Consider the following 72,089-nt stretch of genomic DNA (forward strand, 5'->3'; position numbering starts at 1 on the left):
GGTTGTCACACTTGCTAGATTAAACTCGACGAGGAGTTTTGTGGCCGAAATGATGCTTCCGGTGAGCTTCGGTTGCTCCAACACTCTCCATTGGATGATGTTTGTCGAACTCCTGTGTCTACCAAAACATGTTTAATTTTCAAATCTAAGACATTTAAAGAGATTACCAATGCATCATTGTGCGGCAGCAGCAGTCCATCTGTGTCTTCCTCCGTGAAAGTAATGTCGTCCTCAGCGACTTCTCGGAATCTCTTGCTGTGGGTCACTGAGACCTTTGTATTTTTTGCCGTCGAGAATGTCACCCCATTAATCTTGTTTCCCCCGAAAATCATGTTGATCGTTAAGCCCGGGGGATCTTCTCTTGCTTTTGAAGGTTCTGCATTATCACGATTGCGGTTGTAGTTGTTTTTAGCCTGGCTGCTTAAAAACTCTCTGAGATGACCGTTTTTCAGCGATGTCGCCACCTCATCGCGCAGATGTCGACAATCCCATGTCCGGTGACCGTTGGTCCCATGATATTTGCACCATAAATTAGGATCCCTTTGGCTGGGACTGGATATTCGGGAACCGTGCCTCTTTGATATTTCTCAGAGCTGACACCAGCTCCACCACAGACGTTAAAGTTGTACTCGAAAAGCCTGGGATAGGAGGAATCTCGAGAACCTGATATATCTTTATCCTACAATGACCTATTATTTCGGTCGCGATCGGTTATCCTATCGGTAGCGAATCTATCCACCAATTGAAAAGCTCTGTCGCGTCCGTCGGCCCGTTCATAGGGCAGAAACCGACCCCTTGAAGACCGTCGATCTGAGTCGAAATCATCTCTTGACTACTCTTTATTTTTCTCCCGGTCCTGACCCTTGGTTGATGTCGAGAAACCGAGTTGATCATCCTCAATTCTTATCTTTGATTTGTACCAATTGTAAACATATGCCCATGTTGTTGCCTGGAACTCGAGCAAACTTTCCTTCAATTTTCGGGAAGCATCGGAACTCCTCAGATTCAGACCTTTAGTGAATGCTTCTACTGCCCATTTGTCTAGTATGACCGGTAGCAGCATCCTTTCCTTCTGGAATCTGGTCATCAACTCATGTAGCAATTCAGACTCTCCTTGTGCAATCCTAAATATGTCGGCCATTCGGACATGTACCTTAATGAAAGAATCCACGAGCATCTCGAAGGAGTCTACGGAATGCTCGAGCAAGAGTGAGTACCACGTCAGGGCCCCCTTCGTGAGGGTCTCCCCGAATTTCTTCAATAAAACTAACTCAATCCCGTGCGGAGCTAAATCATTGCCCTTCACTGTCGTTGTATAGGTGGTGATATGCTCTTGGGGATCTTAAGTCCCATTATACGTCGGCACATCTGACATTTTGAACCGCTTTGGGATCAACTCTGGTGTCACACTTGGTTTGAACGACAGCTGGGTGTACTTCTTTGAATCTGGTCCTTTCAGTATGGGTGGTGCGCCCGAAATGTGATACATTCGGCCATTTATTTCCCTCATAAACTGCATGAGTTTAGTTTTAAAGGGATCGTTCTCATTGTTGTTATCGGAACCACTACCGCCCCCCCCTCCCCCCCGGGCCCTATCAAAGCCGACTTTGCCCCACGGGGTGTTGTTATCGACCCTTTACGTTGTTTGATTTGCGGGAACACCGGGAGGAACTGGACCTCGTCCATTTGCGTTGTTGGAAGCACCCGACAATACCTGCCTTAATTCCGTCATGACCTGATCCTGCCGCGAGAGATGGCCCATAATAGCCTTTTGTTGCTCCCTAAGGATCCTTACTGTTTTGACGACGTGCACGTCTTCCGCATCTTTTGGAATTATCTCTCGAACATGTTATAGATATTGCCCATCGTGAACCGGCGTGGCCTCATCCCCCTCGTTATGGGTATCACTGATGGAATCTTCGTATTGAGGCTAATATCCTTGGGCCTTAACGTTGTGTGTGATGTTGACATCGTTATCTGCTATTTTTAATGATTTTAACCAAGAACAAAAATCAAACAAGTTAGTAATAGATGTAGGGATCAATTCAATTACACAACTGTCTACGTCCCACGATGGGCGCCAAACTCTTTACCCGTAAAATGGTACAATTTAATTTATATGTGGTTTATAGACAAGTGAATCGATTTGTTCCTAAAATATTAAATGAATTAGACAAAAATGCAAGAATTAGCATTAAAATCGAGATAAGACGATAGAGATCTTGAGCTCGGGAACAGAGCTTTCGGAGGCAGTATAAATAAGCAAGAAAGTAAAATGTTATTGAGCTTTGAACAAAATGTAGTATATGCTTGTTGGAAAATTCATGTCCCTTACAATGATTGTAGAGCTCACTATTTATAATTGTACCTAGGGAACAAGGTCCTAGGATCAAGCCCCTCTTAAATGACAACTATGAGGGCCATTGAAGAATGTGTAACGGTAGGCATTAAATGCCTTATTCTCTGTAACGGACCGTGCACTTAATGCTATATAATATTCTTCATTAAATTCTACTAGGTGGTTGGTATTTACTTCGCCTTTATGAATATCTTTATCTCTGATAACAAGCGATATCATTGCCCTCGGGCCCGACTGTCTTCTATCTTCGGATCCACGTGGCACTTTCTCATGCGAACATTAAATATAAATATATTTTACCCAATATAATACTGACAAGGAGATTAAATATAAATTGAAGAGGATTTGATGATTCAATATGAGAAGCAATACCCACTCAAGCAAGCAAATGAATCACAAGTCTTCTTGTACTTAAAAAGACTCTGAGAAATGTTTTGCCCAAATAGAGACGGACTCATGATTTAAATTTACTTATACTGTTAAAGCTATGAATTCAAATTTAATATTTATTATAATTTTTGGGGGTATACATACACACACACGCACCCCACTACAAAACATGGCCGCACGTGCGAGTTCCACCGCACATGGTTCAAGTGGTGAAGGCCTGCTCTTTCACGCTTAGCAAGTGCTTCATGTAGCCAATACTGCTAGCGTATTGGCTAAAGCCAAGCTTCAACTGCTCTTTTGACTGCCTTAATCCGTCACCCAAGATCCAAGTTATCACCAACAAAGATCTCTTGATTCCTTGCAGCAGGACCAGTTTGGAAGCAAGCTACCTCTTGCCTATCTCACTTTCTTCCTTCAGCTAGTGAGCCTTCGTTATTTGGACCGTCTTCTGTCTAATGTGGTAACCCTATATTTTGGTGTGTGTATATATATATATATATATATATATATATATATATAGACGCGCACACACAAACGCACGCACACACATACAGACAAGGGAGTACCGAGTAGGATTCATAATATATAAGAACAATCTCAAAATTACTGAGAATTTATGCCCATCAATATCTCTGGCTATAACATAGAATATTTACTCGAAGCTTGAGCGTAAATCTAGAATAATTTATATTAAATAAAGACATGAAATTCTACGCTATAATAGACCTACCAATTTATTTAATTACCTAGAACAAAATAGAAGAAATATTTTAATTTACATGTAAATTAGTTATATTTAGTAGGAAGGTTATTATCATATATGCTAAGTAGAATATAATTTTAGTATTAAAATTAAAATTGGACTGATAATGAAAATTAGACTCCTTATATTAAGATAAACTCATAACCAACGGCTAATTACATCCGCCTCTGAGTTTGTATATCCATCAGTAAGAGAGACAACTTTGTATTGAATTGAAACGGAAATATGAACTATAAAGAATCAACCCTATATATACTCATTTGAAAGAAAAAGCCCAAACGTTTTAGTGTGAGAAAGGTTAGGCAATTGTTGATTGTAGTGAGCAACTTAAAAATATAGTATGTGTTATTTTTGTCGACTTAAGATCAAAGTCAAATGTTCGCGGTGCCCGTGTAAAACTACTCGTTACTTGTTCTCGAGGATAAGATTCTATTGAGATTATTGACAATACATAACATTGTATTAGCATTGTATTAATTAATTCTTTTGTTGATTCTTTGTAGAGTTGTTAGTGAGATATTAGCGGTTAAATGACAGATGTCAGTTGGTTAGATTAGTTAGTGAGTTAGTCAGCATTCAATTATATAAATAGTGACAAATATGATTTTCCTAATAGAGTTGATTTCATTTCCTCTCAGCTCCCCTTCGGGAAGTGTAACGACCCGACCGGTCATTTTGAGTATTACAACCTTGTTTCCTCATTTACTGTTCAAATTGGGTTTTACAGTTATTGTGTCACTTGCCGGGGCAATTGGTTCGGGTCCGGTGAGATTTTGGAATGAATTGGAACACTAAGTTCCAAGGTTTAAAGTTTAAGTTAAAATAGTGACCGAATGTCGACTTATGTGTAAACAACCTCGAAATTTAATTCTGATGATTCCAATAGCTCCGTATGGTGATTTTGGACTTAAGAGCGTGTCCGAAAAATTATTTGGAGGGCCGTAATGGAATTAGGCTTGAAATGCCGAAAGTTAAATTTTTGGAAAGTATGAACGGGGGGTTGACTTTTTGATATCGAGGTCGGAATCCGATTCTGAAAATTGGAATAGCTTTGTTATATCATTTATGACTTATGTGCAAAATTTGAAGTCATTCCAGATTGATTTGATGTATTTCGGCACAAGATATAGAATTTTAAAGTTCAAAATTTATTAGGCTTGAATTGGGGAATGATTCGTGGTTTTAGCATTGTTTGATGTGATTCGAGGCTTCGACTAAGTTCGTATGATATTTTAGGATTTATTGGTATATTTGGTTGAGGTCCTGAGGGGCTCGGGTGAGTTTCAGGGTGGTTTCGTACCATTTCTAGGCCATTCTTAGTTGCTGATTTTTGGCTACAGAGGTATGCATCGCGATCGCGGACAAGAAGTCGCGATCGCGAAGAGCAATTTTGTTGTTTGGGCACTGTGAATCGCGATCGCGGAAGCCTTTTTGCGATCGCATAGAGGAAAATCTTGCTGCACTGACCCGACTTTGGAAGCTTATATCTCGCAATCTATAAGGACTTTGGAGATGATCCAAAAATGAAAGTTGTAGCCCTTGATTTCTATTTTCAGAAATGTAAACCAAATATCATTTGCATTTGTGTACAAAACGTTATGGTGGATATACTATATGCTGTCTGGGAAGAGTTTGGAAATTCTCTGTTGCATAGGGATGCATTTAGAAGCTTATATCTCGAAATGTATAAGGAATTAGGAGATAAGAAACAAATGCAAGTTATAGCCCTTAGTGTCTAGTATTCAGAAAGCTAAACCAATTGCAATTTGGAGTTTTGTACAAAAGGTTATGACCATTATACTAGAGGCTGTCTGAAAGAGTTAGGCATTTGTTCTTCGCGATCGCAGAAGGCAAATTTTGGGCTGCAAATTTTTGTTCTTTATCGATCATGAAGAGTAAATGACTGGGCAGAGTAAATGACTGGGCAGAAGATAAAATCGTGGGTTTTGGTTTCTTTCTTCATTTTCAGATTTTGGAGCTCGGATTGGGCGACTTTGGAGAAGAAATTTTTCACAAAACATGAGGTTAGTGTTCTTGACTCCCTTGTGATTATATTCCATGAATTAATATTCGTTTTCGGTGTTACATTATTGATTTTTTCAAAAGAAATCAGAGGAATTTCTACAATTTTATAAAAATAAATTTTCGAGATTTGAACACCGATTCGGAGTTGGATTTGAGTGAATTTAGTATGGTTGAACTTGTAATTGGATGGGTTGTCGGGTTTTGTGAGTTTCGTCGGATTTTGAGACGTGGGCCCCACGGACGATTTTTTGACTTAAATTTTGGATTTTGACGGAAAATTAGCATTTTCTTATGGAATTAATTCCAATAGATTTTATTGACTGAATCAAATTAATTTTGACTAGATTCGAGCCGTTTGGAAGTTGATACGCGCATAATAAAATTTCTAGAGCATTGCTTAGCTTGCTCGACATTGGATTTGGCTTGTTCCAGGTAAGTAACTCTTCTAATCTTGGAGTTGAGGGTATGAACCCTGAATATATATATTTTGAGAATTGTTGAGAGGTGACGCACATACTAGGTGACGGGCGTGTAGGCGTGCACTATAGAAATTGTGACATAATTATTTCTGTGAAATTTTGTAGTTAAATAATTTTGGCATTTTCCATGCAGTTTTATGTGTTAAAAAAATTGAACTGAAAAATATATTAAAAATTATATTGAGGTTATGTGCCAATATTATTGGGACCCACAAAGGTCATATTGATGTGAAATATTTATTTTTAATTGAAAATTCATAATCAGTCATATCCATTTCTTTGCATATCATATCTCAGTCTCTGTTGTTATTTATTGATATATCATATCATGATTTTTGGGCTATTCTCATTACATTATGAGCTCATGAGAGAGAGACTGGAGAGATTGATGACTGAGGGAGGCCGAGGGCCTGATTGTGAGGATATTTTTGGGATCAGGCTGCACGCCGCAGCATGCCATGTTGGCTTTATATATATATATTATATTATTGCACGTAAGTTAGCCGTGCGGATCTATATATTATATTATTGCACGTGAGTTGGTCGTGCAGATCTATATATTATACTATTGCATGTGAGTTGGCCGTGCGGATCCAGATATTGTTATAGCACGTGAGTTGGCCGTGCGGATCCAGATATTATTATTGTACGTGAGTTGGTCGTGCAGCACGTGAGTTGGACATGCGGATCCTTATATTATTATTGCACGTGAGTTAGCCGTGCAGCACGTGAGTTGGCCGTGCGGATCCAGATATTTATATTATGGCACGTGAGTTGTCCGTGCAGTACATGAGTTGTCCGTGCTTATAGCGCTTGTGCTGTAGGAGCCCTCATGAGTCTGTACACCCCCAGTGAGCGCAGTCGACTATAAACAGGGATCGGACTGCACGCTGCAGGAGGTGTTGTATAGCGCTGAGTGATTGAGTGTGCTGAGCACAGTGAGAGAGAATGCGAGATAATGAGATTGAGTACTCTGAGAGTGTGAGTACATGAGTGCAATCTTGGAGATACATTGCATTGACATGCACACATGACATATATGCATAGAGATGTATTTTTCTCATGTTGTACGGTATCACATTATTCATGATTTCTCTCACATGTTGACAGATGGGCATAGTGATGCATTTGTTTTACACTGGTTATCTGGGAAAGAAAATAAGACATATTGTTTATTATTGAAAAGATTGTTTTTGAGAAATTTATTATTTTCAAACTTATTCATATTTTTGGTAATCTTCGGTATATGATTCGGGTTTTCATTGATGTACTTGAAAGGCAGAACTATTTTCAGAAGTCATGATTTAGCTGAGCCTTTATTCTTGAGTTACTTCTGGTATTACTTGTTTAATATTGTTATGAACTATTATTGGTTATGGAAGTTGGACTCTGATCTTGGTAGAAGCTCGTTACTACTTTCAACCTACGGCTAGGTTTGTTACTTACTCAGTGCATGGGGTCGGTTGCACTGATACTACACTTCTGCACATTACGTGCAGATATTGGTTGTCGTTATTGCCGTGCTCGATGGTTGCGGGATTTAAAGATATACCTGCATTCCTGTTGTAGCTGCCTCTTGTTCACGGTAGCCTTAGATTTATAGAAGCTTTGTTTATGTATTATTCAAACAGACTATGTATTTATTTCATTTCCGCTTTGTATACTCTATTCTTAGAAACTCATGATTTGTATTACCAGTTCTTGGAAATTGTGTAAGATCAGGATCTTTATTCACTTAAAATGCTTTAATAATTATTAGTGAAATTGATTAGTTGGAAATTGGCTTACCTAACGGGATGGATTAGGTGCCATTACGACTAGTTGCATTTTGGGTCATGACAAGGTGGTATCAGAGCTCTAGGTTCATAGGTTCTACAAGTCATGAGCAAGTGTCTAGTAGAGTCTTGCGGATCAGTATGATGACGTCCATACTTATCTTCGAGAGGCTACAGGGCTTTTAGGATATATACTTCCCATCTTTCTTTTCTTATCATGCGGGATTGATTCAGCTTGGGACATAACTCTTTGAATTCCTTCCACGTATTCGTATCCGCACATGAGCGCTCGGTATCAGTTGTGTATCGTCGGCTTGTGGTTTCAGGGATGATGTGCGAGGTGAGAATTCTATGTTTTGGTGATGGGCTAGTCTGGAGGACTTGAGGCCATGGTTAGACCGCAGTTTAAGCTCGGTAGCTTCAGTTATAACTTGTACAATTGGACTCATATGTCCGGTAATGACCCTACAGTGGAATTTATGGCTCGATGAGCGGTGGAATGGCGGTATGATGGATATGATATGACTGCGGGATGTGTTAAGACGATTTGAATGTGACGAGAAGTGTTTAATTGAAATGTAAAGAAATGGCCATTGGGTGCTTGATTTTCGTTTTAATGTGACGTACAGTCTCGAGTATGAATGTTTTGAAGGATCTTTCATATTGTTAAATTTTGGGGTAAATTAAATTCTTATGTCTGGGTAATGAGTTTGGACTCAGATTGACTAAGTGATTGCATAGTAATTGTGACTGCGAAAAGATATAACAAGATGCCAATTTAAGGCTAGGGATGTGGGTTATATCTGGAGAGTAATGTACGTAGGTGTGTTCCTCATATATGAGCGGAGAGTCATTGTTCCGTCAGCGGGGCATATGTGTGGAGATTTGAATTTGAATCTGGCTGAGAAAGTTGACTTGACTGTCAAGAGAATGATTGCGAGCTTAGCAGATGATTTGGGGTATTTTTATGGTTGGCGTTGTATGAGCTTGAGAAAATTTTTTGTTGAACTGACGGAAGTATTAGGGCAGTAGTAGAGTATGGATATTGTGAGTTATGGAGTGTTTAAATTTATGGCTTGGAGCCAAGTGGGGGAGCCTGATGTAGACGGCTTAATTTCATGATTATATATTAAATTTTAGTTTTGGTCTGAGGCATACTTGTGGATTAGTTATGACTTGTAGAGATGAAGTTCGAGAATGACTTGAGTAAACGAATTCTTGGTTACGGGTCATATTGTACTTTATGAGTATGTGAAAAATCATGGGATGAGTGAGTTGTTATTTTCAAAATATGTAGTACGCACGGAGTATGAATTTGATTGGGGGTATTAAAGTAGAGTTACTTCTTTGAGTGTTGTTGTGCTAATGGGGCAGGTGTCTTTTGACCCATTTGGGCGGTGCAATAAATTTGAGCAAAATGGGTGACTCCAGAGAAAATTCTAGTGGGTTTGAGAATTTTATATAGCAATTGAGAATTTTTCCGGACTTGTGTATGGATAAAACCTGAGATTTACACGGGATGGTGCCTGGACTTGCGACAATTCTGTATGACTATGGATTCTATGTTTTAGTATAAGGAGGGTGAGGAGAACAATTTCAAATTCACATAAGGTATTTTCAGAGCGGGTGTTACCATTGTGGTATTTTTGAAGGTGCTTAAGAAGAATACAGTTGCTTATGGGCCGTTGGGCATTGTGGTTCTATGCTAAGGTTTGTGGGGTGAGTTATGGTTAAAGATTGTGGTGTTTTAGCAAGGAGAAGTATCAATTTCAAGACAAATTCGGAAGGGACTTGGAGAAATAGGACAGCTTGGTAGTAGGTTAGATCAGTATGGTAATGGATATAATCAGTTCTTTAAGTGCTTATGATGTGGGGGTTTTCTACAGGTACTTTGTGGAAATACTCTTGGGTTTGGCAACCTGCATGGCTTGGTTGAGTTAGAGAAATTTAAATTTGATGGAATCAGAAATAGCGATTTGTGTGTTCTATGGATTTGGAGACTAGGAGTTCTCAGGAGTAGATAGTTTTGTGATTGTGGACTATGAAGTCGTGACCGAAGCGAGTCAGATGATATGATGTATTATGAATCAGTCGTGGTGAATTTTCGGAGGGTTATTTATCTATTGTGGTGACGAGAGTTGATTTGGGGTCCATAGGTAGTAACAATTAAGATGTGTATTCTACACCGAACCGAAATGGTTGGCTCCATACTGCTATTGTTGAGGGATGCGTCATTGGTTGATGTTGAACTTATTCGTGTTCTCAAATGATCTGTGAGTTACTCCTTTATGCTACGAGGAGTTGTGATTCATTGGTTATGTGCACAGATGGTGCGGTTCTATTTAAGCTTTATAGCGGAATTTGAGAATATTTGGGTATTGCATGAGCGATTGCGTAATGGTTATGTTCTTTCTGGTTTTGTGTGGCATTTTTGTCCTTTGCCTCTATGTGGTTATTGATTTTGAGCGGGGTGGCTCGAGGTATATATTATGGACCAGCGTTTGGATGGGGTCACGCATTGCAACAGAGTTATGTTTAGGTATGAACCTTGTGTTAGAATCAGGTGATGGTTCTACGGTATATGATGAATTTTCAATGTTTCATTGTGGCGGTACTTGTTAATCTAGCGGGGAAATTCTCTCATTTGAGTCATTTTCCATGACTGGGTATATTTGAATTGTTGCTTATTGGTGCACGGAGTGCACGGGTTATGGCTCTGAGTTATATTGGTACGGTATGTCTATGGAATAGTTGTGTTTAGAAATATAAGGTCATTGGACCTAGAATGGGTAGTATCAGGTTTGATTTTGGTATATTCGGAAGTATAATATTGAGAGTCGGCTCAGTTGTAGTGATTATGGTTCTGGTTGGGACGAGAGAGCTCTGTGACTTGTTGATCTGGTAAGTGGTCATGAAATTTCGCATGTTTCTTTTATTATCAACAGTATACGAAGGTTTTGGGATGAGGTTTGGTTTGATATGGGTTTAATACTAGTATTTGGTTGGTTTTGGAGTAGTCACTGTGGTCAGGAATGGTACTATGAGCATGCGAGTTATGTAATATGCTGGGTGATTATATTTGTGGTTATAGTTATGGCTCGATGCATCTTGTTCGGACTTATACAGAGTGTAGATGTGAGATTTAGGTCTTGAAAAGAATTTTGGATGTTAGAAATTTTGCTCTATGGGTTTTGGGCTAAGGTTAAATTAACGATTTTCGGTTATATTGTGTGGTCAGGCCTATATAGAATAGGGTGACGTGAGATCACCCCGAGAATGTGTGTGGTAAGATGAAACAGTAATTTGATGGCTTGGAAACAACTCTTGGCACGTTTGAGGACGAACGTATGTTTAAGTGGGGGAGAATGTAACGACCCGACCGGTCGTTTTGAGTATTACAACCCCATTTCCCCATTTACTGCTCAAATTGGGCTTTACAATTGTTGTGTGACTTACCGTGGCAATTGGTTCGGATCCAGTGAGGTTTTGAAATGAATTGGAACACTTAGTTCCAAGGTTTAAAGCTTATGTTAAAATAGTGACCGAACGTCGACTTATGTGTAAACGACCTCGAAATTTAATTCTGATGATTCAAATAGCTCCGTATGGTGATTTTGGACTTAGGAGCATGTCCAGAAAATTATTAGGAGATCCATAGTGGAATTAGGCTTAAAATGCCGAAAGTTGAATTTTTGGGAAGTTTGACCGGGGGTTTGACTTTTTGATATCGAGTTCGGAATCCGATTTTGGAAATTGGAATAGTTTCGTTATGTCATTTATGACTTGTGTGCAAAATTTGAAGTCATTCTGGATTGATTTGATGTATTTCGGCACAAGATATAGAATTTAAAAGTTCAAAGTTCATTAGGCTTGAATTGGGGCATGATTCGTGGTTTTAGCGTTGTTTGATGTGATTCAAGGCTTCGACTAAGTTCGTATGATGTTTTAGGACTTGTTGGTATATTTGGTTGAGGTCCCGAGGGGCTCGGGTGAGTTTCGGGGTAGTTTTGGACCATTTCTAGGCCATTCTTAGTTGCTAGTTTTTGGCCACAGAGGTATGCATCGCGATCGCGGACAAATGGTCGCGATCACAAAGAGTAATTTTGTTGTTTGGGCACTGTGAATCGTGATCGCAGAAGCCTTTTTGCGATCGCGTAGAGGAAAATTCTATTGTACTGGCCCGACTTTGGAAGCTTGTATCTTGCAATCTATAAGGACTTTGGAGATAATCCAAAAATAAAAGTTATAGTCCTTGATGTCTAGTTTTTAGAAATGTAAACCAAATATCATTTGGATTTGTGTACAAAAAGTTATGGTAGATATACTCTAGGGTGTCTGGGAAGAGTTTGGAAATTCTCTGTTGCACAGGGCTGTCTTTAGAAGTTATATCTAGAAATGTATAAGGAATTGGGAAATGACAACAAATGAAAGTTATAGCCCTTGGTGTCTAGTGTTCAGAAAGCTAAACCAATTGCAATTTGAAGTTTTGTACAAAAGGTTATGACCATTATATTAGAGGATGTCTGGAAGAGTTGGGCATTTGTTCTTTGCGATCGCGGAAGGCAAATTTTGGGCAGGAAAGTTTTGTTCTTCGCGATCGCGAAGAGTAAATGACTGGTCAGAAGATAAAATCGTGGGTTTTAGTTTCTCTCTTCATTTTCGTATTTTGGAGCTCGGATTGGGCGACTTTGGAGAGGAAATTTTTCGCTAAACTTGGGATAAGTGTTCTTGACTCTCTTGTAATTATATTCCATGAATTAATATTCGTTTTCGGCGTTAGATTATTGATTTTTTCAAAAGAAATCAGAGGAATTTCTACAATTTCATAAAAATAATTTTTCAAGATTTGAACACCGATTCGGAGTCGGATTTGAGTGAAATTAGTATGGTTGAACTTGTAATTAGATAGGTTGTCGGATTTTGTGAGTTTCGTCGGATTCCGAGATGTGGGCCCCACGGGCGATATTTTGAGCTAAATTTCGGATTTTGACGAAAAATTAGCATTTTCTTATGGAATTAATTTCAATAAATTTTATTGACTGAATCAAATTAATTGTGACTAGATTCGAGCCGTTTGGAAGTTGATACGCGCAGAATGAAATTTCTGGAGCATTGCTTAGCTTGCTCGACATTGGATTTGGCTTGTTCGATGTAAATAACTCTTGTAATCTTGAAGTTGAGGGTATGAACCGTGAATATATGTATTTTGTGAATTGTTGGGAGGTGACGCACATGCTAGGTGACGGGCGTGTGGGCGTGTACTATAGAAATTATGACAAAAAATTTTCTGTGAAATTTTGTAGTTAAATAATCTTGGCATTTTCCATGCAGTTTTATGTGTTAAAGAAATTGAACTGAAAAACATATTAAAAATTATATTGAGGCTATGTGCCAGTATTATTGGGACCCACAGAGGTCATATTGATGTGAAATATTTATTTTTAATTAAAAATTCATGCTCAGTCATATTCATTTCTTTGCATATCATATCTCAGTGTCTGTTGTTATTTATTGATACATCATATCATTATTTTTGGGCTATTCTCATTACATTGTGTGCCCATGAGAGAGAGACTGGAGAGATTGATGACTGAGGGAGGCCGAGGGCCTGATTGTAAGGATATTTTTGGAATCGGGCTGCACGCCGCAGCAGGCCATGTTGGCTTTATATATATATTATATTATTGCATGTGAGTTGGCCATGCGGATCTATATATTATATTATTGCATGTGAGTTGTCCGTGCGGATCTATATATTATACTATTGCATGTGAGTTGGTCGTGTGGATCTAGATATTATTATTGCATGTGAATTGGTCGTGCAGTACGTGAGTTGGACGTGTAGATCCTTATATTATTAAGTGAGTTGGCCATGCAGCACGTGAGTTGGCCGTGCGGATCCAGATATTTATATTATGGCACGTGAGTTATCCGTGCAGTAAATGAGTTATCCGTGCTTATAGCGCTTGTGCTGTAGGAGCCCTCATGAGTCTGTACACCCCCAGTGAGCGCAGTCGACTATAAACAAGGATCGGGCTGCACGCTGCAGTAGGTATTGTATAGCGCTGAGTGATTGAGTGTGCTGAGCACAGTGAGAGAGAATGCGAGATAATGAGATTGAGTACTCTTAGAGTGTGAGTACATGAGTGCAATCTCTGAGATACATTGCATTGAGATGCACACATGACATATATGCATAGAGATGTGTTTTTCTCAAGTTGTACGGTATCACATTATTCATGATTTCTCTCACATGTTGACAGATGGGCATAGTGATGCATTTGTTTTACACTGGTTATCTGAGAAAGAAAATGAGACATATTGTTTATTATTGAAAAGATTTTTTTTGAGAAATTTATTGTTCAAACTTATTCATATTTTTGGTAATCTTCGGTATATGATTCAGGTTTTTATTGATGTACTTGAAAGGCAGAACTATTTTCAGAAGTCATGATTTAGCTGAGCCTTTATTCTTGAGTTACTTCGGGTATTATTTGTTTAATATTGTTATGAACTATTGTTGGTTATGGAAGTTGGACTCTGATCTTGGTAGAAGCTCATCACTACTTTTAACCTATGGCTAGGTTTGTTACTTATTCAGTATATGGGGTCGGTTGTACTGATACTACACTTTTGCACATTGCGTGCAGATATTGGTTGTCGTTGTTGCCGTGCTCGATGGTTGCGGGATTTGAAGATGTACCTGCGTTCCTGTTGTAGCTGCCTCTTGTTCAGGGTAGCCTTAGATTTATAAAAGCTCTGTTTATGTATTATTCATACAGACTATATATTTATTTTATTTTTGCTTTTATACTCTATTCTTAGAACCTCATGATTTGTACTATTAGTTCTTGGGGATTGTGTAAGATTAGGATCTTTATTCACTTAAATTACTTTAATAATTATTAGTGAAATTGATTAGTTAAAAATTGGCTTACCTAACGGGATGGGTTAGGTGTCATCACGACTAGTTGGATTTTGGGTCGTGACAGGAAGCTTCAGTACATTCTCTTCTCTGTATCCCCCGACTCCTATATTAGAGCTCGTATCGAGCTCATGTCCTCCATTAATTCTTTAACATTTATCTTGGTATCAGAGCTCAGGCATCAATCCTGTAGCCTTCTCCTTCTGATCATTTTTCCAAATAGACCTTGCTTGTTCTGTGAATACTGCAAAGGCCAAGGCACGTTAAGGATAAATGTTACAAGCTTTATGGATTTCGCAGAATTTTAAATTCAACAAGGGAAAAAGAGTGGCAGAAAATGTGTTTGGGTCATCAAGTGAGGGAGCTGCAGTTAGAGAAGATGGAAACAACCTTCAGAATCAGGAGCAAGGTCGGACTATGCACAATCTGACCAAAGAGCAATATGGATAACTGCTTAGCATCTTGGAGAGTTTTCAAGGTGGAGGAGACAAATCTGGAAGTACCAACATAAATTGGAGAGTTGTAAACTTTACAGGTATTTCAGCATGCTCTATTTATTTTGATTCTAGTGATCAATTATGTAAAAGTTCAAAATCATGTGTTGATTCTTGGATACTCGATTATGGAGCCACAAACCATATTACCTATAATAAGTCACTACTAACCAACATCAGGACTCTAGTTCACCCATAACTAGTTAACTTGCCTAATGGATACATAGTAAAGGTGACACTAATTAGTGATGTGATCCTGAGTCCTAAGTTTAGCCTTAGAAAAGTCCTCTTTGTGCCTAGCTTCAAATTCAATTTAATATTAGTCCATTCCTTAACTGTGCAACTTGATTGTATTGAGGTATTTACTAAGTTTATGTGCATACTTCTACAGGGCCCTTCACTGAAAAGGCCACTAGAAATTGGTCTATACTTCCACTGCTCAAACACCTACAATTCTGGTTTAGCTCTTCCTGACACATCTAGTTCACTTTTTTCTTCTCATGTTACAGATAAAAATAAGTTACATTCTGCTATTCATGTTGCATATACTTTTACTGTTCCATCTCATACTAGTAATGAGAATAATTCACTTCCACATTCATACCACTCTGTAATAACACATCCAGCAATAAAAGTGATTCATGTATCTCTGATATTTCTTTGGTTTCTAAGAACACGGTTGATCTCTTGTGGCATAATGATTAGGATATGTACCTTTTGTCAAAATAAAAGAAATTTCCTTTATATCAGTTACATTTGCATCCAAACAATCTTTCCTTTGGCATATATGACCAATGGCAAGATAAACTAGACTACCCTTCCAAGAAAGAACAACATTTATCACTAAGATTTTTGAACTATTACACATTGACCTATGGGGACTTACCATGTTACAACACATGATTGATATAAATACTCCATCACTCTTGTGGATGATTATAGCAGGTCCACATGGAGTCACCTGCTAAGCTGCAAAAGCAATGCCCTTCACACATTTAAGGCTTTTTCAGCCATGATAGAGAACCAATTCAACACTACTATTAAGTCTATAAGAACTAATAATGGCCTTGAGTTCACCAATTCTGAAGCCACTTTATTCATTCAATCAGAGGGTATTGTACATCATAAAATATGTTCATATACACCACAACAAAATGGTGCAGTGAAAAGAAAATATAAATATTTGTTGGAAACATCTAGGGCACTCATATATCAATCTATATTTACCCTGCAATACTGGGGAGAATGCATATTGACCTCCACCTATCTGATTAACAGACTACCTTCATCCTTACTCAAAAACAAATGCACATTTGAGTTATTGTATCAAAATAAACCAAATTACTCCTATCTTAGAAGCTTTGGGTGTCACTATTTTCCTACCACTCTCAAAACCCATAAATATAAGTTTGAACCAAGGTCTATCCCTCATGTTTTTGTAGGGTATCATTTTGGGACAAAAGGATACACGATCCTAGATCTAGCCACGAAGAAAATACATATTTCAAGAGATGTAATATTTTATGAGAATGTGTTTCCTTTTGAAGGATCAGTGGTATTTGTAATTGTATATGTTGATGATGTTCTCATCACATGAACTCACCTACAAGAGATTGAATGTTTGAAAGCATTTTTGCATGACACCTTCAAAAAAAAGGACCTATGGAGACTTTATTATTTCCTAGGTTTGGAGATTCAATACAGATATAATGGAGTATTGATGTCACACAGAAAGTTTACTGTGGACCTCTTAAAAGAATTTGGTTGTGTAGACTGTCCTCCCATGAGCTCTCCTCTGGATCCCTCTGTGAAATTGAAAGCTGATGAATGGCCCTTATTGACAGACCCTTCTTACTACAAGAAGTTAATTGGGAAACTAAATTTCCTCACAAATACTAGACTTGACATAACCTACAGTGTATAACGTCTCAGTCAATACATGCAAGGTTCCAGAGAGCCATATCTAAAGGCTGCATATCATGTTCTGAGGTACATGAAATGTGATCCAAACTTAGAGATATTTCTTACCTACAGTGCAGATTATAAAGTCAAAGTTTTATGTGACTCAGATTGGGCAACTTGCCCCCAGTCCAGAAAACCAGTTAGTGGATACATTGTATTGCTTGGGGACAACCCTATTAGCTAGAAATCAAAGAAATTTGCATAATTAATTATTTATTTGTCCTTGCCCATTTTTATTTTTGGTGAAATCTAAGTTGCCCTACATATAGCAAGGAATCATGTATTTCATGAGCGTACGAAGCATATCAAAGTGGATTGCCACTTTGTGCGAGATCAACTACAAAAAGGGTTGATTTCTCTGCATCATATTTCCACAATGACCAACTGGCTGTCATCTTTACTAAGTCTCTCACAAGAGTCAAACATTCCACACTCCTTAAAAATTAGTGGTGAGCTCCTCACCTCCAACTTGGGGGAGGGGGGAGGGGTATTGAGATTATAGATTGTACATAGCATTGTATTAATTAATTCTTTTGCTAATTCTTTGTAGAGTTGTTAGTTGTTAAATGACAGTTGTCAGTTGGTTAAATTTGTAGTGAGTTAATCAGCATTCAATTGTATAAATAAGGGAAAATATTAGTTTTTTAATTGAGTTGATTTCATTTCCTCTCAGCTCCCCTTTTGGAAGCTTCAATACATGTTTTTCTCTCTTTTTTGTATCCCCCGACTCCTCCATTAGAGCTCTTATCGAGCTCATGTCCTCCATTAATTCTTCAACATTTAACAGATTCATCGTGTGAAATCTGCTATTAATTTGTACTCAAAAATATATTCAAGAACCAGAAGCAAAGTAAAACCAGAAATGTCGAAGAAACAGAAAATTAATCTGAGCCCACTGAATTCACAGTGTTTCCTTAAGGAACTCAATCTCCTCCTAGTACCCGAGGATTAGGATTATTTCCTCCCAGGATAGAATGGATTACCCTCACTAGTGTACCGCTACTTCAAACCCCAGTGACCAACGAACTCAAAGATCGGTAGCAAATCACACTTACTATTTTGTTTCTGTTAAAAATAATGCAGAAGGAAGAATGAGAAATCAAAATTTTCGTAAGAAAAATTTGTGGGAAAGATCATGTATTTATAGCCAAAAAGTTGGATAATACCGAAGAGTTGCAACTCTTCATTTAAAGGCTACAACTCAAAATGGTTGTTTTATAAAACTGTCATTACGCAAATCGCCAAATTTAAATTCTAACGGAAAAAATCAAACACGGAGGAAAATTAATTTTACCGTTACAATAACGGCTAATTTGAATTAAAATAATATTAAATTAATCTTAATATTAACAAATAAATTTGGTCCAAAAAAATAATCAATCAATCAGATCATTTGACCAATGCCAAAGCCAAAGCCGAGCGACAACGACGACATCTTGAGGCTTGCCTTCTTCTCATCTCTTTAAGAGTTAGAAGAAGTGGAGTTGTATATATACCCATCAAAACTCTTTTCCTCCTCCAATATGGGACAATGTCTCTTTGTCAAAAAAGAAAATTCAAAAAAAATTATTTTTCCCTCCATTTCCCATTCACTCTATTTTAAGCTATAACAAGCTTAAACTCAACAAAATCCTTTTCAAATTAAGGAAAACAGGACCTAGATAATATTGACCGGACCAATATAAATTCTGATTTCTCAATCTTTTAATTTGTACACTTACGTTTATCCTTGGTAGTTAAGAATATTTTCTATCTGTAATTTATGCGCTTACGTAATGGTTAATAGTTAAATTCTGATTTGTCAATCTTTTTGCCCCTTTTCATTTCTCATATTATTCCAATTTACACTAATTGCTTAGTGCAGTAAATCTTACATAAAAGCAATCGTTCAGAATAATTTTTATCAAGACAAATCAAACTGTAAACGTCATAATATATTTCAGCGTGCTATGAAGAGGTGCTGATTTGCACAGATATGCCGAATGAAAAGTGTTTTGGTAATAAAACTTAGCAAACCATATATATAAAATATTTAGAAGTTCTACATAAGAATTGGGTAGTGGAAAAGATAATACGTTGTAGGTAAGTTGCTAAATATAGTTTATTTTAAGCACATATTTACGTGTATAAATATCCAACATAGGCAACCGTACCCCACACCTGGGAGCAATAAAAAATTATTGAACACTGAGCTAAACTGAAGGATTTGATGCAGATCAATATCGCATGTAGATGGCATATTCCTATAAAAGTTCTCTTTCATTCAGGGCTTTTTGTCCTTGTTATATAGTATATAGAATAAGGAAGATAAAACAAAATGAAAGGTGTCATCTGATTGAAATTTTATGCTAATAATTAGAAAGGCTCAAATTAAGCAAACAAATATAGTACTCTATCGTTTGTAATTTCTCACAACAAAGACGGGGGAATCGAAAAGTATTTTTTTTGCTCAAGCTTAATAGAATTTAGCCAGAATGAATAAAGATAGGTTAAGTAAAAAAAACAAGGAGTACACGTTTGCCCTTTAATTTGAATTATCTTAACCTCAAACAAAGCATCCAACCAAATAGAAAATGTCACTTGATCAGGAGAAAACTGTGCAATTGTTTAAATGTTACTCTTCAGTCTTCATACACATCAAAAGAAATAACGGTTAAGGTAACCAAAAATTACTTCAGTCTCATATATTAGGCATGGGTAGACCGGTAGAGGTAAAACAGTATAAAGCAATTGATGCAGCCAAATAGTTTTCGCCTTTTTCATGCATTTTTAAACATTGTGCAATTTTTAATATTTAATTTAATACTTACAAATTACGATATTATTAACACCAATTAATATCTAAAAGTGAATCACGTGTACGTAGCAGTGGGTGCAATCACATTCCCCGTCTCCTACAGTTCTACTGTATATATGTGTCGTGTGTGTATATAATAATGATATTAAATCTTGAATCTGTCTCGTTTAACATAAACCTAATTCTCACGATCCAAAATCTACTATAGGTCGTGATAACGCCTAACACCGCCGTCAGACAAGCCAACGGTGATTTATCAATTTAATTACTCATTTTATTACTTTCGAAATCATAGATTTTAATAAGGAAGGAGATTTACACTTCTAAATTCACGGGAATGTACAACATTTGTAGTTTATAAAAGAAATAAAAGGCGATAATAATATACGAAACCGTAAGCATCAACTAGTATAAACCCAAACCCCGGTGTCACAAGTGCATGAACATTTTCTAAGGAGTACAATAATAATACAACATCTGTCCAGAATGTAAATAAGACAGGATAAAATAAACAGTACGATGGAGACTCGGTGGACTGCGATGCGTAGCCTGGAATGCAGCTCATATAAAGTCCCCTCAACAGGTGCGCCTACGCGCCAAGATGATCACCAAACGAACCTGACAGATCCTGCACATTTAGTGCAGAAGTGCAACATGAATACGTAAATCAACGCGTATCCAGTAAGTATCTAGCCTAAGTCCGGAGAAGTAGTGACGAGGGGTCGACATCGACACTTACTAGAGGTCCAATAAAGCAATATAATAAATCATACGCAGATATGAAGCACACATCAATAATGGGGTAAATCTGTAAGTTACATAATTTTCCAAATATTTCTTTAAAGTATGAATTTCTCAATCTTGTATTCTACCTTAACAACTCAGAAAATGTAAAGTGCCAATATCAAATGAATAAGGAATACCATATAAAATGTCGGGCATCAGTGGAAAGATAATCTCGTGAATGTTCGGACTACCAGCGATATAATGCACGATTATGCCAAGATCGTTCGGCCTGATCCAGAATAATGTGTACACTGCCGAGGGTCGAACAGCACGAATCATAGATGCATCTATTATATTGCCGAGGCGTTCGGCCCGCTCCACAAGAAAGGAAGTATCGAATTACAAGACACGTGCTTACAATACAGTACATGAGCACAACGTGAATATAATCTTTACCGTTTCTCAAATCACTAGCCAATAACTCAAGGTGAAAAGACTCGGCCTAATATACATATATTTATTTCTAAATTAATTTCAATTATAAGTTCAAGTAATTAAGCCAACAGCATGAGTTCCAATAATTCAAATATTACATGATAAGGTCCTAAGTCTACCCGGACATAAACATGCTTTAGCTACGTACGGACTATCGTCACCTCGTGTGTACGTAACACTCACAACTAGTATCACATAGCAATTACATCACCAGGGGGTAGTTTTCCCCTCACAAGGTTAGATAGGAGACTTACCTCGCTCCGAAATTCCATAACTGGCTCTAACGTCTCTCTAACTTTTCAATTATAGCCAAATGATCTGAAGCTAGTCAAACAATGTGTAATTCAATCAAAATATACTCCAATACTTATAATTAATCAATTTATAACAATTCCCAACTCCGCTCTAAAACTCAATAAAGTCAACCCTCGGGCCCACGTGCCCGGATTCTAAAAATATTCGAAGATAAACTTTACCCATAACACCACGAACTCAAATATATAATTTATTCCAATTTCCATGTCCAATTTTGTGGTCAAATTCCAAAATTATCAATTTCTAGGTTTTCTACCAAAATCTCAAATTTCTACAAATTTTCATATTCAAATCCGCATATAAATCATGTATTTAACTCACAATATGTGGGAATTACTTATCTTGACATAGATGATGAAAACCTCCACTTGAAGCTCTCCAAAAATCACCCAAACCAAGAGAGAATGAAAGAAAATGGGTCAAATCCCGTATAAAAACCCAATTCTGCCCAGCGCTTCCTCGCACCTGCGGAATAGTAGCCATTTCTGCGGCCCCGCACCTGCGAAAAATCCATCGCAGGTGCGGCTCCAGCTTAAACCAACAGCCCTCGCTTCTGCGCCCCCAGTAGCGCACCTGCGCTTCCGCTTCTGCGGGCCTCAAGCGCTTCTGCGCTCGCGCACCTGCGCGACCATGTTCGCTTCTGTGGCCCACACCTTCTTGGCCAACCTCCGCTTCTGCGCTCCAGTGGTCGCATCTGCGTGATGCGACCACGCAGGTGCGGGAATTTATTCGCACCTGCAACCTCTGCCCAGTTCACTTCCAGCTGCTTCTGCGGTTCACTGCCTCACTTCTACGAGGTCACTCATGCGGTGAAGCTTCCGCAAAAGCGGTTGCACCAGCAACCAGAATTCTCTAGCTTTTCTTTAAGTCCAAAATCCGATCCGTTAACCATGCGTAATTCACCCGATGCCCCCGGAACCTTGACTAAATATGCCAACGCGTCCCAAAATACATTACGAACTTAGTCGAGGTCTCAAATCATGCCAAACAACATCGAAACTACGAATCGACGATCGAAATCCTTTTTTAAACTTTCAAACATTCAAACTTCGACGTACGCGTCCGAACCATACCAAAATATTCCGGAATAACGCCAAACTTTGCGTACAAGTCACAAATCACGATATGAACCTATTCCAATACTTAGAACCTCAAACGGACATCGATAACACCAAAGTCCACTTCAAATCAAACTTAAGAAATTCTTCCAATTAAAGCTTCTGAAATTAGAATTTTCTTTCCAAATCAACTCCAAATTTTTTGAAATTCAATTATGACCATACGTACAAGTCATAATACCTGAAGTGAAGCTACTCAAGGCCTCAAACCGTCGGACGACGTGCTAGAACTCAAAACGACTGGTCGTTACACTAAGTTTGATGTCATTGTTAAAAAGTTTGTACTTCTAAACTTATCTAATTAATATTTGTAATCGATCTCTAGCTATAGCCTACGAATATAATTGTGCTTATTTAATCGTCTTTATCAAAAGATCAAATCAAAGTGAAAGCTATATCAACACCAACAACAACAATAACATACTCAGTACAGTCTCATAAATGGGGTCTAAAAAAAATAGTGCATGTGCATGTGTTACCCCTACCTCGTGAAGGGAAAGAGACTGTTTCCAATAGATTCTCGGCTTAAGAGAAGTATATAAATAGAAGAAACTACGTAAAGAGAAGCAGTAACCACAACTAGAAAATAAGATAACCGGATCAAAAGGAACAACGGGTAGTATTAGAAATCAAAGAATAGAAAATGCGAGAATACTCTAGTACCACATGTATAGAACGGCAATAAAGATAGGAGAAAAAAAATCTCGCTCGACTACTCACTAACCCACTACCCTAATCATCGACTTTCATCCCCTCCTGTCAAGGGTCATTGTCCCCGGAAAGCTAAAGATATATCATGTCCTGCTTAATCATCTCACCCCAATACTTTTTCGGCCTACCCCTACCTCTCATTGACCCAACCATAGCCAACATCTCACACCTCATCACCGGGATACCTGCGCATCACCTCGTCACATATCCGGACCATCTCAGTCTCGCTTTTCGTATCTTATCCACCACAGGGGCTACTCCCACCTTATCCAGAATATCTTTTTTCCTAATCATATCTCTCCTAGTATGTCCACACATACATCTCATCATTCTCATCTCCGCTACTTTTATCTTCTGAACATGAGAGATTTTGACTTGCAATACTTCGCCCCAGACAATATAGTCGATCTAACAACCACACTGTAAAACTTGCCTTTAAGTCTTAGTGGCACGTTTGTATCATATAAGGTGCCGCATGCAAGCCTCCACTTCATATATCCCGCTCCAATACGATGTGTGACATTCTTGCCAATCTCCTTATCAACCCCAAATTGACTTGAACTTCAAATACGGGACACACAACGCTTTTCTTCAGTGGGATGGATACCATTCTATCAAACAAACAGAGAAAGTTGCCGCAAATTCATTGTCTTAAATAAAAATAAACCCCTTTGGCGTAACTTTATTTTTATTTACAAAACTTTGCACGAACCCCATGCTATTTACCAGGTTATATTAAGGAGAAAAATGCAAGGACGGTGAGAAAAAAAGTACAAGGACACGTGCCTTATCATGTGTTCCCGGCTAATATAGGTGCATTACATTTTTGGATTTCTTGAAAATTAGTGGTCCATAAAACCTATATACATAAATATTTAATTAGTTTGTAATCATAATGTAAGCATGTCTTCTAGTGAGAAGGAATTCCACCGATCAAGATTCTAATTAAACTTACCTATAAATCTACGGTTCTAACTTTATATTTCTCACCACTTTCATTGCTCTCTTTTTTTGTTCTACAATTAACGTAGTAGATCATACAGAGTGCTCTAATAATATTATTCTTCACATATCCATGGCTTCTTTTGCTTCTTCATCAACCAAAATTTACTGTAACAAGATCCTTTCTGACATATTTGATCATGGCAAAGATGAACCTTATTTTGGGAAGGTGAAAATCAATGAAAAAGTCAAGAAAAATCTAGCCTTGAAATTGGTTTCAAACGTAGCCAACCAATTGCCCGTGATTGTTCTACCACCAGATGAAGTGGTCAAGAAGGAGAAGAAGCTCGCTGCATGGACTAGCGTTCGCCAAGAAAGATGGGAAGGAGAGCTCGTCGTAGAAGGCGACTTACCACTCTGGCTGGTACGTTGTTCGGTGTATATAAGCTAAATCCTAAATACATGAGTTCTAACGTTTATTGTTTAGTTTCATGCATTTCTTCATTTTGTACGGGATAGTTTTTTTTATTTATTAAGTCGCTTGTTATAAGTTTTTCCAAAAGTTTTGAATAGACATGTTTCTCTCAAGAAAATATGAATCAAGTAGGAGTGATTTACAACTGATTATAAACGAAGAAATATAAATGAAAACAAAGGTTTCTGAACAGTATGAACACTCTGTCAAGAAGCTAAGAATAATTAAATTCTTAGTGATTTTGTGATGATGATCTCATGGTCCTCCTCCACAATATTTTTATTGGTAATTAGCAAATTCCACGTCCAGCAAAGAATATTCTCTTCTTTCAAGATATATAGAGTGTTATAATATCACAGCGACAAGAATATTTAAGATCTGAGAAGATAGAAATAATCAACTTCTTTTCTTTATTTTTTTTCCTTTGAAATTGCTTCCTTAATTTGTCTTAATTGGTAGGTTAATTAGCAGATAAAGCTCGTTCAACATGTCACGTTCCAAGTCCAAATCCCAGCATATAAAATTCTAATTATATACTCATATATTCCTGTCAAAATGAATAAATAAATAAGAGAGGCAAATAAAAATAAAATTAATTTTCATGTTCTTGTCTATGTAGAATGGCACATACCTGAGAAATGGTCCAGGACAATGGCACATAGGGAACTACAATTTCCGGCACCTTTTCGACGGCTACGCCACCTTAGTCCGTCTTCATTTCGAAAACGGACGGCTAATAATGGGTCACAGGCAAATCGAATCGGAGGCATACAAAGCAGCAAAACACAACAACAAAATTTGTTACAGAGAATTTTCCGAAGTACCTAAGCCAGACAATTTCATATCGTACATTGGTGACATGGCCAAATTACTCTCCGGTGCGTCCCTAACCGATAACGCGAACACCGGAGTCGTTAAGCTCGGCGATGGCCGAGTTGTTTGCCTAACGGAGACAATAAAAGGATCAATCGTAATTGATCCGAACACACTTGACACAATAGGGAAATTCGAGTTTAGTGATTCGTTAGGCGGGTTGATACATTCGGCTCATCCAATTGTAACGGAGAGTGAGTTTTGGACGTTGATACCAGATTTGATAAATCCAGGATATTTGGTAGTGAGAATGGAACAAGGAACAAATGAGAGGAAGTATATAGGGAGAGTGAGTTGTAGAGGAGGACCAGCAGCAGGATGGGTCCATTCGTTCCCAGTGACGGAACATTATATTATTGTGCCGGAAATGCCACTAAGGTATTGTGCCCAAAATTTATTAAAGGCTGAGCCCACACCACTTTACAAGTTTGAGTGGCACCCTCATTCCAAAGGTTTCATGCATGTTATGTGTAAAGCCAGTGGCAATATTGTAAGTACTCCTCTCACTATATTAGATTGAATATTTTTTTAGATGCTGTTTTTGAAATAGTTTTGGAAATTTCAAAAGGTGGCAAGTGTGGAAGTGCCATTATTTGTGACTTTCCATTTCATAAATGCATACGAGGAGAAAGATGAAGATGGCAGAGTTAGTGCTGTTATTGCAGACTGCTGTGAACATAGCGCCGACACCACCATCCTTGACAAGCTCCGGCTTGAGAATCTCCGGTCATTCAACGGCGAGGATGTCTTGCCCGATGCAAGGTACAATTACACAAACTTGACAAAGGCTTTCAATTTTGTTGTTGATAGCACTTTTAAACCGTCGGCGCTTTTCTATAAAGTTTAACTTTTATAGTGTAAAATAGTATTTATGATATCATATGTAATTTAAATCCAAAATAAATATACGTAAACTGTCCCTTAAAACTTAAAGTTAACAACTTAAAAAATAAAACAGATAACTCGCTACTACATATTTAAACGACGTTATAGTGTAAAATCCTTCACAGTTCACACTATATATTAGCATACGAGTAAATCTTTTTCTATATAGACAAAAGCACAGTATGTCGTCGTCTTGGGTCAAACAAGGAAGAAAAACGTCTTCAAAGTTTAATTTGCATGCATGGATAGCAACCGTTTTGAATTTAAATATTGTGCTAAGTCAAACATCCTAAAATCCAAGAAAGGTCTACGGGAAAGGGAATTTATTTGTTGTTTTCTCATGTACAATCCAAGTACCGTTGATGTCAAGAGGACTATCTTGACTCTTTCCTCTTTAACTCTTTTGAACGGAAGTAAAACTGGACTGTATTGTCCTGTTCTCTGGAGCACAAGTTTTGAAACTTTGAAGATACCTTTTTTTTTTTAATTGCCGTTTTGCACGTCAGTTGTATGTAAATTTTTATACTTTTTATTTATAAAATCAATATGAACCTTATTAGCGAAGATGATTGATGGACATATATCTTAACAATTGAAAACTCGTCAAGAGGTGTGATAGGATAGCTGAAATGGTTCAGACTCGAGTCTTGAATATGAAAAAGCCTTTTGGTAGGCAGTGTTGTATCACCTTACTGGATCACACGAATCTGAATTAGCCGGACTAATGGAACCAAATACCAGCAGGATGGCTGTCCAAAAGAAGAAGAAAACATCAAAAACAATATAATTGACAAATCATTACTGTGTTTCCAATTGCACCAGGGGTGTTCTTGACTAATGGTGTTTGTTGACAGGGTTGGGAGATTTAGAATCCCATTAGATGGGAGTCCATATGGAGAGTTAGAAGCAGCATTGAACCCAAATGAACATGGGAGAGGCATGGATATGTGCAGCTTTAATCCTTCTTATTTAGGCAAGAAATATAGATATGCTTATGCTTGTGGTGCTAAGAGGCCTTGTAATTTCCCCAACACTCTTACAAAGGTCACTTCATTCTCTTCTTTTTCCTTAATTTTCTCCACCTAGTAGTGCTTACAACTGTTAATTTTTTTATCTATTATTTCAAACGATAACTGATTTTAATGACTCAAAATATTTTGCAGATTGACTTGTTTGAGAAAAAGGCAAAGAATTGGTACGATGAGGGTGCTGTGCCTTCTGAACCATTCTTTGTGCCTCGACCTGGTGCAACCGAGGAAGACGACGGTAATTATTTTATCAATACATCTATTTATAATAAACCCAAACCCAATGTGGTTCAGCATATTTTCCTGGATCCCACAGCTTTGTGAAAGTGAATACCGTAGTCTAAGCCTAATAAAACGAAACAAAAAACAACAGAACAGGCAATTGAATTGCAACATATATATTAACAAGGTGTAATATTCTGGAAATATGCAGGAGTTGTAATCTCAATGATCAGTGACAAAAATGGAGAAGGTTATGCTCTAATATTGGACGGATCCACATTTGAAGAAATTGCACGAGCAAAGTTTCCTTATGGTCTTCCCTATGGACTGCATGGTTGTTGGGTTCCAAAGAAATAGAACCACCCCCCACATCCTAGACAGTGTTATATGATAGCCAAATACACCTTACAAGTCATATAATAAGATATTACATTTTCCACCTCTTGAATAGCTAATGTAGTATTTTATGCATATTAATGATACATGAGTACTATGATTGCATATATATATTCTCTGCAATGATCATTTATCAGTAATACACATATGAACCTTTAATTAAGACATCAAGATTCAATAAGGAAATGAAAAGCCTTTACTGTCTCTTTTGAAATTGAGGATTTGTAATCACTTCTGTCATTTTATCAATTCAAACTAACATCATAATCCACTAAGCCAGCATCGGTTCAAGTTGTTTTCCATATCGAAGTAATAAAAGTTGAATTTCATAACAGAAAGTGGTCTTTTTTATAAAACACAAAAGTTTGGGGCAATTATTGAAATTTTTTTAAAAACCAAACGACAATATTTTGGGCCAAAAATAGCTCTTGAGCTGGTTTTGGGATTTGAAAAATTGCCAAAATATGGATAAAATCTATAAACAAGCATGTATTTGCCAAAACAAATTTGAAAAAAATTCAGCAAAATCTATGGCCAAACGGGTGCTTAGGGTGTGTTTGGCATGAAGGCGGAAAATGTTTTTCCAATTTTCCCATGTTTGATTTTCCTCGTGAACTAGCTCATTTTCCTCCAATTGAAGGAAAATATTTTCCCTATCAAGAGGGGAAAATATTTTCCAAAATTTCTTTTCAACCTTTCCCACCATATTCTCCGCCCCCACCAACGCCCTCTCCCATCAAACCCACCCACCCACCAACCTCATCCTAAATAGAAATATTATTAAGAGAACTTTCTTTTCATGTTATAGATAGAATACTTTCTTTTTCATTTCAACAAAATGAATATTTTCTTTTCATGATGTAGAAAAAGTGTTTTATATCATTTCAACAAAACGAATACTTTCTTTTTATGATGTAGAAAAAGTATTTTGAGTATTTATGTAGAAAAAATATTTTCTTTCATTTCAACAAAATGAGTACTTTCTTTTCATGTTATAGAAAGAGTAGTTTCTTTTTCAACAACAAAAAAAAGTATTATCTTTTTAGTTATGTAGCTCAAATTTCAATGATATTCTTGTGTGAAAAAGTAAAGCAGCACATTAGTTCCTTTGGGTTTGTGTGAATTTCAAAAGAATAATTAAATTTTTGAATAAAAAATAGAGTCCTGAAAACGTTGGGTATTGGGGGGAGGGGTTGAGGAGAGTAGCATAAAAAAATATTTTCTTACTCTCTAACCAAACACTAGAAAATATTTTCCGGAAAAATATTTTTACTCACCAACCAAACAAGAGAAAATAAGTGATAAAACCACTCATTTTTCAGGAAATTCCTACCAAACAACCCCTAATGCACTAAACCAGAAGCTTCAATACTCATTTCAAATACATATATGAGATCTAATAAGAACCTCCATCTCTAGAAACAAATCTCTAAAGGGGTATTCTGTAACACAGGAATCAAATGTTAATAAAATACTTCTGCAGCAGAAATTGGAAAATTGGATATTAACTAAAACATAGCAAGGATCAGGTTAGTCTTTCTCACAATCAAGGTAAAGAACAAGAAATTTGATAGATCCAATTCAAGTAAAACATAATACAAATATCTCTTCAACTCAGTTCTTACTTTCAGTTGCTCAAGCTAAAGAATTTACAGTGAGATTTATCATACTGATAAAGAGAGAGCTACAGAATATTATTGGCAATGACTTCAAACTTCAGATGATCTCTTTCAAGGGACAGTTGTAACATGGTGAAGCACATCCATTTTACAGATAAAAGGAATAAAGGGGGAACAAAAACGGTAACATAATTTTGGGTTAACATGTATAAAAAATGGAATCTACGGATCCGTTCTATCATTTAAAAGATCAAACCCTATGAGAAATTCGGGCCAAACCATGATATGAGTTCCTGAGTTGAGAAAATCGGCATATTCTTTGTGGAAGTAAGACAGATAGGGTGCCAGGCTTAGATTTGCTTGTGACTCCAGGATTCTACAGTTGCGAATATATGTTGCTACCACTCTGCAACAGCCTCAACAACCAGTTGTTAGGCGCAGCCACTGTTAAGTGGCAAAATAAGCTAATACTTTTGTTCTGTATACACAGCATCAACATCATCAAGTTCAAGTAATTTGGACATGAGTTCTTTGTTCAAGTCCATAGCCTCATCATCTACCTGCAGCCGAAAACCAAAGTAATAACTACAACAAGCAGAAATATCGACTGTTATAATTGAAAACATAAAGTTCAGCGTTTAACATAAATGATAGTTGAAGCACTTGAACTGCATTAATTCAAACCGAAAATCCAAGTTGCAGATAAAAGGTCCAAGTAGTAAGACCTTCTAAGAAGCTAAATCAGATCATATTAGAGATTTTGTAAGATAACAGAAAAAAGAATGAACTACTCTATTCTTATACCCCATGTATAGCTGATCAACCGCTTGCACAAACGCGATCGGTCTCAAATGGTGAAAACCAGCCAAGCCGACCCAAATACTTCATGGGCTAAGGCTGGCTCGAGTAAATCACTCAAGACTTACCGGCTACCTATGTTGGTGGGAGGTGGTAGTTACCAAGTAGAACAGTCGAGGTGCATACAAGCTGGCCCGAACACTACCGTTGTAAAAAAAGAAATCAGTCCAGACTCGAGTTAGGAGCTCAAGCTCAGCTAGCACATATTAGAAGGAGCATTTGGATCGCTCAATCAAGCTCGAAAAGGATGAAACTTCAGAATGCAACTATCGCCCCCACCAACTCCAAAGATCCATACCATAAACAAATGTTTAAAAATTAAGAATGGCAAAGCTCCTAAAAATAACAATACACAATTGAATTTCAGATAGCAAAGCAACAATCAGAGAAGCAACGGCTAAAGAAATAGTGAGAAGGGAAAATGGAGACAGATGAACCGGAAGCAGATTCAAAGAGGCAAAATGCTGATCGGTGCAGCTGGTGTTGTTCAGCAACAGCACCAGCAGTGTAGCCTGTTAAAGTTAAGCAAACATGAGGTGCTTTGTTTTGATTCGAGAAAGAGGGAGAGAGAGGATTGGGGGGGAGGGGATGTCACTCTACAGATTAGTTGAGCTGGGCAAAGAGATTTCTTCTTTACATTTATGATTTTTCTTTTTCAGGTAGATAGTATTAGAAATTTGTAAGAGGCAACAGACATATACTACGACACACATTTTAGTCGTTCAGTTTTCTCTAATTGTTACGTAATAAAGTTTGACGTGGTTCCCATCTACTTCGTCATAAGCCAGCACCTCAAACTCCACCAACAGATGGTGCATTTTTTGTCTAAAACCATGCAATGATAAGTTGGATAATCCATAATGCGAAAAAACTTGTTTCCGAGTTCAAAAAGTACCCATTAACAAAGGTAGGGTCATATAAGACCGAAAGCACCATCAGAAATGCCCTTCCCTATTAATACCTTCAATTGTCAAGGTTACACACCTATAGGCTTGTGCATATGTAAGACATGATAAAACCATCTCAAGCAACCTTCGGTCATTCTATCCTCTGTATATGCTACTTGCACGTTCTGGAAGATGTGATTATTTCTGATCGTATCTAATAATGTATGACCGCATCCATCTTACCATATGCATTTCTGTGACACTCATCTTGTGCATATGTAGGACTTTAGAAGCCTAACATTCATTTCCATATAACTTTGCTAGTCTTACAACCATTCTATAAAACTTGTATTTCACTTTGCCAGGTATCCCCATATCACATAACACTCTGATAGCACTTCTCCAGCTCAACTCATATTTTAATTCAATTGTGCTACATCTTCATCTATCATATCATTCTCTCGGGACATCGAGTTTAGATATCTGAATTGTTTGCATAAAGACATAACAAACCATCTAATCTCACCTAAACTTCTCTCTTATACTGGCTAAACTGGCACTATATATATTATGTCTTACTTCTACTTATCTTAAAACTCTTACTATCCAAAGTGATTCTCTATGGTTCAAACTTTTGATCGGCACCGTTGTTAGTTTCGTCAATTAACATAACATCTTCTGCAAATAATACATACCATGAGAATTACGTCTTGTATATTGTTGGTTTGGTCTTCCATAACTAGAGTAAACAAGTAGGTACTCAATGCAATCGATGGTGTAAGCTCACATTTATCAGAAACTCTTTGTATCTCTAGCATTCGTTCTAACACATTTGTGATGGCTCCTTCGCATATCACCTTTTCAGCGCATATATACATTGGATCTGATTGCTTTCTTTCCGATATCCATCAAAGGATTTTTCTTAGCACTCTATCATACACCTTCTGTAGGTTAAAGAATATTTTACATAGATCCCTCTTCCTCTCCCTATAAATTTTCATCTATCTTCTATGCAAAAATCCACATTGGTTCACTGTAACTCTTGTAATTTCTCTATGTCTATGCTCTATCATTCTTTCCCAAAGTTCCACTGTATGACTCATAAGTTTATTGCCACAATGTTTGTACAACTTTAAATATCTCCTCTATTCTTTACATTGGAATCATGGTATCCTCTATTCTTTACATTGGAATCATGGTATTCTTTCTCCACTCATTTACCATCTTTCAACTCTTTAAAACAACGTTGAATAGTTTGGTAAGACATACTACTCCAACCATTCCAACAATGTTTTTATAAAGGCGAAATACATAAACGACCCCTTTAAGCTGTCCTCAACGATCAGATGGACACCTCAATTGACCCCTTTACTATTTAGACACTTCAAATGGCTATTAAGTATATCAAGTAAACACCCGAGTGGAGCAGAACATATGCGTGAGTTACACTTGCCAATGATGTGTCAAATAAATCAATTAAAGAATGACACGTGTAATTTATAATTAAAATATTTGACACGTGTAATTAACAAGAAAAAAAGACCTATTTCCTTATTTTGAACTAGACCATCGCCCCCCCCCCCCCCCCCCCCCAAAAAAAAAACCTATTCTTCTTGGGAGAATATTCTAGTTAAAGCATCAATTTTTAGAGGGTTCAATTTACTCTATTGAGTACTGCTGTAAATTTCATCTCAGACATGATTCCTCTACCTTAATGGTGTGAAATTTGATTTATCCAATTAATTATTACGGTAATGCTTATGATTGATTCTATAAGCAATTGTGACAGTATATATTGGAAGAAATTGTGTGCTTATTTTATGTTTTTCCCATTTACTGTAATTTGAAAGAAACTTTTTAATTGTTCTTGTTTTTCATCAATGGTGAAAACTTGAAGAAGAAGAAGTATGAAGATGAAGGTAAGTGGGGTCATTATAAAATGAGGTTAATTTAAAAAGAAAAAAGACAAAAAACTTAATTTTGAGGGTTTCACGCGCCCAGACGTGAATAAAAAGCACACACTTTGCCATGTCATCGTGAGGGGTTCATGAGTCACACTTTAGCCGAGAAGAGGTGCTTGTCTGGTCATTAGCATAATTGAGGTGTCAATCTGATCGTTGAGGACAACTTTAAAGGGCCGTTTATGTATTTCGCCTTTTATAAAAGTGAAAAGCACAAAAAGAAAAGGTACGTGCGGAATGAAGCAAAAAGGGATAAGTGAAAAGTGCACGCTTCTCTGAAGTGAAGCGCAAAGTCTACCAATAATAAAAACTTATGAACATACTTGGAACTTGTGCTTATGATAATCGTATTGCAAGAAAACTAATAATTTTAGCATTTGATATACCATAATGACGATATTAGTCTAACTCAAAAGTAAGCATGATAAAATATATCTTTTCAACAAGGCCATTAAAAGATAACTTCCGTCAAAAAAATAATTTTCTTATTTTCAATTAAACAACCATAATAAGAACTAATTTGCAACATACAAATCCATATTTGATTACTTTAGTAACTGTACTAAGAGGCCAGTAGAGAGAAGCAAAAGCGAAGCCTAAAATAAAAAGTAGAAGAGCAAGAAGACTCACATATTCGAAGAAAAAAAAAAGAATCATTAGTTTGAAAAAACAAAAACAAAAACAAAACAAAAGGCAACTAAGAAAAACAGATTGCTTTTTTAAAAAAAAAAAAAGCACAAGTAGAAAATAGCCGTTATAAACTCGAGAAGAATAAGAGAAAGACAACAACAAAGAGGGCATTAGAGCCTGTGTGGAGATCAGTCCTAGTACTCAAAACTGCAAAAGAACATCAATCCCTTCGCCCCACCCTCTCATTTATTTTCTCATCTTTTAAAATGATATTCAAAGAATCGATTGTTTCTCACTGGATGACTTCACACCTCATTGTCTGAAGCGCATGGCATCACCATAAAGCAATAACTCCTCGTTTATCACTTTGCTCGGCGATGCAATGGCTTTTAAAAGCGCTGCTTTTTAAGGCACTTCTAAACCTTCATAAAATTCCATCTAGACCACAGGCTTTTCTAAAAATCCATATATTTTCATGGAATTCTATACATTTGCAGGACTAATACCGGTGTAGCTAAACTCTAAAGTTTCTATTTTGTACATGTGCGGAGATTTATACAACTATCCTTGTGATTGGTGTTGAATCCACAAGATTCCTCACTTTGATCATGAAAATAGATAAGCGGATTGAACTTGAGGAAATATATAGCCCTTATGGCTATGTGCATGCATAATCATAAAATTGACATTCAAACAGCCATGTCTACAAAGTAAACATGCATCCAACAGTAATTATTAGAAACCCTTTCACTATACAAATCAAGACTATGGAGAATTAAGCAATGCCACTTCCACTAATTGGTTGAATAAATGAACTGTATATCAAATCATATCGAAACAGCTCAACTGATACTTCTTCTTGGATAAGCAAAAAATTGATCTTGGAAGGTTGAAATTTGAATGTTTAATATTACATTCATGAGATTTTAGATATTCTTCTGTTTTTCAATAAACAATAGCCTTTTAAAGATTTGAGTAATCAGAAACAGAAAGCGAAATGCTATGCAGATCTCTTATAGCCACACGCTGCATAAACTCATGGACCATTTCTATGATTGTACTTACAAAAGGTCAACTATTCACACATCAGTTATTAAATTCCTTTTGTAAAATTTCATGGTTAAAACAGTATTTCCCTCTCAAAAGACTAACAAGAGCTACTAAATTAGACGAATTAAATGTTATACTTACGGACCTCAATTGGAGTTATAGGAAGTAGCTCAGATCCGTTGTCAGGTTCAAATTTTATTCCTTCCTCTTGTAGCTTTGATAATATCACTGGATAGTTATCCGCTGAAGACACGACTTTGTAAACCCTACTAAAGTCAAAAAGAAAACAAATAGTCAAATGCAGTGATATTAGTCCATCCAGTGTGACATTAGTTCATCCTCAAACAAGAGAGGGTTGCGCTAGTGGTGAGACTCCTCCACTTGCAAAATCTAGGTCCATTTCCATGAAAGGAAAGAGCAGTAGAGTATATTGTTTTCGATTGCAAGTCTTGCATTTCTGATTTATAAAGCTTTTCGGTTAAAAGCATCATCTGTTTTGCAGTTACTGGTACAATGATTTACTGTCACAGAAAACATTGCATCATGAAGTATGCTAAAGTCAGTGTCTCAATCAAAAAAGGAAAGAATCCAGAGCTCAACTGGTTTCTCTCTTTAAAGAAACAACACAATAAATCTGAAATTGGCCCAAAAGTCTATTTCAGCTAAATCCTTGCACATTTTCCAAATTGACTCACATTTCTTACCTTTTCAGCTAAAGCATTATTTCTACTGCAATTGAAGGAGATTATTTGATTTTTTGATTCAAATGTTTTCTCCATGACATTGTGCTATATATTTTTTATATGTAAATAAAATAATTTTGCAATATCAGGAAAAATACCTTTTTGGTTCTGGATATTGTCCTAAAAAATATCAAGAAAACCTTGAAACTAACAAAATAAATTCCGGATAGGTTATATGATGAATGAGGCTGAATAAACTTTATCAATTATTGATCTACAAATAATTGAAGTAGAGCAGCTGTTCTGTCCCTTAAATTACAAATTACTTTGTTCACGAGATATTGCCTAAGAGAAGCCTTAATGAAGATACAAAGGCAAAGAATTATGAACCTTTCAGATGAATTTGCTTCTGTATCATAGTCATCCATTGAAGGTTCAATTATATCTTCAGCCCCAGCATCTAAAGCAATTGTTAGGAGCTGGTCCCGGTCGACATCAGTGACTTTTACATTAGCAACCCGAGCACGTCGGAACTTGAACATAATGGATCCTGAATCTGCCATCTTCCCACCACAGTCCTTCACCACCTCTCGAACTGCTGCCACTGACCTGTTTACTTTATCTGTTAAGACCTCAACGATGATACCAACTCCACCATAACCATATACCTGGGTATAGAGCAAGGGTTAAAAGTTCATTGAATTGCAATAATCAAGAGTAGCAAAAAGGTAAATGTGTAAACATGGTTGATAATTAGATAACAAATGCATGCAAGTTTAAATGTCTCAACACCTCATAGATCTTCTCCATAAATGCTTCCTGTCCCTTTTCTGAAGCTCTTTTTATATTGCGCTCAACAATGTCTTTGGGTATATCAAGCTCCTTAACTTTCTCGATCAGAGCAGCGAGAGCTGTATTAGATATTGGACTGGGACCACCTTTCTTAACCCTGGTCATTCAGGAAACAGTACTCATTTCCACCAGTTAATCATAACAGTCACAGAAACAGACGTCAGGACATTTGGTTCATGCTCGCATCAAAATAATGCTCAAAAGTTCCATTTGGAGAAGAAAGGAATCTTCCATTCATTTCAAGCTTGATTTAGAAGAAAAACTATTTGTCTGTTGCATAACTTACGCAGAAACAACTTCCTTCCCAATTTTTGAGTACAACTTTGCCTTCTTAAGATCCTGGGCAGTCTGCACATAAAAACCATTGACTTAAACCAACATACATAACACTAGAACTGTGCTAACTCCAAACACTGTTGCTGGACAATCATGTGAATTATAAAGATAAAATACACTACATCGTTTACACATAAATATTGGCTACTTAGTCCGTTGTTGGGACTATCTATCCTCACGATTCACGAAACACATCAACTTTTCTACTACTATAGTCAAATAAGGTCAAAATGCATCACAGAGAGACCTCAAAGTCACACAAACAAACATTTCCTAGAATGCTGACACAACATAACAATGGAATCACAATGCCTAAACAGTACTAGCCACTTAATATTCTACATATTAAAAAAAAAAAAATTACATAGTTACATATAGAATTAGATGTTTTGATGGCATTTCAACTTCCAACTGTAACCTTAAGTCTAAATGTTTGATGAGTCGTTTCAGCTGGAGTAACCTTTCCCCTGTAAATGACATTATTCCCCTCTTAGATTTCATTAGCTCTCTCTCAATGGTTTAGTAGCCATTCCCTTTTGCTCTTGGTTAACTCCCTGCTCTAGAATGGTTTTTTGTATCAAGAGTTAACCAAGTTTTCTATTGTAACCTTTTGTATCCTTTTTGATGCCTATAATGCAATACCTTAATTCATCAAAAAGAATATAGAATTAGGAATGAGGTTATTCGCGACAAGGTGGGTGTGGCTCCAATTGAGGACAAGATGCGGGAAGCGAGGCTTAGGTGATTCAGACATGTGAGTAGGAGAAGCACAGACGCCCCGGTGAGCAGGTGTGAGAGGTTGACATTGGAGGGCCTAAGGAGAGGTAGAGGTAGGCCGAAGAAGAAGTGGAAAGAGGTGATTAGATAAGACATGGCGCAGCTTCAGCTGACTGAGGAAGGTGTGGAGGTCGAGAATTAGGGTAGTAGGGTAGGTGGTCTAGATTATTCATACTGGTAGTATTAATACGTACTCTCGTATTCTGTTGGTATTAGGTTTCTATGACTACTTGTCGTTTCTTTCATTTTGGTCATCTTAATATCTTGTTGTTTTTTTATGCTGCTTTTATATGGCTTCTCGGTGTTGTTCCTTCTTGTCTGTCTTTTCATTATTGTGGTGCTTATGCTTTCCTGATCTGAGGGTCTATTGGAAACAACCTCTCATTATTGTTCTTTATACCCCACTGTGTGGGATTATACCGGATATGTTGTTGTTGTATGGCTACATATTTTTTTCCTTATAAAAAAAAAATATTCTACATAGATTTACCAAATTCTCAGCGTATAAATTTCTGAGCACCTTAAAGATAAGATAGCCCCAGAAGGTTACATCTTTCATTAATAAATCATTTTTCTTTGGCAAATGAAATCAAGTCCATCGGAGAAAGATTCAAATTTGAGTTAATTTCTGTAAATCCCAAATCATTTAGATTAGACAGAGGTAACATTATTTGAATCAAAGAATTAATAAGCACAAAAAGATGTCCTTTTTTTACTAATAGAAAAAGAAAATTAGAACTATATGATTTACACGAAAATAGCAAGAGAAATACCTTTCTGCCAGCAATTTTGCTGGAGCGTCTGCCCATACAGAGAGGAGAAAAAGTCCAAATCTTTCTGACTGAATTGCAAGATTGAAGTTCCAAAGGCAAGACCCATTTGTCAGAAGATGAATAACATGAAGAAGAAGAAATTTTCCCACTTAATAATAAAGCACCTGCAAGAAAATAATCAAATATTAGCTCATTCAAACAGAAATAAAACCCAAATCAATAAAAGCTACACAGATTTTATTTTTGCTAATATATAGGAGGAGTATATACTTTTGAGAGTGCAAGAATGGTGGGGTTTAAGAAAAACCCCATTTGAGAATCTGTAGAGCAATGAACTAAATGCTCGAACTGAAGATGATGAATACGCCATTTTTTTTCTTTTGTTAATACAATTTTCGTCTCTGAGATTCTTATTTTTGTGATGAGATTTTCAGTGGACACATCAACTCCTAATCAATCAAGATACGAGGATGCTGCAAAGGTTTTTTTCTTGAATAACCAGGCACAAAAAAGAGTTATTTTATGTAAGCAGTCGTGTTAACCCCTAGAGTTTGTGAAATTACACATTCCCACCTGGCAAAAAAATCTTACTTTGGCCAGTGGTTAAGAGGAACAAAATTTTACCACTTTAATTGATTTTTTTGCTTCTTTTTTTTGTCCATAATATTTAATTTTTTAAATATCAAGAAGGAATTAACTTTTTTTTTTCAAAATTACCCTTGGAGTAAAGAGCCTAGGAGTATTTGTTTTGTTTTCAATAAACAAATTAAGGTTAATATGATCAATTTTATTGTTAATTAATGTTAAAAGTTAAATCCTTAATACGTGTGAAAATAACAAAAAAAATAAATTAAAATGGATCGTAGGGAGTAATTAAAAAAGGAAGTGTAACTGTTTTACTGGATTGGTTTGTATAAAACGATTCTGATTGTTTTAATAAGTTATTATTTAGATGTCTTTTAATTTTGTTAGAAATGTGTGGATTATTAGTTGTAAAAGTCTTTTTTCTCGTGATAATATCATATAAAATTCTTAACCAAGTTAAAGAATAAAGAACCGATAGACAACGCAAACACTAGAGTTTTACTTTTCATCATGGTTGAGTTTATATTTAAATTCCAGTTGATAGTGGCATTCAAATTCATTCAGAACTTTTTTTTCTATTGACAAATTTAAGAAAGGTTTTGAAATCAAGTGCCATTTGAGATGATTGTACTATTTTTCAAATTCACCTATTCTTAAGTGTACACAACCCAATTTTAAAAAAATGATAAACCTATAGTTAACTTTCGAAAATGTTAAGTTTAAAAGAGTTGCCACAAAGGTTTAAAGGTAACCTTTACTTTGTTGGGTGGAGATAGGAGGTGTGTGACCAGCGCTATCAAAGGTACAACAAAACATACCCAATTCGGAAAAGGGCCTAAAATGCCCCTTTACTAGCCCTTCGTTAAAAATTGGTCTTTATTCTGCCCTTGTCGTCAACAAATTGGCTCGTATATGCCCTCCATCACTAACGGGAGACTCATAAAGCCACGTGGAATATATGTGAGGGCAAGTTAGACCTAGTTCGAATTGTACAGGGGCATATATGAGTCAGTTATAATAGTCATTTCTCAAACACTTCACAACTCCATATCAGTTTACTTAGACACATATTTGACAACACCAAACTAATTATCACAGCAAATAAATTAAGTCATAGACACAAATATTCAAATGAACGGCAATGACTTCATTAAATCATAGTACTCAAAGGGGTCGAATCATAGCAAAAGACAACAAAAGACAATGTCGGAATGTTCTAGTAGCTCAAAGGGGTCGAATAGGAGGTTTCGTTGCGGAATTGCTGTCAATTATTTTATGGCATGGACTCCTTTAATGTTAGTGTTATTGTGGCTTAATTGTTGTCTTTTATTATGTAATGAAGCATTATGTTTGTGTATAAGGATTTAATGAAGTCATTGCCGCTCATTTGTTGTGTCTATGACTGAGTTTATTTACTATGATAATTAGTTTGGTGTTGTCAAATAAGTATCTAAGTAAACTGATATGGAGTTGTGAAGTGTTTGAGAAATGACTATTATAATTGACTCATATATGCCCCTGTACAATTCGAACTAGGTCTAACTTGCCCTCACATATATTCCACGTGTTTTTATAAGTCTCACGTTAGTGATGGAGGGCATATACGAGCCCATTTGTTGACGGCAAGGGCATAATAGAGATCAACTTTTAACGGAGGGCTAGCCTGTCCTATTACATATAGTAAAGGGGCATTTTAGGCCCTTTTCCGTACCCAATATAATCCCACACAGTAGGGTTTGGGAAGAATAGTGTGTAGATAGACCTTACCCCTACCTTATAAAGATAGGGAGATTGTTTCCAATAAACTCTTGGCTCAGGACAGTGCTATCAAAGGTAAAAAAAAAAAAAAAGGAAAAAAAGCCAAAAGGCCTCTTGAAGCTTTAAGCGCAAAGCAAATAAAAAAATAAAGCGAAATAGAACACGGACGGTAATGAAGAAAGGCACAAACTAAAAGAAAAATTAAAATAAATTTATATATGTAATTCAAGAAAAATAACTATAAGAACAAACAACAATTAGATGGACAAAAGAATTGAAAAAAAAAATATATTTAAGTGAATTAGATCGTTAGTAGTGTAGTCTAAAAGACAATAAGTGATAGCAGAAAGCAACTTGTGTTAACTTGGCTCTGCATCTTGTTGGTGAAACATATTATACTCCTCCATACTTCCACTCTGGTAGCCTGAGCCATATATGATGCAGAATTCATTGGAAAATGCTATTAACCTGGTGGCAAGTTTAACATTTTGAATTCTATAAACTCTGCCAACATGTTGAATACTTGCTACCTCCCACCAGCACAGGTAACGGGTAACTCTGTCAACTATGGTTTAGGCAGATGGAAAGAAATCACCGAGTGATTTTTATCTTGGTTGGGTTGAATCATAGTCTCCAAGGTTTGCACCTACTTTATTGATTGATAGGCCTCATCCTAAGGGTGCTTTCTCACAGTGTTTCAGCATGTTGCCTCCTCTATTGGACCCTATGTGTTGGTATAACCATACAATTCCCAATTCGTACCATCAGAAGAAACTTTTTATGTGTTTGGTTTCCGGTGCATATAAATTTCCCATAATTTCTTTGACCTGTTACACCTAAAAGAAACTTTGCATGTCATCATTCCCATAAGAGGTACATAGCACATGCTTCCTTATTTTAAACTTGAAAGGTTAAGGGCAAAGCAAACTGCTTCTCTTTTCAGACTGGACCAACTACAGGCTCATTTCGGAGTAAACTTCTCAAGAGGCCAACTAATTTATACAAAGTTGCCTGGCCAGTATTCCCAGTACATCCCTCCAAAGTTGTGAAGAGACTCTGTGCAGTAAATGGAGAAATAGCTTGTCGCAGGTGGTTTAATAAACTCCTTACTTAAAAGACTGGCACTCAACCAAACCTCTTTGGAGTTGTTCTCCCAAATATGAGAGAACAGTTAGGTCTAAAATGAACCCAGCGACCACAATATCCGAGAGCTGACTAACAAGGATAAGAGAAAAAGAAGAAGGAGAACTCATGAACAGTTACCCAGACCACAAAGAAGCTTATGAAACATTGAAAAGTAGCGCAGGACGGCATCGTTGCACGTACAATCTTTTCAGGAAAGAGGTTTCAAGATATGCTTTTATTGTGACGTTTGGAAAGTCGGATGATTTGCAGCCCTAAATAGTCTAGTAAAATGGGAAATTTTCCAAAGGTGTACATGATGTCATTCCCCCCGATGTTCCACAAGATGAGCTTCACCAGCTTTCCAACAATTACAGAATATGGAGGATTTGAATTGTGCATTCTGTCATCATCATGCATAACCTCGGATTAACAAGAAACCTATACCGAAGCATGGTTCATAATGCTGCAGAATGGTGATGTTTGTTTCCTTTTTCTACTTAAGAATTACAACTAGTGTTCACAATAGGTTAGCTAAGAGAAAATATAGCAAGCCACAAAGATTCGAAGTGGTCTTACTTTCACCAAAGGCCTTCATTTTTGCTTACTTCCTCTTAAGGAAGAGATTCTTGAATTACCATATCTCCAAAATCTGCTATATGCGTTCTCCAAATTGAAATGTATATGCATAATATTAAGCAGCACATGCCAATAGCACGGTATCCAAGTTCATTAAAAAGTACCCTGCACATTTGTTTTGCTACAAGGAACATTTCAGCTATAAATAATGGGAACTGGGCAGAAATTGCACCTGAAGTAAACAACTGCTTAAGGTATCAGGAAATGAGGGGACCCTGAAAACAGATCAATGCATATCAACTGAGATATTCAACCCTCCCATTTCATCTGTTATTTCCAATCTATCCAACAGTGTTCTCTCATTATATTATCCTGCACTTCCAAAGGAACCCACATCCTCAACCTTCTATCAACCACAATGTGTTCTAATGTCTGGCATCCTAGTACCAACTCTTCCAAATCATATCCACTAAGCTTCTCACAACTAGTCAAAACAAGCTCTTTCAATGACCTATGCTTTGTCAAAGCACGAATGCCTTCACCAGTGACAAATTCACAGCCAGTTAAATTAAGAGCATTAAGATTCTTGCAACCTTCAGCTAGAGCAACAACAGTAGCATCAGATACATTAACAAGCCACGACAAGTTCAACCTCTTAAGAATCTCACTCGAAGCAATTGCCTCACCAGCAATATCAGTCACATTCGGTCCACATTCTGCCAAATCCAATTCCTCTAAGCAACGCATTTGCATCAAACTCAATACCCCACGATCCGAAATCCTATCACATTCAGCAAGAATTAGTTTCTTCAAACTAATCCTAAGAGGCCCTTCTGCCAATGATTTCAAGCCCTCATCTGATACTAACCAACAACCCTGTAAATTCAAGCTCTTCAAAGAGCAGCTACCACTTCCAATAACTCTAAGTGAGTCATCACTAACCTTATCACAAAAACCTAATTCTAAAGCTATTAACTTTGGCAAAAAGCTAACAAGAGAAACAACCCCAGCATCTCCAACTCCACTTCTCTTCCTCAAATTAACTGTATTCAAACAAGAACAAATCTTTGCAATAAAACACAAACCATTTTCATCAAAATCGTCCAAGATTAAATTTTCATCCATTTCATCACAAAATCTGTTCTTTTTCTTGAAACAGAGGTTAAGAACTTGGATTCTGGGGCAATTTTCAGCCAAGATTTCAAGATGGGTATTTGTGATATGTTCAGATGATTCAAATTTGAGCAAATTAGGGAATCTTGGAAGGAAATTAAGTACAAGATTGGGTTCAAAAACACGTACGGATGATCGAGTTAAGCCTTCAACTCTGAACCATTGCTTACAAACTTGAGAAATGGACTTTCTATAGGCAGGATCATGAATCCTATTGATTATCAGAGCTAATAAATCATCGCCCACTTTTTCCATTGTCAATTGCAACACAGTACTTGTGGGGGCTATGTTTGTACTTGTATCTTCATTGTTCGATATTTGTACCTGCTCTTTTAGATGAATAAAATTTCCCCCTTTTAATTAGATCATCACATTGTGCTTTGCACCCTCATAATTTTTTAAGTTGCATTTACCTCCCTCGTCAACTTCGTGGCAACTTGCCAAAAGAACATGAAATCTACTAATTCGGAAGAGGGCCAAAAATGTCTTTCAACTATGAGAAATAAAGTAATTTATCCTTATTTGTCTCAAATATATACTTTTACGTTACACCATGATAGGAAATAGAACAAATTTGCACTCTGTTTGAATTTGCAACCGAATATGCCCTTGTTAAGAACGGACTAGCTCATATTTGCTCATCAATACTGGCCGAATTCATTTTTTTCGATTAACTTCTTTATTTTAAGGTCAAAATTTTTATTTAACTTCTATTTTTAAAACAACAAGATAAAAAATAAGAAGAAGGAAAACAAACATATAGAATTTTTTTTCCACAAATACATATCAAATTCAAAAGCAGAGATTCACAAAATATTTTATTTTGCTTAAAAGATAACTATTAAGTTTTCTCTCTCCTAGTTTCTGTCTTTGTGAAGATCAATACTCTTTTGTCTATGCAATTGCAGTTATATGTGGATTCTTGAAGATTATTTATTTTCTTATGAAAAAATAATTAGTTTTCTAGAATTGATGTTCTATTTAATTGTTGTTAAATTTTAGGAGAGTAATTAGTTTTCAGTTGTTTTAACCATCTTGGGTATATGTAATTTTTTTGGTTAATTTTTTTTAATAAGCTTTGGGGGTTAAGATTATTGTCCTGCAAGGTAACACTCTATCTTAATTATAAAATAAATTTTAAATGGGCAAAAATAAAAAAATTAGAAGTCCGTTAATTTTGAGGACAAATATGAGCCAGTCCACTCATGATAAGGGCATATTTGGGATCAAGGTCAAGCGAATGACAAATTCTTCTATTTTCTATAATTGAGGGGCAATTTTGAACCAATCCACTAATGATAAAGGCGTGTTTGGGAAAAGTTTTATCCACCCAACTCTTATTCCCAACATTGCTAGTATAACAGTTTATCATACAAAAAAATATGACAGAATATATTTTGTTACCTCTCCCTCTACTTATTATAGAACAGAGGAAATCATCATAGATATTCAAGAGGGTAGTAAGTGAACTTTTCATTATTTTTCTATTCTCTCTCTTTTCTTTCTTGCATCAAGCATTAAGCTAGAGTTAGAAATAAATTTTTGTAGTTGACACTGATATCCTAGAGTATTTTAACATTGTGGCTTTTCAGTCTATTTATTAGTACATACTAAGTTTGTTAGAAGGTGGTTAGTAGGTTAGCTAATTATAGTTATTTTGTTAATCATAGTCACAATGTATAAATAGCGGGATATAGTGTATTGTTTCATTGAATAACAAACAACAACAACAACAACCCAGTAAAATCCCACTAATGGGGTCTGGGGAGGATAGTGTGTACGCAGACCTTACCCCTACCCCGAAGGAGTAGAGAGGCTGTTTCCGAAAGACCCTCGGCTCAAAAAAATAAAAAGACAAAATGACAAAATGACAAAAAAGAAACAATATTAGTATCACAACAACAATCATAAAATAAATAGGAACACCATGAAATCCAGAAGAAAGATGCAAAGCAAAGGGAGACAATATTAGTAAATATTAGTATCACCACAACAATCATAAGAAAAATAGGAACACCATGAAATCTAGAAGAAAGATGCAAAGCAAAAGCAATAGCTAGTAAATAGGACATGCACTGAAAAGCGAAATAGTAAGCCACAACATTGCCAATAGCTATCTTAGACAAAAACCATATATGGCTAGTCCCACAATGGTACGAAGTAAGGCACGACTCAACTACCTCCTAACCTACAACCCTAATACTCGACCTCCACATCTTCCTATCAAATGTCATGTCCTCGAAAATCTGGAGCCTCGCCATATCCTGCCTGATCACCTCTCCCCAATACTTTTTAGGTCGCCCTCTACCTCTTCTCGTGCCATCCACAACCAGTTGCTCATACCTCCGTACTGGAGCATCTGGGCTTCTCTTCTGAACATGTCCGAACCATCTAAGCCTCGCTTCCCGCATCTTGTCATCAATGGGAGCCACATGCACCTTCTCCCTGATATCATCATTCATAATCTTATCTATCCTAGTGTGCCCGCACATCCACCACAACATCCTCATTTCTGCCACTTTCATCTTTTGGATATGTGAGTTCTTGACGGGCCAACACTCGGCCCCATACATCATGGCCGGTCTAACCACCGCTTTATAAAACTTACCTTTGAGTATCGGTGGCACTCTCTTGTCACACAAGACTCCAGATGCTAACCTCCACTTCATCCATCCTACCCCAATACGGTGTGTGACATCCTCGTCGATCTCCCCTCCCCCCTGGATAACCGAACCAAGGTACTTAAAGCTGTCTCTACTCGGGATGACCTGCGAATCAAGCCTCACATCCACGCCCTCTTCCCCTGGCTCAGCGCTGAACTTACACTCCAGGTATTCCGTCTTCGTCCTGCTCAGCTTGAAACCCTTAGACTCAAGAGCCTGTCTCCAAACCTCCAATCTCTCGTTAACACCGGCTCGCGACTCATCAATCAGAACTATGTCATCGGCGAATAGCATGCACCATGGCACATCCCCTTGAATATGGTGTGTTAACGCGTCCATCACCAGGGAGAATAAGAACGGACTGAGCGCAGAACCTTGGTGTAACCCCATTACAACCGGAAAATGCTCAGAGTCGCCTCCTACTGTCCTAACCTGAGTCTTAGCCCCATCATACATGTCCTTAATCGCTATAATGTAGGAAACCGACACACCTTTTGCCTCCAGGCATCTCCAGAGAATTTCTCTAGGAACCTTGTCATACGCTTTCTCTAGGTCAATAAACACCATGTGCAAATCCTTCTTCCTCTCTCTGTATAGTTCCACCAACCTTCTAACAAGGTGTATAGCTTCTGTAGTCGAACGACCCGGTATGAACTCGAACTGGTTGTCGGATACAGACACTGTCATCCTCACCCTCGCTTCAACCACTCTCTCCCACACTTTCATGGTATGACTCAGTAATTTGATACCCCTATAATTGTTACAACTCTGGATATCACCTTTGTTCTTATACAATGGAACCACCGTAGTCCACCTCCACTCATCCGGTATCCTCTTCCCCTTAGAAATGATATTAAACAACCTAGTCAGCCACTCTAAACCTACTCTCCCCACACACTTCCAAAATTCCACCGGAATCTCGTCTGGCCCGGTCGCTCTGCCCCTATTTTTCATATATTTTCTCTCCTTCTCTCAATCGTGTGTTCCCATCTACGGTTTCTCCATCTCCATCTCCGTCAATTCAGCACCTTGTTTTTCATTTTTGTAGAGTAGTTCAGAATCTTCCTTATGAATTACTATAAATCTAATACATTACAGTTAAAATTCTATTCTCATTAAATAAAAAGAAACTCTATAGAATGATATTCACATGCACATTGAGGCGGTCGAGTGCATAAGTTTTATGAGACTAGATTTTAATCAGAATATGGTTGATTATCAAATGAAAAGGACAAAAACACAATTTAATGTTCAAGTTCAACATCATCAATATGATAATCCCTCTGGAGAAGATATGGATTTCTTCGCAATTGCTATTCGTTTATGAGAAGAACAAAAATGATCACAATTAGCATAAGATGTAAATAACACATATGGCTAGAGCGTAAAATGAGTATTTGGGATGATTTATTCATATGTTATGTCTGACCTCCATATGTAGAGGTGTCTAATCATGGCAAGTGAAGATATTTACTAGGGGACTAGATATGCATAAAATCAACATGGAGAGAAGTTGTCTAAGAACGTTGAATCATATGAAATTCATATAGGTCTAGCGAAAATTAGTATGAGACAATGGAATAAAAAATATTTATTATATAAATGATATCAATAATTTTGAATTAATAAAATTTTAGTCATGTTAGTACGTTTATTTTAAACCAATATTTGTTAGGACAAAAAAAAATGGAGGGGGAAAAATTTATAATGATATTTATACTCTCCATTCATCTAAATTGCAAATTCGCGTTACTAAGGTACAGAATATCATCATCACTGCAATGACTCGGAAGCTATTTCAATATATGCTAGTTGTCACTAGATTTATATTCATATATTTATTTTATTTTTGCTTTTTGACGTCTACTGTCGATTCCTTAAGAAGAAAAAGAAAAACATAGATTTTGAGCTACTTTGATTAATGTAACATTAAGTTTCATATAGAACAAACTTTCTAAAATCTTTAGCACCAGAAATAATCAATTACATTTTACCTTTAAAAAAATTATGATTTAAGAGGGAGTAGTAGATGTTATTCCCGTCAATATTCCTGTATTTGTAAATATTAATTCTGCAAAATATAAGTTAACGTAATGAAACAATAATAATAAATTCGAGCCCACTGAATTCACAGTGTTTCCTTAAGGAATTTAATCCCCTCCTAGTACCCAAGGTAATGGATTATTTCCTCCCAGGATAGAACGAATAACACACTGGTGTAGCGGTACTTCAAACCCCAGTGTTTCGGCGAACACAAAGTTCGGTAGCAAATCACACTTACAGTTGCTTTGTTTGAAGTTAAAAAACAATGCAGAACGAAGGAGTATATACTCAGAAAAACGTATGGAAGTTCTGAGAGGAAGGAATGCAATATATAGCCAATTTGTTGAGCGAATTGTATGTTGAGTTGAGTATCTTTCTTCAACATTTGCTGCTCATATATATAGCAGCCAAGAAGGAGTGCAAGACCAAACGTCCACCCTTCAAGCCGAAGCCGAAGCCGAAGCCGAAGCCGTAGCCGTAGCCGAAGCCGAGCCGAGCGAGCGACGACGACGACGGCGCGAGGCTTGCTTTCTTCTTAACTCTTTAAGAGCTACAAGAAGAGCAATTATATATATACCCACCAAAAATGTCTTCCACTTCCAATATGGGACAATGTCTCATTGTTAAGAGGGGGAAACTTAAAATTTTACTCAAAATTTCATTTTCCCTCCATTTCCCATTCACCCTCATTTTAAGAATATTACATCTTAAAATAAAACCTCGACAGTAGAAATTAGATGCGAGTATCTATATCATTACTACTGTATGAAGGGATTAAATATTAGTACTTATTTTATTATTTTATATGGCATTATTACTAACTACTACTACTATTTAGAGAATCAAATCTCTCTCCTTTTTACCACAACTTTGTATATTTGAATACATTTTACTATAAAAGTACTTTTTATCTGGTATTTATTTATGTAACTTATATTTTTGAAAATGTTAAAAACCAATATTCTTGCCAGGAAGTAACAAATAATTTTGTTTTATCAGCTAAAGTTAATTAATTCCACGTAGTCTATCCTACTTTAAAAAAATTAGACAAGTGAGGATGTGAAATAAAAAAATGAGAACTTAGTTTTATAAAATACCGAAAATTAAATGAATTTAACGTTAGATTGCATCACAATTGAAATGAGAGAACCCAAAAAACATAAGTGACTCCTTTTTTTTTTTTAGTAAGTCCCTTTCTATATTTTGTAACAATTCAACTTTAGATTTTTCTTTTTACCATTAATGAGATGATTTCTAGCCCACAAATTTCTATGATTTATTTAAGATTACAAGTTTCAAAAGCCTTCCTATATTTCATAAACTCCATATCCAGTCAAACACTTTCATATAAATTGGGACGAAGAAAGTATAATTTATGTAAGAAAAATAAATAATAAATTAGATCATTATATATAATTACATGACTAACTAATGAATAGAGAAATATAATTTAAATAAAAAAATAAAATAAGAATAACAGAAAACTATTTTAGTTATATTAATTAGAGGGAGATATCGAGTTATTAAAAATTAATATGATAATAAAAAAATAAATTTATAAATAATAAAAGATAATTATATAAATAATATACTAGAGAAATATTAATTTTGGGCCCTTAAATTTTTGGGTTGCATAGGGTCGGGCCGCCCTTGGTTGCTGCTGTAAGCATGTGTACTTTGTCTTGTTGGGATTTCTCTGTCACTTAGGGAGGGCAGCTGTCCTAATCATTGGACCAACTGTCACTTTCAACTTAGTAATTATCATGCTAAGTATTATTATTACTCCATAAAATAAATTGTTAATGATAAGATAATGGGCCATCCAAAATACTTTTTCTCCTTTTCTATTTTTCTTTGGGATCTTATTTGCAAAGGTTGTGAAAATTTTAGTCGAAACAAATTGATTGTAGAAAACTAAAACCATACGAAATGCTTTCTTGTACATACTAAACTGAAACAGCTTGACCAAGTGCCAATAATATAATAATGACTAGAAAATTAATTACACAAGTCACTTTCAGTCTTGATGTATATGGTACTGACCTTTATCTATTTAAACAAGTTTCTAAATTTGACTTAAGAATTCCTTAATACGATTATACGACTATACGAGCCAATCTTCAATTACCTGCTCCCAAGAATAAAAACTAGTCGCGTCCTAATCAAATTATAAAATTAGGGGTAGAGCCAATCATTTCTATAAAATTGCAAGTAATTACACACGCTAAATTTTAATTTTAAGAAGTTTTTCAAAGGTAAAACCAACCAGCACGCTAAATGCGTAATGTGTTCTGAAGTCTTCTATCATAACGAAAAGAAATCAAAATTAAGAAATAACACAAACAATTTTATATCATGAATTAATGCGCTTTAAACTTTGTCTTTCTTAGAATATTCTCATTGTAGTTGTATCTAGTATGTGAATATATATTTTATGAGTAGTGAAAAGGCCGATAGCAACGATTATAAAGCCAATAAAATTTCCTTTGTTGTTTTACTTGCCATTTTTATTTTTTGCACGTTGTAGACAATAAATTGCGTCGAGAAAATAAAATCAAGACCGAAAAATATTGCAATAATCGTAATATTTGATTTCAAATGATATGAGTGTACAATCTCTATGAATTCCCTGATTCTTCTTTCCAATAGTAAATAAATCCAAGGGCCTTTGAGCTTGATCTTGAATCTATATTTATTTCCACGAACGATGATCTTGAATTCAACTAGCACGGACTTTGATTTGAACTCGTACTCCTTGAATCTTGACTTGTTCTTCGTTCTTGAGCTTGAACTTGATTGCTTGAAGCTTGAAACTTGTAGAGAAATTTGCGGCGTTTGATCCACGAGTTCTCTCTTGCTTCTTGTTATAACTTCTGGTATATTTTCTGGGTTATGAAAACCCCTATTTATAGTTGTGGGATGGAAGTGTTATGATAAGAACAAACTCTTTCCGACCAATCAGATTGAAGAGTGACAAAGCCGCATTTGATTGGCCAAAACATGTCACTTGCACATGTGGCGCGGTTTCATTGGCCTTCTAATGTGACTTGGCATGCTTTGTTATTTTGACACGTGACATGATCATATTGACTCTTCCATTTGACTTGGCGCGCCATGTCATTTGACACATGGCATTGGGCCTCTAGGAAGATGACATCTTGAGCCTAATAAAGTGGGCTCATCACTTGTAGCCTAATTAAATGGGCTAGCCCAGTCAATATTTATTGAACTTAAATAATTAATTCAATTATATTAGCTCATAATATTTATTTGGATTAATATATTTAAAATGGTCCAAATAATTTTATTGAATTTATATTCAATAAAATTCGCATCTTAAGAAAATATTAATTAAAATAATAATTTGACTAAAAAAACTGCTTTGTAGATTAACCTTGGTGAACCTCTTTTCAATTCCTACTTTGCTAGTATGAATGTTTAGTTTAAAACATAACAAACTCATCCTTAAAAGTGAAGATTTAGTCAAATTTGCTACATTCTCATAAAGTCAATTCCAATTTAATTTTATTTTTAATTTCCAATACTTAGATTTAGTAATGAAGCATTTGTGAAACTATCTGCTATCTCATTAAGGGTTTATCATTTAACTAACTAACTAACCATATTATATATATATATAGTCATGTGCATCTATGCTTCTAAACAATAAAATATGGGACCTATAACACAATGAGAACATGCCCAGATTTTCTGCCACCGCCTTCACTCTATTTAATTATCTATGTCATTTCACACTCTTTAATTATTCTTCTTCTTTAAACGAAACAAAATTGGGCAAAGAAAAAAGTGGAAGTACACACATTCTTGTAAAATATGTATGTGTGTGGGCTAGTGGCTAGTATCCCAAATATCAAGAAGACTAGCATCAAACTCCAACTAATATCCTTCACATTCCAGCCAATTTCCCTACCCTTTTCTTCCCAACATACACCAAATAGTATGATTTATATGAATATGATAGGTGAAATGTTTACAGTTAGGAGATCATGGTCTAGTCTCTTTCATTTTCTATGTAGAAAAAATTGGACAGTCAAGTTTAGTCATACAATTTGTATGAGGTTCATCACATCACCCAAAGATTTATTTTCTTTTTTTAAAATTTTAATTTTGTTATATTTTGAGAAACATTTCAAACACACCAAGTTTAAACTCCTACTTTATTTAGTAAAAGATAATTTCACTCGATTTTTTAATTTATTACTAATTTTGCGTAGAGTGATGCAGCTTTTAAACTGTTAGTGTTATCCGTATAATTATAATAAAAAATAAAATTTAGTAATTAATACTATTCAAGTACTTGAATTGTATACTAGTTCTTGAAATAAGAATAAAAGTCATTCAAATGCTAATAGAAATTTATGTAATTTGACAATTAAGACAATATCTATCTAATGAAATCTTCTTAGATTTTTTTTTCCTACACTCATTTATTGACTGTTTAATCTTCAATGTAAATAAATCAACAGTATTGAACCATAATGTTTTTACAAATAAACTAAAGTCATTTATAATATTATTTGCAGAAGTAGTTAATGTAAGTTTCGGCATACTCTATCATTAAATTCCAATATTATTATTTTTCTGTTAAATATAAATTAAGTCATTAATTTCCTAAAGAAAAAGTCAAAAATTGAAAAGGAAAAAGAAAGAAAAAAGGGAAAGAGGACTACTCCTATATTCTCTTCTCTCTTTACTCGTCTTTCCAAAATCTTAGTAGTACTGAAACTACAGAACCCCCCCCCCCCCCCCCCCCTCCCTACTTTCTCTCTCTACAAGACAATGGCGTCTCTCTTCAGAGACCGTACTTTAGGCTATTCCCGTAGGGAATCCACCGGCGCCGCCGCTACCGCTGCCGTATCCACCACCAGCAGCTGCCGGTACTCAACTTCCAGCAGCTCCGCCGCCTTATCTCCACTCCCATCACCATTCTCTGACCTAACTCCGTCACTCTCCGCCTCCGACCTCCGTGAAACAGCCTACGAGATCTTCGTAGCTGCTTGCCGTACTTCCACCGGAAAAGCCTTAACCTACATTCCCACCGACCGATCTCCGTCACCGTCACCATCGTCGTCGAATTCCAATTCGTCTTCATCTTCACCTTCTATGCAGAGATCTCTTACTTCTACTGCTGCTTCTAAGATGAAGAAAGCTTTGGGCCTTCGATCTAGCTCTAGCTCGGGCATTAAGCGGGCGGAGGGGAGTCCGGGCTCCGGTGGGAAGCCCAAGAAGCCCGTAACTGTAGGGGAGCTTATGAGGGTTCAAATGAAGGTCTCTGAGAGTGTTGATTCCAGAATTCGTAGAGCCCTTTTGAGAATTGCTGCTGGCCAGGTACCTCACTTAGCAATAGAATGTGTGTGTGTGTGTACGTGTGTGTAATCATATGCTCTATTTATGCATATTAATGTAAATTCTTGATAAAGTTTTTTTTGGTGGGTTGCATTTTACAAGTATGATATCTGTGTGAATTATCACTAGTTTGTGTTTTTGGGGGGTATATAAATGGTAATTTCTTCTAAAGTTTGCTCTTTTTTAGGTGGGTTGGATTTTACAAGTTTGATCTGTTAGAGATTAGCACTAGTTTCTGCTTTTTATATAATTTTTGGGTATATTAGTGTTAATTCTTGATAAAGTCTTCATCTTTTGGTGGGCGTTGCATTTTACAAGTTTGATATCCGAGTGAATTGTCACTAGTTTGTGCAGTCTTGTACTGTTATTTTGCTGTGGATAAATGGTAGTTCTTGGTAAAGTTTGCATTTTTAGGTGGGTTGGATTTTACAAGTTTGATATGTTAGGGAATAAGCATTAATTTTTGCATTTTAAAAATATATTATTGGGTATATTAATGTTAATTCTTGATAAAGTTTGTATTTTTTTGATGGGTTGCAATTTACAAGTTGGATCTGTTAGGAAAAATTGCTCAATTTATGTTATTAACTGCTACTTTATTGCTGCCTTAAGAATAACAATTTTATTCAGGTTGAGGCGAATTCCAAGTGTCATTTCAGTCCTTGTGGTACCAATATACTGGGGTTAGAGCTTTTAAATGCTTAATGCAATGTTCAATTTGAACTTAGGAATTTTTTTGGGGATAATTTTTCCTTTCAGTTTTTGGAGGATTGGATTAAAATAAATTCAAGTAGTTCTTTCTGAGTCTCAAAATTTCCTTCTATATACGACTTCGGAGCGTCCTCTCCTCTTTGGACTTGTGTATGGGTATTATCCAGTATGGTTGACTAGTTGTGTTCTTTTTAAATTAGGTGAATGAAGCGTTTTATTAAACACAGTCCTTAATTATCCTTCCTTAAAGGTTGACTAGCTGTATTTTTTTGGGGGGTTTTGAGCCAGATCTTGACCATTTATTATGTTAGCAGTGTCCTCATTAACATTTATTATCTTGTTTCGCTGTTGTGATATTATCAGCCAATCTGGGCTTCCGTGATCGAATTTTGCAGGATGTATAGGGTTTCTGTCGTCTTCCGTTTCTGATGATGGACCTGCTTAATGCAGCTAAGGCATAGTTAGATGTAGTGGCTAACCTTGAACATTATTCCTTAATGGGCTTTTTCTGCTCTGTTTGTGTAATTTCATTGACCACCCATCATGTTTTTGTCTTTTGCTGAAGAAATATTGTTTTACCTCTTTTTCCTGTTAGCTCTTAAAATTTTGCGTTCTCGGTCAATTTTTTTCACGAGTGAAACGGAAATCTGTCTTTTACTGCTATTATACAATTAGTCAGGCTTAAAATTATTGACTTACTTTTACTTTGTTCTTTCCAACAAAAAGATTTTGGTGTAAAATATTCCGCACTTACCTCATGAGCGTTGAAGATTTATTACTGCTGAGTGAATGGTTAATTGTTGCAATTTGCTGTAGTAAGTCATGCTTCAATGTGCGTGATACAGGTTGGAAGAAGAATTGAGTCAACAGTTCTCCCACTGGAGCTCTTACAGCAGTTCAAAGCTGCAGATTTTACTGATCAGAGAGAGTACGATGCGTGGCAGAAAAGAAATCTAAAAATGCTCGAGGCTGGACTTCTTTTACATCCACACATGCCACTGGATAAGTCGAATACTGCTGCGCAGAGGCTGCGGCAAATTATTCAAGCTGCCTTAGACCGTCCAATAGAAACAGGGAGAAACAATGAGTCAATGCAAGTTCTCCGTACAGCTGTAATGGCTCTTGCTAATAGATCATCAGATGGATCTCTATTTGAGTCATGCCACTGGGCTGACGGTTTCCCTTTGAATCTCAGACTCTATGAGATACTTCTGGAGGCATGCTTTGATGTAAATGATGAAGCGTCCATCATAGAGGAAGTTGATGAACTTATGGATCTCATAAAGAAAACTTGGGGAATCCTCGGACTTAATCAAATGCTTCACAATATTTGCTTTTCGTGGGTTTTATTTAATCGTTATGTTGCAACTGGACAAGCGGAGAATGATCTGTTAGATGCTGCTGATAGTCAGCTAGCTGAAGTCGCAAAAGATGCAAAGACGACAAAAGATCCTGCATATGCTAAGATTCTGAATTCTACATTAACAGCAATGTTGGGCTGGGCTGAGAAAAGGCTCCTTGCTTACCATGACACTTTTGATGCCGGAAATATTGAATCAATGCCAACCATTGTATCTATAGGGGTATCTGCAGCAAAAATTCTTGTCGAAGATATTTCTAATGAGTATCGTCGGCGGCGTAAGGGTGAAGTTGATGTGGCTCGGAGTAGAATTGACACTTACATCAGGTCATCACTTCGCACTGCATTCGCTCAGGCAAGTTCCATCTTCTATAACTTTTAATGGCAACATAACAGTTATTAGGCTTGATTTCTTTTAGACAAAATTATCGTTGTTGACTTTTTTAATAAGCACCACCTTTTGACTAACTGCTTTCACGAAGTTACGTTAATAGTGTATGCTAAATCGACAAATTAGGATTATAAGGTGTGGATTCATAATTTTTTTTACCTTTTTTGTCTGGCATATTTTTAACATTTAAAATTATGGGAAAGCGTTTTTCAAACAGAAGTATAAGTGTTGTTATCCCTCAAAGCATGTCTATCAATGTGAATGTGGGTAAAATACTGCATCTATCTCCTTTATCAGAAAATACTGCATCAATCTTAGATTGCTCCAATTTTTGTTTGGGTTGTTTCCAATCTGATTCTACTTTCGCTCTGATTAATGTGATATACTTTCTACCGTGGTCATATTCCTTCCTACTGCCTTAGTTGACACTTAGTGTAGCTTTATCAGTTTGGACACTTACTATTCCTTGTCTGCTCTCTTTACATATCTGTGATATGTAGTGTTATATTTCCAGCCTTCCCGTGTCTCACTTTCATGAAACCTATACTTCAGTGGCTAAACCCTGCGAACATGTCTCAAACTTGTATGAAGTTTCCTTTCCTATAAGTTTCTCCAGAATTCTCATATTTCGGGCATAGGCTGGTATCCTTCTTCAATTTTCACCAGCCTATCTCAAACTTGTACGAAGTTTTAGTTCCCTGTAAGTTTTGCCACAATTCTCATATTTTTGGTATATTCGTAATGATTTCCTTCTGTGACCATATATTTATAGAAAGGGCAGTGAGTGCTTTGTGCAGTTCCTTGTTGCCTAGCTTAAAATAAAAGCCCAGCCTGACATGTTAATGTAATGAACCATCTGAATAGAGTGAAATTTAAAACTAGAATTTGGTTTCTTGATTGCAGTTAATGGAGAAGGCGGATTCAAGCAGGAGAGCATCAAGACACCAACCAAATCCTCTTCCTGTCCTTGCCATCCTCGCGAAGGATGTTGGTGAGCTGGCTTCTAAAGAGAACGAGATTTTTAGTCCCATCTTGAAGAGATGGCATCCTTTTGCTGCAGGTGTGGCTGTTGCCACCCTACATGTTTGCTATGGGAATGAGCTGAAACAATTTGTTTCGGGTATAACGGAATTGACACCAGATGCTGTACAAGTACTGAGAGCAGCAGATAAATTGGAGAAAGATCTTGTGCAGATTGCTGTTGAAGATTCAGTGGACAGTGATGATGGTGGGAAGGCCATTATCCGTGAGATGCCACCATTTGAAGCTGAAGGTGCCATAGGCAACATGGTGAAAGATTGGATCAAGACAAGAATAGACAGACTCAAGGAGTGGGTTGACAGGAATCTCCAACAAGAGGTATGGACTCATCAGTTGATATTTGCTTTCAACTTCCCACACACAAGATGGAAGCAACTATTTTATATCTGCTTTGGTTAGAAGGCAACTTTTGTCTCTATCATAGGCTCATAGCATTTCCCTTGCTCAAACCCCTCAGCAGCTGAATTTGATGATTTGTGGTAAGAACCAAGAGTATATACAAGTTGAAACCATGGAGCGACACCATATACTTAGAAAAAGACTCGAAAAATCACTTCCAGAACCCTCCTATTACATGATTTTGGGCTTTAAAGATGAGATAATTATTCTGAGCAGACTTTTCCTTGCTTGAGGAGGTTAAGTAAACCACATACAAGCCCCAAGAGACTTTTTAGACTTGATACCTTAGATTAAAGATAGCTGCAGACCTGTAGGAAACTGAGGTCTTCATCTCATGGGCCCTATACAAACTTGTTCTTCCCAACTCCGCACTGTTATAACATCTGCTCCTGATCAACAGAGAAGATCATTTATTTATTGGCTGACACTACAATCCTGCCTTTAGATTGTAGAATTTGCTGATTAAATTTTGTTTTTAACTATGCTTATCTTATATCTTTGGTTTACATTCTTATCTTGTTTCTGTGATAAAAAGGTCTGGAATCCTCAAGCTAATGAAGGAGGATTTGCCCCCTCTGCTGTTGAAGTCCTGAGGATTATTGATGAAACTTTAGACTCATTCTTCCAGCTGCCAATACCAATGCATCCAGCATTGCTCCCGGACTTGATGAGTGGCCTCGATAGATGTCTTCAGTATTACGTATCAAAGGCAAAGTCTGGATGTGGTAATTTTCTGGATCTTATTATGAATAGAAAGACCACAGTTTTTATAGCCTAACATGTCCATTAATGAGTGGTGTTATTTGTAGGATCAAGGAACACATATGTTCCAACCATGCCTGCACTAACCAGGTGTACCACTGCTACAAAGTTGTGGAAGAAGAAGGATAAGACACTTAATACAAAGAGGAACTCGCAGGTTGCTACGGTGAATGGTGATAACTCATTTGGGGTGCTGCAGTTGTGTGTACGTATAAATACTTTCCACAGAATTCGGACTGAGCTAGAAGTTCTTGAGAAGAGAATTATTACCCTTTTGAGGAATTCTGAATCTTCTCATGTAGAAGACTTTTCAAATGGGTTAGGTAAGAAGTTTGAAATCTCACCTGCTGCTTGTATCGAGGGGATCCAACAACTCTCTGAGGCAGTCGCGTATAGGATTATCTTTCATGATCTAAGTCCTGTTTTATGGGATGGTCTGTATATTGGGGAGCCATCTTCTTCGCGCATTGAGCCTTTCCTTCTAGAACTCGAGAAGAATCTGACAATCATATCAAACACTGTTAATGAAAGAGTCCGGACTCGGATGGTTGCAGACATAATGAGAGCATCCTTTGATGGTTTCCTTTTGGTTTTGCTTGCCGGAGGACCTTCTAGGGCTTTCACTCTGCAGGATTCACAAATTATAGAGGACGATTTCAAGTCTCTCAAAGATGTATTCTGGGCAAATGGGGACGGATTGCCCGTGGATGTGATAAACAAATACTCAACAACAGTTAGGGATGTACTTCCTCTTTTCCGAGCTGATGCAGAGAGCCTCATCGAGCGCTTCAGGCGATCAACTTTGGAAACTTATGGTTCATCCGCAAAGTCAAGGCTTCCCTTGCCCCCTACATCAGGGCAATGGAACCCAACTGAACCGAACACCCTTTTACGTGTCTTGTGCTACCGAAATGATGAAGCTGCTTCCAAGTTCCTTAAAAAGACTTACAACTTGCCTAAGAAACTGTGATTGATTGGAAGTTGTGATCAAGGAATGTAGCTTCTTGATTGGAGATCGATCTTGGCCGATGTTTTGGATCTGATATGAATCAGATTGACCAAGAAGAATCTCAAGCCAAGGGTTATAGATATCTTGGGAATATTTAAGGACTGGCAATTTTCTTGTATAGTAAAAAGTTTGGATCTTTGTTTACTTCATTTCAGCAAGTTGCTTTCAGAAGGGTAGAAATCTGAGGCGGCGGTAAGCATTTATTGGAGGGAACAGTTTGTGTAGATCTGTTCCTATTGTTTTGCTTGTTTATAGATTTTCAGGTCCCAACAACAGAGCAATTGATTTAAGATTCATTGTCTTCTACATATATTATTCGTTTATTCGTTTGATTTCCCTATGTAGACACAGATATTTGGATGGCTTTTGTTAATAGTATTTATATACTGGTATTTATTAATGTACGGAGTATTATGTTCCCCTAGTTTTTTTATTAAAGTCGAGCCACCAGGATTGACCCTGAGTTGGTTGTTTGGTTCGGTATAACCTAGGAGTGTAGTTATATGGTTATGAATAGATTGTAATAGTTATTCATGTGGTTGCTTTTGACTGGCTTAAAGATATATATATATATATATATATATATATATATATATATATATATATATATATATATATATATATATATATATATATATGTCAGTTTAATTATTTGTTTACCGCCATGCAGTGCCTTAATACAGGTGTAGTAAACAAGTAGTACTTATGCTTTTATTACTCATATAATTCAGTGCAGCTTTATTACAATAGATCATAATCTTATTCCTTAATTTCGTTAAAATAATGTAATAGTATTTGGTATCTTTAGTTATTGTGGTTTGACAACAACAATGAAGTTATCTAATTATGCGACATCATAAGGATAATGAAACTAACGACAATATTATTCATCTCTTGCACACAACTCCTTTTCCATCCATACCACTTGCACACTTCAAGTCAGCATACTGATCAAACTCTTCTGTGGCGCTATCATCAATTTGAGTGCCACTAAATCTTGAAACAGCACAATCAGTTGAGAAAAGATCTGAGGAGGAAAATTCTTTCTCCCCACCCAAAACAGGCATTTCAATTCCCATCTGCACTCTGCTCACATAATTACTTGCATAAGTCTGTCCCAAAACTCCATTTACCCTACCACTCAATGAGTAAAACTTGAAGCTCAAATCTAAATGAGCAAAGCAATTTTCCTCTGTGATACCATAATTATGAATTCTTGAATCTGTTTCAGTAATTGGTACCACTCTAGCTTTTATCTGGAAATTCCCTTCCACTTCAATCACAACAGAATTAGTATCGCGGATTCTTGAAATTGAAACTCCTCGAGCTGATATTGGTTCCCACTTGGCTCCTTCACGATCAGGAAGAAATATTTGTTGTCCATCAAAGGTTAAGTCTAGGCGATCAACTGCATCGTTCCAGGTTGATGTTTTCTTGGCACCAATAAAAAGTTGATGGTTGTTGAAAAGAATACCAAGAGATTGTACCCAAGTGAAATCTCTCTTCATGTTTTCATTTCTCCTACCGATGAAATGAGCGTTGATGTGAAGATTGGAATCGGTCACTAAGCAAAAATCATGATCTTTTTTGCCATGGAAGTAGAATGTAAGTCCATCTGCTCCTATGAACCTTGGATCTTGGCAAACAGCCCCTGGCTTATTGCAGTCTGCTCATGACAATGTTCAAAATTCAAGGTTAAAGTCATGTCCAGATGACTCATTTCTAATTAATATCCTCCGGAACTAGAAATTATTACCAACAATATATAAAACTTAATGGCCAATGAACAGATGTTATTACACAAATCTTAACTATTTCCAAGCATTTCTTAACATAACAGCTTCTTAGTTAAATTCATATTTCCGTTCTATTTCATCTATGCAAAGAAAAAGTTAGACCTAAATGACTTAGAATCGTTCAAATTAATTGCACCAGCTTCACGGTTAATATATATTAGATAGGAATTAACCTAAGAAAGTATTATTAATATGCATTACAGATATTGGATTTGGCAGTTGGAAAAAAGATGGTTATTAACATGATCACATATCATATACTAGTAGAGCTTATATGGGTGTTATAGCATGCATGACATTTATATGACTATAAGAGCATGTCACTAAGGACAAAACGAGAAGTTTGACGTTAAAGAATATTTCTAAATACATAAAGGTGTCAATCTTTTTGGAACGGATTACACATGAAAATATGTCATATAAAATGGAAAAAAGGAGTACTATTCAATAGACAAGAGAAATTACTAGTAGTAGTTCTTAATGGAGAAAAGGATCTTACTGCAAACAGGGCTACAAGTGACACAATCAACTTCACAAGTATCGGGACAATCACTAGGACATTGATACTCCTGGCGGTAGCATTGAGGGTACAACTTATTCTTGCAATAAACTCTCTTTCCACCTGCATCTTGATCTGGTGGTGGTGGTGAGTTAGGGGTAGGAGGAGGAGTCGGAGCCAATGGTGGAGCTAGTACTGGTGGAAGTGGTGGAGAGTTAGGGGTAGGAGGAGGCGACGGAGTCAATGGTGGAGGTGGTGGTGAGTTAGGAGTAGAAGGAGGCGACGGAGTCAATGGTGGAGCTAGTGGTGGAGATGGTGGTGAATTTGGGGTAGAAGGCGGCGACGGAATCAATGGAGGAGATAGTGGTGGAAGTGGTGTTGTAACAGGACAAACAGGTTGACATGAGACACAATCAGCTACACATGTACGTGCGCAGTTGACAGGGCAGGCAAAGCTTTTGTGATAACAACTAGGGAATTTCTTGTCTTGGCATTTCACTTTCTTAGGTGAACGAGGTTTTGGTGGTGGAAGTGGTGGTGGAACACAAACAGGTTGACATGAGTCACAGTCAGCTATACATGTACGTGGGCAAGTGATAGGGCAGAAAAGGTCTTTGTGATAACAACTGGGGAATTTCCTGTCTTGGCATTTCACTTTCATAGGTTTAGGAGGTCCTCCCTCGGCCAAAACCACCAGAAGGAGGAGGAGGACGGCGGCGAGAAGGCAGAAACTGGTTTGAGCCATTTCTGCAGATTGAACTAGGAAGATTAATGTAGGAAGTTATTCTCAAATTTATAGTGATATGATCTTGGCATGCATGTTTTTTTATAATGGTCTTGTATGTTAGGGTAAAACTTGAGAGTGAAATTACGTAATGTATAAGATATGGTTTTGGCCCCCTTGAGTCTAGCATGCATACATGGCCACTTGGCTGTTTTAACATGCCTTGTTCCTCAATGCATGGCTACATTTGGGTTCCAAAAGTCAACCTCAAAACATTTGGTCAAAACTCTAAACATTGGATTTTTGTTTTGCCTTAATTTTTTCAAATATAAATTTGGGGATAAGTTGTGTTTTCGGATTGAATTTGTAACTTAGAAGTGATATGTTGGAGGATGAAAACTTGCTTTTGATTTTGGTTTCACAAACTATTTTTGATTAGTTTGAGTTTCAGATACCATATATACTTTATCCTTTTGAATTACAACAACAAGACACTCTCCTCAGGAAAGTACATACACCATATTAATCGTATTATACTAAAAATAGGAAGCCCATACGGCTAAAAGTTGAATTACCTAAATGTCCATAAAAAATTGAACACCCATTTTGCCCTTCCTTTGAGTTTTACTCCTACAATATCCTTGTACTAAAAGGCAAATGTACCTTCCAACAAAAAATTAATTTGTACCACAATAAATGAGTGGATAAATAAGTAGACATAATTCGAGCTACTTTCAGTTAATCACTTCCATAATGACTACGTTTATTTTTCAGAATTCTAAGCATCACGCCAAAATCACTTTGGGAGAATGTATCTGGTACTCTATGGAACTGCTGGTATTTTTAATGTTCCCTAATCATCAATTCTGCCTTTATTTTATTCCCATCTAAATTCTCGAAATATTTCAATTGAGAATATATTTTAACTGGGAATATTACTGCCCCCAAGAGAGAAAAATAGCTCATTTTTCCTCTTTAGCTCTACTGGACTTTTGTTCACAAAAGGATGAGGGTAATCCATTTTCTTTATCATTTCATGATTTATTTTCTTGGTTTTAGAGATAATTCGATTGCCAAATTAATTAGTGATATTACTTACATATGTTTAGAAAAAAGAGTGATTGTGCTTTATTAGAATTGGAAGTCATCTAAACAGTATATATCATCTTGTTTGGAGGTTGAATGCGCGATCTTCAAGGTAATTGGACTCTCAAGGCATGTTTAGACTATTTTTTCTCGTTTTTTTGGCTGATGGGTTAAGTACATGCATGTGATAATATGATTTGTAAAACTTTTTACTCATTCTCGATACACGCGCAATGTGCATGCCTTTGAAGTGAATCCGTGTCACGATTCGAAATTCGCACTTTCGAGACCGTGATGACACATAACATTTCACTTGTTAGGCAAGCCAACGTTAGAATAATATTATCCATTTTAAAATAATTTTTAAATTTATTAATAATAATAGAAACAAATGCGGAAGTAAAGTCTGAAATGTAGTGAATAATCCATAAAAAATAACGGTGTCTAAATACCATCCCAGAATTGGTGTCACAAGTGCACGGGCTTCTAGAATAATACAAATAAAGGTCTGAATAAAATAAAGCTGCCTGAAAACAAACACACAGCTAAAGTAAAGTAGACATGGACTTCAGAACTGCGGACGTCGTGCAGTTATACCTCAAGTCTCCTCTGGTAGCTGAAATCCGAGCAAGTCTATGGTACGCCGCTGGGACCAACTCCGAAATCTGCACAATAAGTGCAGAGTGTAGTATCAGTACAACCGACCCCATATACTAGTAAGTGCCGAGCCTAACCTCGACGAAGTAGTGACGAGGCTAAGGCATGTCACTTACATTAACATGTGCGCAATAATAGTAATAACCACAATAATAGAATTAAATCAGGTAACTCATTTCTAATAGTTGAAGCCAACTCAACAGTCATAACTAATTATTATTTCAATCAATTTCCGTTGCAGTGTGCAACCCGCCCCCACAACATATTCATTTTCAATCCTCCCATATATTTATTTTAATCAAGTATATATAGACTTTTAAATAAGTCTGTTGCGGCAAGCAACCCAATCCCCCAATATGGACTTTTAAACAAGTCTATTGCGGCGTGCAACCCGATCCCCCAATATGGACTTTTAATAAGTCTGTTGCGGCGTGCAACCCGATCCCCCAATATGGACTTTTAATAAATCTGTTGCGGCGTGCAACCTGATCCCCCAATATATCCACTTACCAATTCTTACAAAAGAAATTTACCCCAATAAATGCAACAATTAATATAAAATTTTTAAGACAACAAGCATACCAAAATTATGATTTAATTATGAAACAAACAATGACAAATAGCAATTTATTATGGAAATCATGGAGAAAATAGGCAGTTTATTATTTAATATGCTAAATGTCAAGTAGCAATTATTGCACATAAATCAAATCAGCATGTAGCAATTATTGCAGGAATTCAAAAATTAATATTTGACAAAGAATATGAGAGAAATAATTATCATAACAATTAATTCGTGAATTAAAACAAATTTAGGATTTTCAAATAATTATGAAAACAATTAATTTGACGATGTATAGACACTCGTCACCTCGCCTATACGTCGTTCACATGCATTTCACATAACAAATAATTTAAGGCTTCTATTCTCTCAAGTCAAGGTTAACCACGACACTTATCTCGCTTTGTAATATCAATCAATTACTCGACCACAGCTTTTCCTTTTAAATTTGTCTCCAAAAACTTCAAATCTATTCACAAACAATTCGATATACTCAATACGAATCATAGGAATTAATTCCATATGAATTTACTAATTTTCTGAATAAAATCCAAAATTCACTTTAAAAATTGACAGTGGGGCCCACGTCTTGAATCTCGAAAAAACTTACGAAATCTGAACACCCATTCCGAGATGGGTCCAACTATCACGACCCAAAATTCAACTAGTCGTGATGGCACCTAACCTCACCCGCTAGGTAAGCCAAATAACACAATCTGATTCAATTAATAATTAACTGACTATAATACACTCCCCAAGGACTGGTAGTACAAATCATGAGCTTCTAAGAATAGAATTTACAAAGCTGATATGAAGTAAATACATCTTCTGTTTGAAAAGTACATAAACAGAGCTTTTATAATCTAAAGCTACCGTGAATAAGAGACAGCTACCATAAGAACGCAGGTACATCTTCAAATCCGGCAACCATCGAGCATAACAACAACAACAGCCAACATCTGCACGCAATGTGCAGAAGTGTAGTATCAGTACAACCGACCCCATGTATTGAGTAAGTAACAAACCTAACCTTAGGTTGAAAGTAGTGACGAGCTTCCACCATGGTCGGGTCCAAAATCAATAGTCCACAACAATCCATAACAACATAAAGCAAATAATACTAGAAGTAACTCAGAGATAAAATGCTCAGTCAAATCATGATTTCAAAAATAATAGTTCTTTCTTTCAAATCCATCAGTGAAAACTCAAATCTTTTGTCGGAGTTGCCAAAAATATGAATAGTTTGAAAACAATAAATTTCTCCCAAAATCTTGTCAATAATAAATAAGATGTTTCATTTTCCTTTCGGATAACTCGTGTAAAAACAAATGCATCACTATGTCCATCTATCAAAAATGTGGGAAAAATCATGAATGATGTGATGCAGTATAGCATGAGGAAATACATCTCTATGCCTGTATGTCATGTGTGCATGCCAATGCGATGCAACTCAAAGATAAAATCATAAACAGCCCTTCGGGCTTACCTCACAATCACTCGCAAACAGCCCATCGGGCATACCTCACAATCACTCATGCCTCCCAGTCACTCATCACTCGGCACTTGACACTCGCACTCAGTAGGTACATGCGCTCACTGGGGGTGTGTACAGACTCCGGAGGGGCTCCTTCAGCCCAAGCGCTATAATCTGCACGGACAACTCACGTGCTGCACGGACAACTCACGTGCTGCACGGATAACTCACGTGCTATAATATCATATCAAAATCCGCACGGACAACTTACGTGCCATAATAAGCCAATAAGGCCTGCTGCAGACGGGCAACCCCGATCCATATAATAGTAATAATATATATATAGCCAACATGGCCTACTGCGGCGTGCAGCCCGATCCCAAAAATATCCTCACAATCAGGCCCTCGGCCTCACTCAGTCATCAACCTCTCCAGTCTCTCGGGCTCTCAAAAATCATGATAAGCAGCCCAACAACAATGATATGATGCATCAACAATAAATAAGAGAGACTGAGGTATGATATGAAATGAATAAACATGACTGAGTGAAAAATTATAATTTTACATATTATTCAACCACAAAGATGATCCCAATGGGTACCAACAATAACAACATATGCCTAAGCATGGTTTTTAATACGAGTCTCAGCTCAATTTTCTCTAACACGTAGAGAATGTACGGATATCAACAGATTATTCAACTATACAGCCCATGGAATTTGACCAAGTCACAATTCTTACGGTGCACGCCCACACACCCGTCACCTAGCATGTGCGTCACCTCCAAACAATTCACATAATATGTATATTCAGGGTTCATACCCTCAACTCCAAGATTAGAAGAGTTACTTACCTCGAACAAGCCGAATCCAATGTCGAGCAAGCTAAACAATGCTTCCAGAAAGTCCATTCTGCGTGTAACAACTTCCGAACGGCTCGAATCTAGTCACAATTAATTTGATTCAGTCAACCCAAATTATAGGAATTTATTCCATATCAAAATATTAATTTTTTTACAAAAATCTGAATTTACACTCAAAAATCGTCTGTGGGGTCCATGTCTCAGAACCCAACGAAAGTTACAAAATATTAACGCTCATCCAACCATGAGTCCAACCATACAAATTTTACCAAATTCCGACATCAACTCGACCCTCAAATCTTCAATTGAAGTCTTTGAAGATTTCTACCATTTTTAACCCAATCTTTACCCATTTGAACTCAAGACTCTTTCCATAAACCTTATTGATACGTATAAATAATACTCTTATGCTTAAGAATCATACTCTTAATCACCCATCATTACCCAAACTCGAAATTGAAGATTATGGGTTAGAACCTTACCTCTTTGATGAAGAACTTGAGGGATTTCTTGTTGGATTTCAAGGCTTGGAAAAGGATTTGATGAACAAGACATTTCATCTACTTCCTCTCTCTAGAACACTCTCACTTCTCTCTAAAATCATCAGATAGTTGCCCCAAAATAAGCCCTAAAGCCTATTTATCAAAATGGGATCGGGTTGTAAAAATAAAAAAATTAACCCTCCTAAAGTAGGTCTGCGGTCGCATAATGGACCGCAGAATGGGTATGCGGGCCGCAAAATTGATCACAAAATCGGTGCCCAAAATTGGGCTCTTCTGGTCCATTCTGCGATCAGTTTGCGGTTGCAGAAGCAGTTTTGCGATTGCATAATTGGTCGCAAAATTGCATTTTTCCAGCCTTTGGTAATTTGGTCATAACTTCTTGTAGGAATGTCCAAATGACAAACGGTTTGAAGCGTTAGAAAATAGACTCAAAGATCTTTCATTTGACAATACACCATTATAACACTTCGTGTCCTAAGAGTTATGTTCATTTGAAGTTAGGTCTTGTGCAAACTCACTTGACTTTAGTCTATTATGAAATTTCCAACTTCTACATTCGATGCCGAAACCTATCGAATCAAGTCCGATTGACCTCAAATTTTGCAAACAAGTCATAAATGACATAACGGACCTATTTCAATTTCCGGAATCGGATTCCGACCCCAAATATCATAAAGTCAACCCCCCGGTCAAATTTTCCAAAAATTCAACTTTCGTCATTTCAAGCCTATTCTACTACGGACCTCCAAATAATTTTCTGTACACGCTCCTAAGTCCAAAATCACCATACGGAGCTATTGGAAGCATTAAAACTCTATTCCGGGGTCGTTTACACATAAGTCGACATCCGATCACTATTTTAACTTAAGTTTTCAATTATGAGACTAAGTGTCTCATTTCACTCCGAAATCCTTCCGGACCCGAACCAACTAACCCAATAAGTCATAAATCAACTATAAGGCATAAATTGAGCAGTAAATGGGGGAATGGGATTATAATACTCAAAATGACCGGCTGAGTCGTTACATTCCCCCCACTTAAACATACGTTCGTCCTAGAACGTGCCATGAGTTGTTTCCAAGCCACCACATCACTGTTCCATCTTACCACACACGTACCCGGGGTGATCCCATGCCACCCTATTCCATGTAAATTGTATAGGCCTGACAACACAACATAATTAAAAATCATTACTTCAACCTTAGCCCATAAACTTTGGAATTCAATTTTCCAACATTCAGAATTTCTTTTCAAGACCTGAATCTCACATCAACACACTGTATGAGTCTGAACAAGCTGTATTGAGCCATAACCATAGCCCCATATATAATCACTTAACATACTACACAACTCGCATGCTCACAGCACCATTTTCTATCACATTAACTACTCCAAAGTAACCCGGTAATAGTATTAAACCCCATATCAAACAAAACCTCGTTTTAAAACTTTTGTACACTGCTGATAAGGAAAGAAACACGCATAAATCTCAAGACCCCTCATCAGATCAATAAGTAATGGAGCTCTCTCGCTCCAACCAGAACCATAATCACTTTCTAAGCCAAATTTCAATATTATCTTCCCGAATATACCGTTTCAAACCTGATAGTACTCATTCTACGTCCACTGACCTTATATTATTAAGCACAACTATCCCACATACACGCCACATCAATATAGATCTAGCTACCACTACGCAATTCGTGTACCCAAATATGGTAGATGTCTCAAGGAAGAGAACCATATTGCAAGTTCAACAAGCACCACCACAACCACAATGTTACAACCAACTCCTCAAATTTCATGACGAGGATAACCGTAAGCGCATGTGCATAATTGTAGAGGAAGGAAATTAATGAATCAGATAAATTATCGTAGAAATAAAATTTTCACAAACGGCACGGATGACCCACGTGCCAATAATATGAATCGCCCGGCATGGTCACGGGCCTCTAGTCCCAGCATATCATACAAGAGCAATCAAACAAGTACACGTGTATATGGTAATGAAATAAGATTTTCATGCTCCTGGATTGGTATAAATGCCATAGTGTAAGCATGTTCAAAGTCCATTATCACACTTCAAATCGGAAATTTAACGCATAAATAGTAACTACCCCGTTTATTCAGAGAATTAGCCTCTTTGTAACCACAAGTGTAGCTTGGATATTTACTCTGCATGTCTGACTTGGACTCCCAAGTAGATGCCTCTACCGGCTGACCTCTCCATTGTACCCAAACTTAAGGATAACTCTTAGACCTCAACTGCCGGACCTGCCGGGCTAGAATAGCCACCGGCTCCTCCTCGTAAGTCAAATCTTTATCCAATTGGACTGAGCTAAAATTTAACACATGGGACGGATCACCGTGATATTTTTGGAGCATAGACACATGGAACACCGGATGAACCGCTGATAAACTAGGTGGTAATGCAAGCCTGTAGGCTACTTCACCCACCCTTTCAAGAATTTCAAAGGGTCCGATATACCTAGGGCTCAACTTGCCCTTCTTTCTGAACCTCATTACACCTTTCATAGGTGAAACCCAGAGCAATATTCTTTCTCCAACCATAAATGCAATATCACTAATTTTACGGTCGGCATAACTCTTTTACCTAGACTGAGCTGTGCGAAGTCGATCCTGAATAATCTTGACCTTATCCAAGGCATCCTATACCAAATCGGTACCCAACAACCGAGCCTCTCCCGGTTCAAACCAGCCACCGGCCGAACGGCATCGCCTTCTGTATAATGCCTCATATGGAGCCATCTGAATGCTCGACTGGTAGCTATTATTATAAGCAAACTCCGCAAGTGGTAAGAACTGATCCTAAGAACCTCCAAAGTCTATAACACAAGCGCGAAACATATCTTCCAATATCTGAATGGTGCGCTCTGACTGTCCGTCTGTCTGTGGATGAAATGATATACTTAACTCAACCCGCGTGCCTAACTCACGTTGTACAACCCTCCAAAAGTGTGAGGTAAATTGCGTACCTCGATCTGAAATAATAGACACAGGCACACCGTGAAGGCGGACAATCTCACGAATGTAAATTTCAGCTAACCTTTCTGAAGAATAGGAACTGCCACTGGAATGAAATGTGCTAACTTGGTCAACCTGTCCACAATGACCCAAGCCGCGTCAAATTTTCTCTGAGTCCGTGGGAGTCCAACAACAAAATCCATAGTGATAGGCACCCATTTCCACTCAGGAATTTCTAACTTCTGAAGCAAACCACTAGGTCTCTGATGCTCGTACTTAACTTGCTGACAATTCAGACCCCGAGCTACATATGCAACTATATCCTTTTTCATTCTCCTCCACCAATAATGTTGCCGTAAATCTTGATACATTTTGGTGGTACCTGGATGAATAGAATACCTGGAACTATGTGCCTCTTCAAGAATTAATTCACGAAGCCCGTCAACATTAGGCACACAAATTCGACCCTACATTCGCATAACTCCATCTTTCCCCACAACAACCTGTTTGGCATCATCGTGCCGCACCGTGTCCTTTAGGACAAGTAAATGAGGATCATCATACTACCGCTCTCTGATGAACTCATATAAAGAAGATCGAGCGACTGTGCAAGCTAGAACCCGACTGGGTTCTGAAACATCTAACCTCACGAACTGATTAGCCAAGGTCTGAACATCTGCAGCTAACGGCCTCTCACCAACCGGAATATACGCAAGACTGCCCATACTCACATCCTTTCTACTCAAAGCATCGGCCACCACATTGGCCTTTCCGGGGTGATACAAAATGGTGATATCATAGTCTTTCAATAATTCCAACCATCTTCTCTGCCTCAAATTAAGATCTTTTTGTTTGAACAAATACTGAAGGCTACGATGATCAGTAAATACCTCACACGAGATACCGTAGAGATAATGCCTCTAAATCTTTAGCGCATGAACAATGGCTGCCAATTCTAAGTCATGAACATGATAATTCTTCTCGTGAACTTTTAACTACCGCGACACATATGCATCACCCTACCATCTTGCATTAATACTGCACCAAGCCCAATGTGAGATGCGTCACAATATACCGTATACGATCCTGAACATATGGGTAATACCAACACTGGCGCCGTAGTCAAAGCGGTCTTGAGCTTCTGAAAGCTCAACTCACACTCATCTGACTATCTAAATGGGATACCTTTCTGGGTCAGCCTGGTCAATGGGCTTGCTATAGATGAAAACCCTTCCACGAACCGACTATAATAACCTGCTAAACCCAGGAAACTCCGGATCTCTGTAACTGAGGTAGGTCTAGGCCAATTATGAACATCCTCAATCTTCTTAGGATCCACCTTTATGCCTTCTGCCGATACAACATGCCCCAAAAAGACAACTGAGTCTAACCAAAAT

General features: G+C 36.9%; 5 protein-coding genes across 6 annotated transcripts; 2 read left to right on the forward strand and 3 right to left on the reverse strand.

The window, feature by feature from the left end:
- The first annotated feature begins 24,312 nt into the window (after window positions 1-24,312).
- On the forward strand, window positions 24,313-28,264 carry LOC104117083 (carotenoid cleavage dioxygenase 8 homolog B, chloroplastic). The gene is made up of 6 exons (XM_009628066.4): window positions 24,313-24,700; window positions 25,371-26,114; window positions 26,193-26,386; window positions 27,364-27,553; window positions 27,673-27,775; window positions 27,971-28,264. The coding sequence occupies exons 1-6, from the start codon at window positions 24,410-24,412 to the stop codon at window positions 28,114-28,116; spliced, it is 1,668 nt and encodes a 555-aa protein (XP_009626361.1). The 5' UTR covers window positions 24,313-24,409; the 3' UTR covers window positions 28,117-28,264.
- A 1,443-nt stretch (window positions 28,265-29,707) lies between these two features.
- LOC104117082 (probable transcriptional regulatory protein At2g25830) lies at window positions 29,708-39,071 on the reverse strand. Of its 2 annotated transcripts, none has more exons than XM_009628064.4 (7): window positions 38,852-39,071; window positions 38,582-38,745; window positions 36,982-37,043; window positions 36,636-36,792; window positions 36,234-36,511; window positions 35,306-35,426; window positions 29,708-30,334 (listed from the first exon to the last, which is right to left on the reverse strand). In XM_009628064.4, the coding sequence occupies exons 1-7, from the start codon at window positions 38,949-38,951 to the stop codon at window positions 30,239-30,241; spliced, it is 978 nt and encodes a 325-aa protein (XP_009626359.1). In that variant the 5' UTR covers window positions 38,952-39,071; the 3' UTR covers window positions 29,708-30,238. The 2 variants fall into 2 exon arrangements, with proteins under 2 accessions (XP_009626359.1, XP_009626358.1); XM_009628063.4 differs by having other exon boundaries at window positions 35,306-35,429.
- Window positions 39,072-42,955: 3,884 nt separating this feature from the next.
- LOC104117081 (uncharacterized) lies at window positions 42,956-44,053 on the reverse strand. The gene has a single exon (XM_018777935.2). The coding sequence runs from the start codon at window positions 44,051-44,053 to the stop codon at window positions 42,956-42,958; it is 1,098 nt and encodes a 365-aa protein (XP_018633451.2).
- Window positions 44,054-53,246: 9,193 nt separating this feature from the next.
- On the forward strand, window positions 53,247-59,942 carry LOC104117079 (protein unc-13 homolog). Its single transcript, XM_009628061.4, has 5 exons — window positions 53,247-53,853; window positions 55,428-56,297; window positions 57,237-57,692; window positions 58,309-58,498; window positions 58,583-59,942. Exons 1-5 carry the CDS (start codon window positions 53,305-53,307, stop codon window positions 59,503-59,505), a joined length of 2,988 nt encoding a protein of 995 aa, XP_009626356.1. The 5' UTR covers window positions 53,247-53,304; the 3' UTR covers window positions 59,506-59,942.
- A 291-nt stretch (window positions 59,943-60,233) lies between these two features.
- LOC104117078 (uncharacterized) lies at window positions 60,234-62,649 on the reverse strand. The gene is made up of 2 exons (XM_009628060.4): window positions 61,840-62,649; window positions 60,234-61,210 (listed from the first exon to the last, which is right to left on the reverse strand). Exons 1-2 carry the CDS (start codon window positions 62,582-62,584, stop codon window positions 60,432-60,434), a joined length of 1,524 nt encoding a protein of 507 aa, XP_009626355.1. The 5' UTR covers window positions 62,585-62,649; the 3' UTR covers window positions 60,234-60,431.
- Window positions 62,650-72,089: the final 9,440 nt, after the last annotated feature.

Source organism: Nicotiana tomentosiformis, chromosome 8 (assembly GCF_000390325.3).
Source record: "Nicotiana tomentosiformis chromosome 8, ASM39032v3, whole genome shotgun sequence".
Classification (NCBI taxonomy): Eukaryota; Viridiplantae; Streptophyta; class Magnoliopsida; order Solanales; family Solanaceae; genus Nicotiana; species Nicotiana tomentosiformis.

Coding starts and splice junctions, on each gene's coding strand:
- LOC104117083 (XM_009628066.4), top strand. CDS start 24,410: ATGGCTTCTTTTGCTTCTTCATCAACCAAAATTTACTGTAACAAGATC. Junction 24,701..25,370: donor GCGACTTACCACTCTGGCTG/GTACGTTGTTCG, acceptor TTGTCTATGTAG/AATGGCACATACCTGAGAAA. Junction 26,115..26,192: donor GTAAAGCCAGTGGCAATATT/GTAAGTACTCCT, acceptor AAATTTCAAAAG/GTGGCAAGTGTGGAAGTGCC.
- LOC104117082 (XM_009628063.4), bottom strand. CDS start 38,951: ATGGCGTATTCATCATCTTCAGTTCGAGCATTTAGTTCATTGCTCTAC. Junction 38,746..38,851: donor CCATTCTTGCACTCTCAAAA/GTATATACTCCT, acceptor ATTTTCTTGCAG/GTGCTTTATTATTAAGTGGG. Junction 36,793..36,981: donor GGGAAGGAAGTTGTTTCTGC/GTAAGTTATGCA, acceptor CTGAATGACCAG/GGTTAAGAAAGGTGGTCCCA.
- LOC104117081 (XM_018777935.2), bottom strand. CDS start 44,053: ATGGAAAAAGTGGGCGATGATTTATTAGCTCTGATAATCAATAGGATT.
- LOC104117079 (XM_009628061.4), top strand. CDS start 53,305: ATGGCGTCTCTCTTCAGAGACCGTACTTTAGGCTATTCCCGTAGGGAA. Junction 57,693..58,308: donor ACAGGAATCTCCAACAAGAG/GTATGGACTCAT, acceptor TGTGATAAAAAG/GTCTGGAATCCTCAAGCTAA. Junction 58,499..58,582: donor AAAGGCAAAGTCTGGATGTG/GTAATTTTCTGG, acceptor TGTTATTTGTAG/GATCAAGGAACACATATGTT.
- LOC104117078 (XM_009628060.4), bottom strand. CDS start 62,584: ATGGCTCAAACCAGTTTCTGCCTTCTCGCCGCCGTCCTCCTCCTCCTT. Junction 61,211..61,839: donor CACTTGTAGCCCTGTTTGCA/GTAAGATCCTTT, acceptor TGTCATGAGCAG/ACTGCAATAAGCCAGGGGCT.